We start from the raw sequence: 72,089 nt of genomic DNA, 5'->3' as shown, positions 1-72,089 counted from the left end.
TCCTGACACATTCACATAAGTGTGTAACTGTGTTCAGTCATCAGTGTGTATGTAGAAGTCAGAGTAAGATGTTGGTATTGTCTCTATTATTCTTAGTCAAATTTCCTTGAGTCAGAGTGTAACCAGAGCTTGCTTGTTCATTTCCCAGCTGCCCAGACCCAAATTATCACACAGAAACTACATTAATTGCAACCCTGCTTGGCCAATATCTTAGGTGTATTCCTACCTAGCTCTTATATCTTAACTTAACCCATTTCTATTAATTTGTGTATTACAATGAGGCTGTGGTCTATCAGTAAATTTCTGCCATTCCCAGAATCTTTCTCCTTTGACAGCTACGTGGTATCTCTCTGACTCCACTTACTCTCTCTATATCCTTTTCAGATTTCCTGCCTTGTTTGCTCTGCTAAGCCATTGGCCAAAACAGCTTTATTCATCAACCAATAAAAGAATGGTATCCCACATCATCAGGGTTTCTCAATTAACTGAAAATTGACTCATCTTTTTAATTAGGCCAGCTACTCACTGTGCTCTCAGGTTCCCACCAAACTCTGTCTTTCAGTGTTGGGGTTATAAGCAAAACAGTCATCTTCAACTTTTTATGTGGATCTGTAGTCAGAGGCTGTTTTTCATTCCTGGATGCCTAGACCCAATATAATCACACAAACTATATTATTTGCAATATTTTTTGTCCAATAGGTTAAGCATATTTTTACCTAGCTCTTACATTTTAAATTAACCTATTTCCATTAACTTGTGTATTGCCACATGATTGTGGCTCACTGGTAAAGTTCTGTCTGGTATCTGTTTCCTGTAGTAGCTACATGGTTTCTCTCTGACTTTGTTCTCTTCCCCCTCTATCTGCTTGGAATTCCAACCTTGCTCTATTCTGCTAAGCCACTGGCTAAAACATCTTTATTCATTAACCAATAAAAGCAACACATATACAGAAGGAACTCCCACAGTAAGGATGCAGAAATGTATTCACAGATGTAAGAGTGTGAGTTTTTTTGTATAACTCTGAGACTGAGTGATAGTGTGTGGATATACAAATTGCATTTTAGTTTGTGTTTTTAATAGTGTGAGTTTGTGCCCTTGAGTCAGTATAAGACCTCTGAGAGTATGTGAATTGCTGGTTACTGTGTGTAGGTGTTTCATTGTATGTGTGAAAATATGAATGTGTAAGTTTTTGAGTATGTCTGTATGTAAATATATTCATACAAGAGTGGGTGAATATGTGGGTGTTAGAGTGTGTTTGAATGTGTGAGCATTAGATTAGGGGAATATTAGCATGTAAATTCACAAGAGTATGAATATGTGGGTATGTTAATGAGAAATGGAATTGTATTAATGTATGATTATGCAAGTGTGGCTGTGTATGTGTATAAGGGTATATTTTTCATCATGCCTGAAGATGAGGCTGTGAAAATTTATGAATATGTGGTAGTGTGTTTGTATGTGCATGTGTAAGTGCTTCAATACATACAAGTGTATGAGTGTGTAAATATGTAACTGTGTGATGGTGTGTGAGAATATTATCACTGTATGTAAATATGTCAATATGTAAGAATAAAAATGTCAACATGTGTGTGAATGTGTGGGCATGTCAATGAATGAATGTGTGGCAGTGTGTGAGAATGTCACTGTGTGTGAATGGTTTCCTGTGTAAATCTGTGACTTGTGATAGTGTATGAGAATATTACCCAGGTTTGTGAATGTGTGAGTGTGTAAAAGTAACCTGTGACAATGTGTGAGAGTGTTGTTAGTAGGTGTGAGTGGGAGTTTGTGTGTATTTCCTATTTATAGACATAGACTGAGGAGACCTGGCCATCATCGAGAAGAACCTTATGAGGCCTTTCTGAGAAAGAACATTTCAGCCAGCAGACGGATAATAGAGAGCTAAGAAATATGCCCACCTGCTTCCTTACCTCTTTATGGTAGAGCTGACTCATACTTTGGTCTCCTAATGCACTGATAAGAACTAGATCCACTACATTCCTTAGAAGACTATGGTGGTTCTAGAAGATGGGATCATGGAACTTGTTTTTCTATCTACAGCTGCATTGAGGAAAGAGGGACCTTAAATGTTCAGAGGAACCACTAGCCACCACTTCCCTGTGGAATTCTATTTTTAAAGGCATTAACTCAGAAGCATCTTTGATTTTGCTGTTGAATTTCTTCATGGTTACCATCTTGCTTGGGTATTGGCCTGGGCTGGTGATGATGGTAATGAGTTATACCCAGAAACGGAAACCAACAGAGCCTACAGCCTGAGACAATCTGGCCCATGGAGATCAAACTGAAATTGAAATAAGCACTCGAAAGTCCAATACTAACTGTGAACACCTCTAACACCTGAGTTCCATTTGATTAGATCTTGACCCCTGCTTCTGAATGCAACAGCCTCACTCAACTTCCTTGTCTAAAGCGACAGTAGATATCATCAGTCTGTAATGGTCAGTTTAGTTCCTGGATATTACAGTTTCAGGTTTAGGTATGTATCTTGATATAAGTTCATTGGTTGAGTTTATGGGCCCCTGCCTATCCCTGTAGATTTGGCAGAATCTGTGTGGAAGCTGAAGGCAACTTCAAAATCTTATTCTGTATTCATTAAAAATGACTGATATTAAATATTTCAGATTCCTTGGGAAAAGTAATCATAGATTGCAATATGGAAAGAAAACATCTAATTAGAACTCACATATGTTTATTTTTTCTCCACTTACTCATTTGTGTATAAAACTGTTTTTTATTTCATTTCTCCCTATTTTAATTTTCAATTTTGGCATTTTCTCCTTATGTTTATTTCATTAGCCAAAAGTTTGTAATCTACCATAACTCAAAAAACTATCAAAAGGAGATGATTAACTGAATTCAACGAGCTACACATTTGCTAAAGATCTCTTCTCAGGAAAGACTGATTTAAATTAAGAGCAAGATATGAGTTTAATCCAAAATTCTGCACTTAAGTTGAAACTATTATACTATAAAAGCACTATTATCAGCTCTTTATAAGGAAAATATCTTAGTGTTCTGTCTACAAATTCAATAAAAGTAGAATATTTTCACGATAATTAATATAAATTTAGATTTTACTAGTTAAAGGATGGAATTCTGATCACTGGAAATGAGTTCATATTGTAATTTGAACTGGCAAGACCTCAAGCCTCAGATTATAGGTTAAACATTAAGTTGTCCATTTTAGGTCATGTAGCTTGTTACAGATTAACCCTTTCAGAAATACCCACTAAGGAAGGGACAAGTAATGAAACCAGCAAACCAGATACACCTGTTTGAACACACTGGAGCATGCTTTAGGTGCCCAGGACTTTAGATACGAAGACACTAGAGACAAATATAATGACCTGAAATAAGTTTGAAGTTTTATAAAATTTTCCTGGAGCCACTTCAGTGAATTTCTAAGATGCTCGAAATCCATAGAAGCGTGGGTACCTTGAGATGAACTTACCAACCTCACCCACTCATGTGATTTAATGTAGAGTGGTGCAGAGCAGTCAGTAGGGAAAAAGTCTTGAAGCTGAGAATCTGGGAGGAGGGTAAACCAGGCACAAGATGCCATGGGCTGCTCATAAAGTAATCAGAGTTTTGCATAACAAGATATCAGGACATTTAGAAAATTGGAGGTTGTATCTGAGAACAGGTCCCACAGTGCCAGAAGCTCAACAAAAGCAAGTTGAAGAGGAAGAAGAAATTAATTTCTCAGAGCCCATTATGACACTGTACTGCATATGCTGGTTAGCTATATCAACCATCTAGATGCAACCTAGAATCAACAGGGAAGAGGGCCTCAGTTGAGAAATTATCTAGACCAGTTTGGTCTTCGAGCACGTCTGTGAGGGATAGTCTTGAATGTTGATTGAAGCTCGAAGACCTACTCTGAATGTGGATAGGACCATATAATGGACTGGGTCCTAAACAGTCTGAGTTCAGAAGGGTAGTCTAGCCTAACAAGCAACCTGAGTTCCTTTGTTTCTCCTTGCTTTTGACTGTAGATGTGGTATGGCTAACTGCTTGAGTTCCTTCCACTGATTTCCCTTAATTGATGGACTGTAATCTGATATTATAACTAAAATGAACCCTTTCTTCCCCTACATTGAATTTGGTTAGTGTTTTATCAAAGCAACAGAAGTGAAATTAGACCACCACATAAATGCATCCAGTCTTTAAAATGTGAATTAAAAGAACACTTCCAATGTAAAATCCAATACATTTAAAATCTCCTTTAATAGCTTAGGTAAATAATGAAAGAGAAAATTCACTGCTGGAAGATTTAAACTCCAAGAAATAATAAAGGAAATTTTTTTTTCAGGTTGAAGGAAAGGGGGTCTCTTTTGGATGCACAAAACTACAGAAGAACAAAAAAGCAGAATGGGTGGAAGTGTGGGTGGTTCTAAATGCTTTGAACAATAGCAACCCTGCCAATTGAATAGGAAAATCTATGACAGCAATAGCACAAATCTGGGAGGAAAACAAGATTAATGGAGTTAAAGTTGTACAGATTGTCAACATACTTTGAGGGGGTAGTAAAATATTAATAGGAGACCCCCTATCAAGAGATACATTGTCTCTAATGTAACCACTGGCTTCATTAGAGAATGTGTACCAAAAAGATAAAAATGATTATAAAGCAGATGATAAAAAACAACACCTCCAAAGAAGAAAGGCTAGCAGGGATCAAAGGAACATAAGACAGGACACATGAGCAGAAGCAAATGACAGCAGAGTTGATGGAACTACATATATTTGCGACTGAAATACAGGGACTTGGATTAACAGCATAAGCCCAGGACTATTTAAGTAGGTGTTTGTAACCAGTTAAGGATGCTGTAATCAAGCCGTACAAGTTTATACCAGTTGAATAATCCCTGCCTGGTTGCACCATGGAGAATAAGTGACAACCTTTCCCCCTACCTTCCCATTCCCTATTAAACTTTCCTCACTCCTCCCCTTAACTGGTACAGATGTGGGATTCCATGTGGGTATGCTGTGAATACCATTGGTTAATAAAGAAGCTGCTTTGGGCCTATTGCAGTGCAGAATAGGGCAAGGTGGGAATTCCAAGCAGATAGATGAGGAGAGAGTAGGTGGAATATAGTGGGAATGGTGGGCCTCTCCTCTCTGGGTCAGATGCCATGGAGCCAGCCATCAGGTCAGACATGCTGAATCTTTCCTGGTAAGACACCACCTTGTGGTGCTACACACATTACTAAATATGGGTTAAATCAAGATGTGAGAATTAGCTAATAAGAGGCTGAAACTAATGGGCCAGGCAGTGTTTAAATGAATACAGTTTCTGTGTAGTTATTTTGGGTAAAGCTAGCTGAGTGGTGGGAAACGCCCACCGTTCCCACTACAGAAGAGTCAAGAAGAAGCCATGTAGCTGCCACAGGAGACTGACGCTGGACACCAGACTGAAACTTAGTGGTAGGCCACAACCATGTGGCAATACACAGGTTAATAGAAATGGGTTAATTTAAGATGTAAGAGCTAGCTAGAAATATGCTTAAGCTATTGGCCAAACAGCTTGTTATTGATACAGTTTCTGTGTAATTATTTTGGGTCTGGGTGGCGAGGAAATGACCAAGTAGCCTCCAACTACATAGTGCTACTAATGTGAATTAGACTTTCTGTAATTTCCTTGCTTTTCTTCATAGGCTCACAGACTAAACTGTGTATTCCTAAATAAATACACTATTTGTTGTTGAAGTTTTAAAACATTATATAAATGGAAACATGCTGTATGTTCATCTTCAATTTTTCTTTTCTGCCCAATATTATGTTACTGATATTTAGCTATATTTCTATTAGTACTTGAAATGCTGTACTCCCCTGGTATGCAGTAATCTTTCATGCTGTTTCTTGTTCTTTGCCATTCTATGGTAGATGGATGTTGGTAGAAGTCCAAATGTGTCTCAAGGGAGTGCATCCAGGGTGGAGTGGCTGAGTTGTACTCAGCACAAGATCAACTTTCCCAGGAATGTTGTGTTGTCTTCTGAGGATTATGCACTAACAGTCATACACAGGTATACTAACTGCTCCTTATGCTCGACAACACCTAGGCTTTGCAAATCTGTTATGGAAAATGAATCGTAGTTCATTTCTATGCATTTTGATAATGAGACTGAGCATGTTTTTCTACGGTCTGTTCTACGCTGCAGAGGCTTCTTTTGGGAAATAACTGTGTCCTTGAGGCTCCTGTAAATATTTTAGTGCCGTTTTTTCTTGTATTGATTTGTAGGAGTTACTTTCATCAACAAATTTGCAAAGAAACTTCATTTTTAAAAAAAACTGGCATTGAAACCCGACCTTTTAATTTCATTTGTAGTTTTCAGCTTGACGTATGTATTGGTGGTAGGCCTCTAGCAATGTATTTTGCATTCTTTAAATTACCATATTTCTAGAAAGCTTGCAGGTTTTGGTTTCCATGTTTCATTGTATTGTATGTGAATGATAAAGATGTTTTTAAAATTATTTTTGCAACTTTCATTTTCCATGTTCTATTTGACTCAACTGGGCATGTGTCTTAATCAATTATGAGAATAGTTAGGGCCAATGATTTTTTTCTTATTCTAGATCTCAAGTGGAAGATATTCCCACATTTCAAAAACTGAGATTTTTGTTACAGTATATTTTAGACTTTAAATTGTTTTGAGATGTACTTATTTTTCTTTTATGTGTGGATAATTTACATGCATGTATATCTGTGCTCCACATGTGTACAGTGCCCAGAAACCAGAGGGTATTGAATCCCCTGAAACTGGAGTTATAGATAGTTGTTAATCACTATATGAGTGCTGGGAATGGAACCTGGGTACTCTAGAAGAACATTTAGTGTTCTGAATAATTGAGCAATCTCACCAAACCCCTACTCCAAACCGGTAACATGCCAAGAAATTGTCAATTGTTTCCTATTTGCAAGGGGTTGTTGTAACTTTACAATAATTTCAAAATCTCAACCACATCAGAATAGCATGCTCTTTCCTTAATTATACTTACTTTGTTGTTAATCATATTAATGCATCTTCTGATTTTATGGCATCATTGACATTTTGAAGTGAAACCAATATTTTTTGTTTTGTTTTGTTTATTTATTTATTTGTTAAGAATTTCCACCTCCACCCATCCTCCCATTTCCCTCCCACTCCCCCGCTCCCCCTCCCCTTGCTCTCCAGCACTAAGAGAAGTCAGGGTGCCCTGCCCTGTGGAAAGTCCAAGGCCCCCCTCCCTCCAGGTCTAGGAAGGTGTGCATCCAAACAGACTAGAGTACTACTCAGCAAGACAAAGTGAAACCAATATTTAAAGAATAAGGGACACCATGGTTTTGCATCTAAAGTGTCATGGCACATCCTCACTGGTAGAAGGTTTATAAGCCTATGGTACTTTGGGTAGGTGGTGGAACTTTCAAGAGAGATGAGCCCTACTATAAAAAAGCTAAACCATGAGGAAATGGTAGTTAGTTTGCAGTTGCTATGATAAAATACATCGACTTATAAAATGTATTTGGGCTCCTGGTTTCAGTTCATTGTCAATTGGTCACATTTCTGTGAGATTGTGGCAAGATAGAGCATTATGGTGGTGACACATGGTATAACAATGTTGTTCATTTCATAGTGAATAAGAGGAGAGAGAGAGAGCTAGAGAGAGAAAGAGAGAGCTATAGAGAGATAGCTAGAGAAAGAGACAGACATAGAAAGAGAGAGAGACAGACAGAGATATAGAGAGAGAACTAGAGAGACATAGAGAGAGATAAAGAAGCTTATAAACAAAGAAATGTGTCTCACATTTCTAGAGGGTGATGGGTCCAAAAATAAGAAAACATAAGATTTCATATATGTGATATGAGTTGTATTATACACACTCAGGAAAAACCAAGTAAGATGTTCAATATTTGTCCTTAAATCTGCCAAACATCCCATTTTACTGTTCACAATTTCTGCTTTTCATAAAACACTAGGGCCTGAGTACAACTGAACCAGGTTGTACCATTTTATAATCAAAATGATGTCTTAAGTTATTTATAGGTTCCTCATTTCCATTTGAGACCTCATCAAATTGACCACTGAAGTCAGTACTTTTCTAAATACTTAGATATTCTCTAAGAAGACTTAACCTTTCTCTATAGCTCTCCTTTTCCCACTCAGCTCTCATCAGAACTGCTTTCAGTAGACTATGGTGCTATAGTAAAATGCTTTATTCTGAGAACTGTATAGATAAAGGCTTTACCACCCCCTTTCTCTGATGGTTTAATAGCATGAAGACAGTATCTACTCAGCTCAGGTTGATTATGGCTTTATTGTGTAAACAGTACCATATGAGATAAGGATATATGTGCTGTGTTTAGTTTTCTCAGGTTGACACAAACTAGCCACTTGGTAAGAAAGAACCTCAATTGAAGAATAGCCCAAATTAAGATTGACCTGTCACCATGTTTTTAAAGCATTTTCTTAACTGCCTGTTGATGTGTAAAGATCTAGCCAACAGTGAGTAGCCCTGTCCCTGGACAGGTGGCCCTGAGTTATATAAGAAATGTAGTTGAGCAAACCAAGAAAGCAAATAAGTAGACTGTATTGGTCTTTGGTTTCTGCTTCAAGATTCTGACTTGAGTTCATGCCTTGGCTTCTCTTGAACAGTAGACAATAACTGGTAAACTAAAATAATCCATGTCCTCCCCAAAATGCTTTGGTCATGGCTCTTGTTACAACATAAAGAAAACTAGGACAGTATGCAGAAATGAAATGCCACATGTGAAAATGGGAAGCATGACAGTGATAAGAGCCTAGCCCTATTCTTTTATAGCAATCTATACTCTTACTGGAACCAATTGACCCCTGCAAGATGCAACTCACTCTGGAGGACCAGGGTTAATCCTTTCTTGATGGCAATGATGACCCAATAACCTTCTAATATGGTCTACCTATTAATGGTTTTGCAACCTTTCAGTACTATTATATTTTGAAATTAAACCTAATGTGAATGTTGGTGGACAAGTCCTACTACAAGCCATAGTAGTCTACTTCCTGTAACATAAAATTTTCTAGAACATTCCTCTAACCACTAATTAGTTCCAAAATCTATATATTTGTGTTTTTATTGCAAGTATGTACATCTATTAAGTATCATGTGTGTATGTATGTATGTATGTGTTCACGTTTGTTGCCATCCACTTGTGTTTGCATGTGGAAGAGAGAGGTTGATGTGTGTCTCCCTTATAACCGGCTCCCTTACATGCTCAGCCAGAGTCTCTCACTTGAACCCGTGGTCATTGACTAAATGAGTCTAGGCAGACAGATTCCTCTGTCTCGTGCTGGAAGTACAGATGGGTCACTATGCCCAGGAAGCATACACAGCACTGGAGGTCTAAGCTCACATCCTCATTCTTGCACAGAGAGCATGCTACTCACTGAGCTGTCTCCCCAGCCCTGTGCACATTGTTAAGTCAGTGCCCTGATCTTGGTGCTGGTGCACTCCAGTTGAATGGTAACAGATTACCATAAGCCAGGTGGCACAGAAACAACAGTGATTTATTTCTTACAGTTCTGGAAGCTGCAAAGTACAAACCCAAATGTATCAAGGACTTACTTTTCATTTCAAAATGTTGCCTCCTTACTTTATCTTCACATGCAGAAGGGAAAGAGGGATTGCTACAGTTTGAGTATTTCTGCCAAAGCTTGTGATGAATTTTGATTCCCTTTTAACATTAACTGCAACCTTTAGGTGACTAGGCCATTAGCATCTGACCCCTATTAATGGGCTGTTTATTTTACTAAAGGGATTTTGAGGTTAGAGTTCCCTCCACCCTCTCTCTCCTTGTTACATACTCCCTTTTCTCTTATCTCCCCTCTCTCTTCTTTCCTTCTCCTATTGACATGAAATGATGTGGGCAGAAGGTCTTTGGTAGGTGCCCAGCTCTTGACAAATTGTTATTCCAAGCTTTCTGAACTATATGCCAATAAATTTTTATTAAACCACAAGAACTGGAGGAAGATCTCAAATTGATCCTAAGGAATATAGTTAATTCAATAACACAGGCAAATGAAGATGTGGAAGGCAGTCTAACTTGGCTATGAGTAGATGCTAAAAGCATTTGGAAGGGCAGGCTGGAAAAGAACCTGCATGGCCATAGTTGGAGCACTGATGAAGGTTCTGGGGAAGCTCAGAAGGAAGGAGCTGCATGCAAAGCCACAATCAGAATGCTTGGAGACTATAGACAGTAAAGTCATTTAAGTGAGGACTCTGATGAAAATGAGAAAGCAGGCATTAGAACCAGGGAGAAGGTCATCCCTCTTCTAAAGTGGTAAAGACATTGGCTGAATGGAGTCTGTGTCCCAGAGCTTCATGGAAGAAAGAACTGAAGAGTGATGACCTAGGATTTCTTGAAGAAAACTCTAAGAAGCACAGCGTTCAAAGTGATGCATGGCTTCTTTTAACTGTGTGTAATAAAACGCAAGAATGGAGAAGTGATTTAAATATAGAATTCATAATTAAAAGACAAGCAGAAGATGAAGACATGGAACCCTTCAGTATAGTCATTTAACAAATTAGTAGGTGCTTATGAGAGAAAAACCAGAGGTGTTGTCAAGAGGCAGTCCAATAAGGAGATTAGTGTCTCTGGAAGGAAGTGGGGACTGCTCATGGAGACATTGGAAAGATAAGCTTGACCGAGAAACTTCAGAGATACTGAGCTTGCTTTTCTATTAAAAGCCCAAAACAGGACCCTGAGGGAAAAGGCAAAGGTTCTCACAGTCATTTTGTCCTCTACCTTCTCAACAGTTTACCCTTCAAATTTTGGCTCAACACTTCTCTCCACCCAACTATGACTCACATGTCCCAGATGCTGCCTGGTCCCTGCTCAGGAAGGTACACGCTGTCACTCTTGGAAACATCCATATGGCAGTGACCTTGCCAACGAGCATAGTTCAGGAAGAGCCTACACCTAGTTTCAAGGATATTCAGGACAACCTAGGAGTCTCACAAAAGCCTGCTGCCGAGGCTGAGACTGGTAAATCTGTGGGACAGACCCATCCACAGTCCCTCAGGACTGGGACACTTTCTGTGTACAAGGACAGCCTGGGAGAAGTATGGGTCTGAGACTATAACCCAGGAGAGTGGCTACACAGACTGATCCTGCCAAAGCTTCTGGTGTTGGGATTCTTGAATCCCTGGAAACACTTTGTATACAGAAGTAAGATTGTGAAATTAAGGATGATTTCTCTGGAAACATGACTTGGTGTTGTTTGTTTTATTGGGTTTTGGGTCTCTCTTTGACCACGTTTTTAAATTTCTAATCCCAGATGCTACAATTTCACCCTCATTAACTAATCATTTGCCCAGATTTCTATATCCTGATACCATACTCCGGGAGATGAGGATTGCTGTGTGTAGATTTGGAGGATTTCAACATTCAGAACATTGCATGTCTTGATTCATTCTGCTATGAATCTGTGTTTCAGTATTTAATATTACCTGATGTTTACAGTCAGAGGTAGGAAGGAAGGAAACTATAAACAAGAGGTTTTTTATTCCATAGCATATTGGCAAACTAGTGAGACTTTCAAGCAAGTAAATTCTATTTGAATATGTCACCCACTGATCTGACAAATAAGAAAGTGGACTATCCCTACCCTTGCTTCTCTTAGCTAAATCTTTAAATTTGACCTCTTTTCCTGGTGGGGCTGAATTTTCTTCAGCTATTTGCCTCATTCATATTCTATTCCTTTTTTAGTACATTTATTATAATCAATTAATGTCTAGGTGGTTCTTCATAGGTCACCTTTGTACTATACTAAAGTCTAAGTCCCATGAGAATAGAGACTCTTTAATGCCCTAATGGCTGCATTTCCAGTCCTCATCACTATGCCTCGTATATGGTGAACTCTAGAAAAAACCTTGACAACTGAACACTAAATGATCATGGGCAGAATATTGTTCCTAACCAGTTTAAAGGAAGGAAAGTCGGTCTATGTTGCCAGAATTCAAAAAATATGCAGCCTTTGGACAAGGTGACATAATACTGGATGAAGGAATGAATGAGGTGTGAGGAATGACTTGAGAAAGTGAATTAATGGGTAGTGTGAATGGAGTCTGTTAAATTTGTAGAAACTCATTTAGGCATTTTTGCGCTCTCTCTCCAAATGTATGCAATATATTACATATCTATATATGTACATATGGATATATATTTATTAAACTTCAATATATTTTACAGGAGAGAAGGACTAGGGAGACGTCCCAGTCAATAAAGCATTTTATGGTTACATGAATATATGAGTTTGGAACCATACTATGCAGTTAACAAACTAGGGGTGAAATCATGTGCCTCTAATACTGCGGTGTCAGTGGCAGGAGAAGGTTTTTGTGATCATCCAGTAGAGGTGAGTTGGTGAGCCCTAGGTTTAGTGAGAAGTACTGTCTAAAAAACTGAGGTGGAAGCTGGGTGTGGCAGTGTTATGCAGGAGGGATTCTGACCAGCCTGATCTTCAGTTATTTCCAAGTCAGTCAGGACTACATAGTAAGATACACACACACACACACACACACACACACACACACACACACACACACACACACCCCAGACACACACCAGACACAAAACAAAGAAACAATCCCCAGATAATGACAGAGGAAGATACCAGATACAGGCAACAGCCTCTCACCTTTATAGGTGCATACTAATGCTCACACAGGAACATACACAGAGACAGTAACAATAATGATATTAACAATGTAAGAATAAGAAAATTAGGAGAAGCCGGGCGGTGGTGGCGCCTTTAATCCCAGCACTCGGGAGGCAGAGGCAGGAGGATCTCTGTGAGTTCGAGACCAGCCTGGTCTACAAGAGCTAGTTCCAGGACAGGCTCCAAAGCCACAGAGAAACCCTGTCTCGAAAAACCAAAAAAAAAAAAAAAAAAAAAAAAAAAAAAAAAAAAAAAAAAAGAAAATTAGGAGAAAAAGTGTTATAGAATACGAAACAGAAGAAATTGGCTTTAGTCTAAATTTTTGCCTTTAGGGAGTATATGAGTTTACTGAATTAGTTTTTGCTTTCTAAGTCTAATTGTATTTATGTATAACAAAGGAATAATGTCTATTTCATATGATAGTAATAAGTAATTTAAGCCAGTTTGTTTCTGGAGATTCTTCCTGGAAAGTTAAATTACAAACCAGCATGTGATGGACGGGGAGAGAGACAGGATATCGAGGAAGCATGAAGAGCCCAGGACTGTGAGGATGATCCGGGATTTGTCTGGAGGTGTGTACTATCTCAAACAGAGCAGCCTCAGAAGGCAGGTGTCTGGTCAGCTCGGAGACCACATCATGGGCCTAAATGAAGCAATGGCCGTGGACCATGAAAGACAGAAGATCAAGCGCCACATGCTTTGCAGCTGATGGTTCCACGACTTGACAGCTACACTTCCAACGAAAAACTATCAAGTTGGCAACGTGTTCCTAGCTTTCAGAAACTGGTGACATTTGTTAACAAGACTGAGCTTCTCCCAAATGAATATGTGCTTCTGTTCATTGTTTCTTAAACATATATCAACACAGGAGAGGTTCAGAATTTGCCACCCAGGAATATTGATTACTGGGAGCGAAAGGAAACTGAAAACTTGCCAACAAAGAAAACAAAATCTTCACCTCCCCCTCAGTCTCACAAAATGAAGCATGAAACTCCCTTTTAGTGAGGAGAAATTTACATTTTCATTAGGAGAGGTGTCTGTGCTGGAAGAGAGCTACCAGACAATCTGAGTCCTGTGAGACTTCAGCTGCTCAAGAAAACCTTATTCTCCATAGAATTTCTCCTTTATACAAACGTGTGACATTGGTGTGTCCCCAACACCTCTAGACAGCTCTTTCTGATTCCTAAAAATCAGTTCACTTAGTAATCACTGCATGTGCTATTTCAAGGATGTTATATCTCTGTTTATTACAACTTAAATATGCAAGCTACATTTGTTCCAGTTGATGAGAAAGCTCAGTAAGCATTTCTTGAGTATTCCAGCTTGCCCAACTTCACTAGCCAGAGGATCCAAAAACAAAAGAGCTTCTTCTGACCTTTATTTCCAAATGGAAGGCATAAAACATGTGCTTCATGGACACCAATGGTAGGTAAGAGGGCAGTAGCTACTCCTACTGCAAAATGTTTGTCAGCCTCCCCAAAATACCCAAATAGTTACACGGGTTAATTAAGTCAGCATATTACTAAATGAGTACAACCTGGAGTGATTGTCATTGTCCCAAACATTTCCATTGAGCAGGTGTAGGGATCAGAGAACATCCCCTTTTATCCATGTGGATCAATATGTAAATTGATTAGGAAGTGGAAAGGCACATAAACTTAGTACACACACACACACACACACACATGTATAGATGTGTGGATAGACAGCAAACACAAATGCATACATACATGTATACATACATACATACATACATAGATCTATATATACATACATATACACAGATACATGTATAGGTGAATGTGTGTGTGCGTGTGCGTGTGCGTGTGTGTGTGCTATCTTCACAGGGAAGTGAATGGAAATTCTATAAAATTCTATAGGAACTGTGAATGGGCACTAAAAAGAGTCAGTTTCCTAGGGAAAAGTTTGCTCCAGCTCTGCGTATAAAGTTTAACTTTCAGCCTGTTGTGTAACATGAGCTGGCTCTTCTCTGGTGGGCAAAGCAGCAATGGAAATGGAAGTTATCAGGTGTGTTCCCTTCTGTTCGCTCCAGTAGTTGGGGTCACGGGAACTTGAGGGGAAAGCCCATCCCTACACTTATTGCTATTGATGGTGCCACTCTCCAACCCAAAATGACACTACTTGATGTATCATTTTCCTGAGACATGACTAATTTCCTCCCCAGATCCCCTCCGCTGACTACAGAGTGGCAGATGCATTCTAAACTTCGAAGAAGGAAAGATCAAAGGAAGAATTCAGGCAAATGCTACCAGCTCTCTGATCCTGATCTACCTGGTCCTCATATGACCAAGGAAGAAAGTGCTTATATACAACAGAGAAAACGTGATCTATGCTTTTCTCTCCAGAGATGGCGAGGTGGGGGGAGGGGCTGGTAAGCAGCAGTAGGAAGTGGCTTGTCACATGAAGCAGGATAAACAATGCTGAGGACATTAAAAATCCAAGGAAGATACTTGGGTGAAGCGGAAACTGTACTGATAACCACATGCCACTTGTCACTATAGAGTCCCTTACTGTTGCAGTTCACTTTAAATTCCTCAAGAATGGCCAAGCTTCAGCATAGGCTACAGACCATTCCTCCTTTCTAGATTCCTCTTGTGCCAGATACTTTAGTGCAAAGTGCACCATGTAACTCTGTTGTGGAATATTAAGATGTGTTACATTTATTTATGTGGTGGAACATTTGTTTAAGGATGCAAAGATGTGTTGCCTTCTTTTATGTCCCATTCGTTTAACACTGTGAAGCTGTGTTACTTTGCCTGTCTAAAACACCTGATTGGTCTAATAAAGAGTTGAACAAGCAACATCAAGGCAGGAGACAGAATAAGTGGTACTGGCAGACAGAGAGAATAAATAGAAGGAGAAAAAAAGGGTTCAGAAAGCATGAGAGGGAGAAGCAAGAAAGGCAAGGAGAGAGGACACCAGGGGGCAGGCACCTAGTTACATAGCCAGACATGGGGAAAGAAGGAAAGTAAGGTATTCGGAACAGAGAAATGTAAGAGCCCAGAGGCAACAGATAGACAGACAATTTAAATTAAGAAAATCTGGCTAGAAATAAACCAGGATAAAGCCAGTCATTCATAATAATGAATAAGCCTCCATGTGTGATTTATCTGGGAGTTTAGTGACAGGCTCCAAAGTAGGAAAGAGTAAAGCAACCTGCAATACACCTCTACAATATTGGTTGTTGCTATTGTATCTTAAAACTATCTTGCAGAAGCTTTAAGAGTTTGCACATTCATTGTCAATTTGGTAAAAGCAGAGGCTGGGACCATCTCGCTGGATTTGCTTTTTAATCAGTGGGGTTGTTTGATGACAGGAAATAGATCTTGAGATTTTTGGTTTTTATGATGGGCCATAAAAACAGCCACTCATTTAATAAGATAGTGCAACAAGGCCCTGGGATGCTTGTGTGGTTAATGAATGTGGCAGGATTCTTTCCAAATCAGCAAATCTAAGCAGAAGACAAACAGCCAGTGTTTAAACAATGAAGAACTTTGAATGAAGAATTAATGAGGTGGAGAATTGCTGCTTTTAAGATGAAAAACCCTCATAACTACCCCCACAATCAAACAATTTCTATTCAAAATGGTCTTTCTGACTGAAAGATGAGAAACAGTCTTGCATATGATGTATTCAGATTTAAGTGCGCCTCACCTCCACTACCCCTAGCTTCCCACCCCACACAGGAGTCTCACAGAAGCCAATTTCCAGAGAACGAAGATGTAGTATGCTTTCTGGAATTATCGACCACGGTGAAACCCAGTCAACCTCAAGCAATTTCTTATATTTAATGTCCATTTCTCAAGCCTTGGCCCTAGATACAAAGCAATACTTCCTCTTTATGCAATTTTCTTTTATCAGAATCTTGAAGAATGTTGTAAACAAGTCCCTAGCTGATTTCTTTTTACCAGTACTAACACTAAACATTTCACCACTGACTGCTGTTAGTCAATGTGTATGCACTGGAGCCTTTTGTTCCCTAATTGTCCTTAATTATGGTTATTTCATACTTTCAAGATCTCAAAAGACAAAGTAAAGAGACAGCAGCAGTTTAAAGTTAAGCTGTTTGAGATGAAATACATAGGCTGGAAAATAAGTAGGCAGCTTCTCATAAACAGATGTATGAGTCCACAACAGCTCCAAGAAACCACTCTGGACAGACACACGCTTTGAGTGAAGAGAGAAAAAGAAAGAAAAGGGATTGTATAGTCATTTGTTAACTTTTTTAGTGTTTCTTGGCTCAATCTCGGGTAGATCTTCAACCACCAATATCATTCTTTACTTCTGACTTCAAAGAGAAACCATACATTGTAGTGATAAGGCGAGCAGACCTGCTTTTCATCCCACACGGATCCCACACTGCTAGCTTTACACCCGAAATAACAACACACAAATTGTATTCTTTTAAATACTACTTGGCCCATTAGCTTCAGCCTCTTACTGGCTACCTCTCACATTTTGATCAACCCATATTTAGTAATGTGTGTAGCACCATGAGGGGAGGCTTACAGGGAAGATTCTAGCCTACGTCCATCTTGGGTCAGATCTTCATTGCATCTGCCTCACTTCCCTTCTTCCCAGCATTCTGTTCTGTCTACTCCACCCACCTATGTTCTGACCTATCAGGCCAAGCAGTTTCTTTATTAATTAACCAATGAAATCATCAGATAAATAGAAGACACACCTACATCAATACATGATAACATGTTGGAATAGCGTTTAGGTCTTACATCCTCTCCCTCTCTAATATTTATTAAAATATTATGAATGCATATTATTTACATAAATTAATAGGAATCACTGATATTTTCACACATGCGTATATTAAGCTTCAATGATTAGAACTTCCTAACTATCTTCTGTTCCCCCCCCCTCATTCTTTGATAGTCCCTCTTCTACTCTTGGCTTAGTATTCTTGTTTGTTTGATTGCTTGCTTGTTTCCACAGATGAGAGAAAAACTTCAGCAGCTGGCTTATTTGCCTAACACGATGACCGCCACATCTATTCATTTCCCCACAAACAAAATAATTTTATTCTTCTTCATGACTGAAAAGAGCTCCTTGTTTTTACACATATCTACTTTCTTTATTCACTCATCCGTTGGCCAGCACCCAGGCTAAGTCCATAACTTGGCCACATTAGGCACAGGTACGCAGGCATTGACATTCTGAGGTAATTTAAGTTCTTTGGGGCATAAACTAATTGAGACCATCTTTATTCCTTTTGTTATTGTTTGTTTTTGTCTTTGAAACATCACCTTTTTAATGCTGGCTGATTCTGAATTCACTGTGTAACATAGTTTGGCCTTAAAATCTTGATCCTTCTTATCCCACACCCTAAGTGATAAAGTTATAGGCATATGCCATCACAGTTGGCCCTGAATTTGTATTTTATTTTCAAAAAGCCTAATGAGGAATTTTTAATATATAATATAGGATATTAAGTTGATCACTAAAGCATTTTAATAAATTAACTATCAGTTGTCTGGTAATACCACATTTTAGAAAAAATAGCTCTTTGTATCCAAATTAGATATTGCATTTTATGCCCATCTTTCTTTTGTGTAGTCTTCATTCACTATGGAAAATCTGTATAATTAGAGAATTACTATCATAATATCCAAGTGTGCACACATGTATGTGAGCATGCTATGATGCACACATCTTGGAGTCAGTCACACAGACTACAGTGCCTCTGGAACATTCTAGTATGTCAAATGGTAATTCCCTTTAACCATGTCCACACCACATTGCTGAAGTTCTGACATGAATAATAAATGTCCTTAAAGGAAGTCTACTGCTCCCATGAATAGGTAGGCAATAGTAACAAACACTGACAACTGATCATTTTGAGATACAACTTACTAAATTTCTCAAATAGTTGCATGTTTATCTCAATTGTAGATTGTTCTTAGAGCATGTGAGTCAATTGTTTTTTCTTCTTTTTACTTTTCTTCTTTGTCTCCATCCAGAAAACCCTTTGAGAGCCCTGCATTCATATAATGTGCAGTAGTCCAGCTAAATTGAACTGACACTGTTAGTTTAGCCTAAAGACTGTTTGACAACCATTGATTCGTAATAAGGATGACTAGTATATGACTTTAATAAAAAGTGTATCTGTACAATCTATGTGTTTCCAATGGACTGGTCCCTTAACATGCCTGTTTTGGCTTGCTTCAGATGGGAGTTGACTGGATGGCTAGTGTTACTTGAAATTTCATTATTTACCATCTTGGAATGTTGTCATTTTTATAGCACAGTACAACCATCTGTATTTCTACAACCTAAGCAATAATCATGACTAGATTTCCTAATTTTACTGGATGGACCGTAGAAGGAAAACCTCTGAGGGCCTGCCACATTCTTTTGAGTTGCCTCTTACACAAAGTGGAGAATTTTTGTGCTACACATTCTTGCCACCTTAACTGCCCCTGATTAAAATAAAGATCATGAGGATGAATGGACAGGGAAAGATGTCTATACACCAGAGGCCTACAAAGTACAGTGATATGAGGTTCCTGTTCAAGAAGATGCTGTGCAACCAGCCATATGAGTTATCTGAAGAGACAGACAGCAGAGCCTGACATGTCAGGTACAACAACAGAAGAACATAAATACCAAAAAGGAAGAGGAGGAGAAGAAAGGAAGCAAGGAAGAAAGGAAAGAAGGAAGGAAGGAAGGAAGGAAGGAAGGAAGGAAGGAAGGAAGGAAGGAAGAGAAAAAGGCAAGAAGAAAGCATACAATCAAGGGGACAGCAAACCAAACCAGAGTCATCCAGGGAGAAACAGAAATGTAGAATTAAAGACATGACAACATCAAAACATGGTACACTAAGAAATGGAGCAATGGAGGATAATTTCAATGCATCATGTTGAGCCACACCTCAGACAGACACCCACAATGAGTTCTCTTGGATCTACAAACTAACTAACTGGGGCTGGAGAGATGGCTCAGAGGTTACAAACATTGGGTGCTCTTCCAAAGGTCCTGAGTTCAATTCCCAGCAACCACATGTTGGCTCACAACCATCTCTAATGGGGTCTGGTGCCGTCTTCTTGCCTGCAGGCATACACGCAGACAGAATATTGTATACATAATAAATAAATAAATAAATAAATAAATAAATAAATAAATATTTAAAAAAATAAACTAACTAACTAACTAGGGTTAGCCAGGTAGTGGTGGCACATGCCCTTAATCCCAGCACTTGGAGGACAGAGGCAGGAAGATCTCTGTGAGTCTGAGGCCAGCCTGGTCTACAAGAGCTAGTTCTAGGACAGGCTCTAGAGCTACAGAGAAACCCTGTATCAGAAAAAAAATCAAAAAACAAAACAAAAAACAAAACAACAACAAAAAACCCTAGTTATGCTCTCGAGAAGTCTCTTATTCCCTTTTAATAATTATGATGGATAACCTTCATTATCAAGTGCATTTGAATCCCTACAGAAACACATGGCTATGAAGGTGTTTCCAGAAATGTTTAACTGAAGACAGAAGACCTACCCTGAATTGGGGCAGCACCATGCCTTGGGCTGATGTTCCACAGTGAAGAAAATGAAAAAATATGCTGGACTCCAGCATTCATCTTTCTCTGCTTCTTGATTGCGGATGTAATGTGGCCACCTACCTCGTGTTCCTATTGCCATGCATTCTCTGCCAGCATGGACCAGACCACCATCAAACTGGGATCTCAAATGAACACTTCCTTCCTTAGGCTTTTTGGTGAGGTGTTTTGTCACAACTGCTAAAAATGTAACTAGCACAGTAACTGCTTGTTCCCCGGGGAAGCACGAGTGGATCTTACCTTCTGACTGTCTCCAGTCTCAATAATAACTTTTGATGTCATGTTCCTATCACATTTATCAAAGTGTGTGAGTCACACATGTGTAACCTCTTAAAATTCACTCCTATAGTTAACACCATGTGTGGATTGTACTTCTCAGGCTCTCAGAGACCAAGTATGTTCACAGTTGGAGGCAGCCCCGCACTGCTGTCCTGGCAAATGTCAGCTCATTAGCGCTTTTAGCTGTGTGTATATTCACTTTTAACAACTTGTTTTGTTAGCAAGCCAAATTGCCATGTCTAGAATATTTCTCCCATCACCTCCATCCATACGACTGTGCTCATATTCTCTAAAGGACAGTGGCAAAGCAGATTGCCATTACCAGAGGTCGTAACTGTCAGAACTGACCTGCCCTTGGGGTAATATTGCCTTGCTCTAATCATTAGTTGTGTGTAGCTAAATTTAGCAGAGACTGATTATAGCTGCAGTGAGTTTTCCTATCAAGATGTAGTGGGTTGTTTATCCTTAAATTTAAAGCATCATTGCCTGATTATTCATGCGCGCAGTTTGATAGCAATGGAATAGCAGTGCAGCATTAGCTAGCATTCAACCCTGTGATTGGTACAAGAAGGCAGCAGGATTGTGTTTTCCTGCCAGTGCAATGCCCAACAGCAATCAAAGAACTTAGCCTGAGAAAGAACCTAAGGGAGCTCTTAGGCAAATAAGTTTATTTTAGCTGGTCTATTCTTTGTTTAAATATGATCATTATTTATCTTTAATATACTTATATTTGATTTATATTTAATATATTCGCATATATTATATGTATGATTATTACTCTATGTGTGTGTATGTGTGTGAATGTATGTCATGTGTGTCTGGCTGTTCCAACGACCAAATGAAGATGTTAAATCCTCTAGAGCTAGAGTTACAGGCAGTTGCGAACCCCTTGAATGAGTACTGGTAACTAAATTATTTCTCTGGAAGGGCAGCAGGGGATTTTAATCACTTAGCCATATCTGCAGTACCATTAGTTGGTCTAGTTTTTGATCCCTTTAGAAAGCAGACCAAGATCAATTACTCCTACTTTTTTATAGTGTCTTCTACTAACACAGTGTCACATTAGGAATCTGAACCTGTTACCTCTGTGTAAATGTTGAGCTTAGCAAGATATTCAGTTGAGTGATGCCATTGAATATGAAGGTATAATGATGCCAATTCATTAAAATGTAATCCTCAAGGAGGCAGAACTGAAAGACAGGAAGGCCTTAGGAAGAATTAGAATAAATTACTCCTGGATTTTCGCTACTCGGTGCTGCAAATTCTATTCTCAGAATTGCCTTTCTGTCCACAAGTCTAGAACGTTCTTCCTGTCTTTCTGGGTTATTTGGTGTGGAGAAAGTATGGTTCCTCCCCCAGAGGTTCTGGGATATTCCCTGGACTCATTGCTTCTGGGTCCTTCACTAGAGGAGTGAAACTCCAGATATGGAGTCCAGTTGGGGTCTTCCATGAGGAAAGGAAAAAGGATGTCCACCTCTTTGGTCACTCACCCCAGCTCACCAAAGTTCCTTTAGAATCATTTATCAAGCAGAACACAATTCTGCATTACCACGTGGATGGGTTTAAATTCATTTATGTATCAGGGATTCAGTGAAGGTAACATGCAGCAAAAAATATTTGGAAATTTAAAAAATACAGAAAAATTGTTATAGCTTTGAAAGTACATATTTAGAATTAATTTGAGGTGGCCTTTCCATTTTAAGTGGTATTCCCAAGTGAAAATAGGATCTTTGGGGATTAATTTGTTTCTATGAGTACAGAACACAGCAAAAAATATAATAGCAAGAAGACATCTAGAATTCACTATATTTTAGCTGCCTTTGTTCTCCCTACTCCCATATGTAATAATATACAGTCTAAGAAAAGATTTATTTGTTATGTATTTCAGAGCAGACTCTATTCTATAGGGAATTTTATTTCTACTCAGGCATATGAATGGCAGGCAACATTTATTGTTACAAAATAATCTGAGAGTTTTATATCAAATTTTTAAACTCCTTCCTCTACAGACTTCAAGCTTCTGCAGCTGGGGAGATAGACTCCTTGCTAGTGATTGCTCCCTTTCACACACCACCACGACAAAGAGAGATGACAATGATGATGACGATGATGATGATGATGATGATGATGATGATGATGATGATGATGATGATTTGGAGAACATAAGGATGCCAAAAAACTCCCAGTATTAGTTAATGTATTTGAACCGAACCTAACCTTGTTCTCCATCTCCCCCACTCTCTGTCTCCTTTCTCCTCAACTTGTATGCATGCATGTGTACTTGTATGTGTGTGTATTTGTGTGTGTGTGTGTGTGTGCATTATGCAAGCTATGTGCTATATGAGCACCAAACCATACCTGAGAACACGTAGCCAGGAATTCACGGTGAGAGGAAAGAAAACTTTTAACAAAGACAATGCTACCTTGATGCCAATCATAGGAACTGGGTTGCACATTCCGTGCTTCATGACATGTTCAACCGTAGACTACATAGGCAGCAGTAGTCCCCTAAGATGACATCACTTAAAATACTGCCATCTTGGTTTTGGCAGGTGCACTTTATAACCTTCATATAGTGACAAAACTGCTTAGTGACACATTCCTCAGAAGGACCTGACCGCAGATAGTAAGCCAATCCTGCCCATGAAAATATACCTTATCTGAGTAACTAAATGAAAGAGTTCTGGGATAAACTGAAGGAAAGACTGCAGGGTGAGTCCTTCTCGCTGCCTGAAGGAGACCCCTTTGCATTATTTCCTCCTCTTTCCTTGGGACTTCAGGGGTGTAAGGTGCTTGTTAAGCCAGGCCTGGACCTGTGAAAAGAGCACAGCAGTACATGTCTCTAGAGAGTGAGCCTTCACTGGGAATTTCTGGGCCAAAGACTTGCACCCATATGATATTCTTAAAAAAAAAAAAAAGCAAGGCGGAAAATCACTGCCTACTTTTAAAATATTTTATTTATTCTCTTCAATTTTTATAGATGAGTACATGTACTTTAATCTTATCCACACCCACTGCCCTCTAGTCCCCCCACAAGGATTCTCCCAACTCATGTCCCTCCCAACTTCATGTCTTCTTTTTTTAAGAAGCCTGATATTTTTGACCTAATTTTCTTCATTCTTTAGTATTTTGCACCTGTACACAATGAAATATGATCCTATCTACCCCCCATTTCCTCCCTCCAACTCCTCTTGGATGAATTTCTCCAACATGGGCCTCTCCTAACATGATGACTTCTTTTTTATCTTTGAAAACAAACTAAGTCTTGTTAGTACTGCTCACATGTTCATGTATGTAGGGTCATCCACTGGAGCATGGGAAACTTACAATAAGTGGCCATCCTCTCAAAAAAGATAAATATTCCTCCACCAGCATCTATTGTCTGCCAATGTCTTCTCAGTAAGGGTTAGGTCTAGGGATTAGTAATTTATTGTGCCTCATCCCTTAACACAGACTCCTCTTTTGATTGCTCTTGTTAACGTGGATAGTAGACAATGACTCTCCACTATAGACTTCTCAGTAGAAGACAAAACACACTTGAGCTCTTCCCCTTTTGGTTGAAGCACAGACTCAGAGCTTTGTTTTTTACTCCAAGTTTAGGATTAAAAAAAAAAATCCTATGAGACTGATGGGGCCCAGCTATGTTGTGGTTCGAGTGCAAATGTCGCAATTTTCTACTAATAGCAGATTTAGTTCCCTGTTGATAGCCCTGTTTCAGGAGGTTTAGAAGGGATGGTCTTGCTAGAGAAAGTATGCCACTGGGGATGGGCTTTGAAAGTTAAAAAGTCTCTCCTGCTCTCAGTTTGTTCCTGCTGCTTTATTGTTGTGGCCTATTACTTCTTAGCGCTGTGCATTGAACACAACTGTGTTGTCTTCCAAGTGTCAGCACTAATGCAGTAGAGTTTTGTGGAGATGCAAGAAAGAAAAGAAGAGCATGAGGTAACCCTAGAAAGAAAAATTACAAAGATAATAAACACATGTGTTCATTCATGTTCTCATGTTCCAAATTCAAATGAGGAACTGGGGAGATGGCTCAGCGGTTAAAAGAACTTGCTGCTCTTCTAGGAGACTGAAGTTCTCTTCCCAGCACCCATGTTGGACAGCTCAGGACTATATGCAACACCAGCTCCCGAGGATCCAACACCCTCTTCTGACTGCCTGGACTCACATACATACATACATACACACATACACACATACATACATACATACACACACACACACATATACACACACACAAATATATGTGTATATATGCATCTAATTATAAATAGCAACAAAATACCTTTATACAAATGACGAAAAGTAAACACTGTGCAATGAATGAACCATAACTTAGTAGTGAATCAGTTCCTTATTAATAGACACTTAAATTGCTTCCAAACTTTTCCATTAAAAATGTAAAAACCATGAATATTCAAGATGAATTATATGCATATAAAATTATACACATATGGCATTGTATCAAAATGATGGAATCCTGTATGAAATTGCCACATGTAAGAAAGAGTGTATGCTTTTAATTTTTTTCTAGATATGTATCTCCCAATCAGCCTATATAGAAGTTATATCATTCCTCAGGGAAAGGAGTGAGCGTAATTTTCCACCCCTTTTCAGTATGATGTAGCCATAGATTTTAATAAGTATCTATATATTTTTAATACAAATTCTTAATGTCTACTAATCTAATAAACAAAATTTGATAACAATGATATTTCAAATGTGGTATTTTTCTTAAAGAAATTTTTTTTTGCATTACATATTGTGTGCCTGTGTCTGTCTGTGTGTGTGTGTAAGTTGGTGGATGCACAGAAATCGTGGCATGCATGGGCAGGTCAGAGGACAACTTGCAGGAGCTGAGTCTTTCCTTCTACTTGGTGAATTCAGAGGCATCCATCCACCTTTACCCACCAAGTCATCTCTCTCTGGCTGTTTTCTCTTTCTACGTGTAAGTTTAAATGCTTTTCTTACACTCAAGAGCTTGATTCACCTGCTTTTCTTTTTGTTTTTTTGTTTGATGTAAACTTCCTCCTCTTGGTCACTATACATTTTTCTGTTGGGTTGTATGTGGGGCTTAATATTCATCCACAGGCATTTTTATATTTTAGAAAAACTGATTGAAAAATATCTCAGTTATTTTTCTCCAGTAAATATATTCCTTTTACATTTGCTTGAAGGGGCTCTGTCATGCTGAATTTATTAAAATTTCTTAAATTAAGAGAGTTGAATTTACCAAATTTTCATATTCTGTCTTCAGGGTTTTAAGACATTCTTGAGAAGGAAGGTCTTTATTACTATAAGATTATCAATTATTTTCCATATTTCCTTAAGTACTTTTTATATTAACTTTTAACATACATTAAAATATTTAAACAACATGGACTCAATTTGTTAAAGATGGTAAGGATACAACTCTCTCTCTCTCCCTCTCTCTCTCTGTCTCTCTCTGTCTATCTCTCTTTCTCTCTCGTGTGTTGAGTATGTTCAGGACCTAGTATTTGCTAAGATTTTCAAATTGTATCCCCAGCTCCAACCTGAATATTTTCCTATCATTTATTTACTTTCCATTAGTTATTAGCACATTCATATTTTCACACCTTCAAAATTCTAACAGTTTAACAGTTTATCCATTTTACCAGGGTCAGATATTTAGATGTGGTGAAACTTGCAGTTAAAAACCTCTTAATCAGCCACTACTTGAAAAATACTTGTCCATGAATATTCCTTTCTTTAATGCTCTCAGAGTGAAAGAAATTTATCCAAACTCAAAGCCTCACTCACTCATCTACTTAGGAATTGTGCAGTCCCAGGAGAGCAGGTTTTTTTTTTTTTTTTTGAGAATATAGCTTTGGGTTTGGTATGACAGGACAAATGTGTTAATGTCTAGTCATTATTAAAATTACTGAAGTCTTACAACTCATCCTCTGGTTGTAGGCAGTGGTTGTAATAATCGTCAAGTGTTTCTGCAACCCCAATCAAGGCACAGAGAAGTTTCAGAACCTTCACTATGGAGATGTTATAACAGAAATAGCTCTGCTCCAGATTTCCTTGGGGCAAATTCACAGGATTCACACGACAGAGCTTGGTTATAGCCTAGTGCAAACTATGTTTAACATTCTTATTTAAGGCACGAACTCAAAAATAGGGTCTCAGCTTTTACAGAAGCAAATGGTTGGAAAGGTGTTCTTGATTACCTATTAATTTGGAAGTAAAGAATATTGGTGATCAAAGATAGAGATGGTGAAATGGTGTTCTACACACACTTTTATAAATATAATTGCATCACGTGGGGCTATCTAGAGGAGTAGAATCAGTAGAATATATGAATATATATGCTTGTACCTCTGGAAGCTGGATCGTCCAAACGTGGCTGCTTGTACGCTGGGAAGCCTGAGAACCCGGAAGTTGATGGATTCAAGAGACTGCAAATATCAGAACAAGAGGAATCAGTGGTCTCCTACTGGTCCAGGGATGAAGGCCTGGGAACACCCTGGAGAGCCACTGGGGCGAATGTTGGAAGGCAGAAGAAGCTGTAGTTGGAATCCCACAGGCTATGGCAGTTGTAATAGATGTACCTGGTGAAGTTTGAGCCCTGTGTGTGCTGGCAGGCTGCCTCCTCCCTCTGCTTCTGACTCGCAGCCCACTGGCTTGCTGCTCCCATGAAGAACAGGTCTGACCCTCACAGTCACACACAAGTGTGTCTTACCCATCTCTTTAATGTCTGTCAATCCAAACTGGCAATCAAAATGAGCCATTAGTGGCTCGAGAGAAACCAATTTCCTATCTCATTTTCAAGTGGCCCTTCAACTAAACTATCTCACAAATGTATCTCTCACCTTTTCAAATTATGCCCAGTACAAAAGGTTTGGTAATTTTTCTCAATGTCAAAGTCCTAGAGAGAAAAAACTGACCAGAACTGTCTTTTGGCAATTATAAATATGTATTTTTCTTCTGTTTCAGGTTTTTTCCTCCTCCTTTGTGGAAATAAAAAAAATACTGATTATTATCTATGCTTCCTATTCCAGAAAAAATAATCATTAATTGTATCTCACTTATCATTTTCTTATCACTTCCTTTAATGTTTTCCCCAAATTTCTATTAAGGTTATTCAGCTAGGAAAGAATGACAGAATTAGAACCAATTATAATAATAAGACATGAGGTGGGCTAATCACAGCAAAGCAAAGATGGATAATAAGTAGAGGCTGGTGCATGCCCTTCTCGGAAAATTCAGTATCAGACTTCCTAATTACCCTGGGTACCAACTCTTGATAAAATATAGCACTTAAGGCCAGCAGATGCCTCATGGTAACTACATACTATGATTTGGTGCACAGTAGATTTTAGAGTTTAAAAGTAAGAATTAATGATCAACGGAAAATGCCTAGCTTTCTCTTTTGATATTTGATTGCCACTTTATGTTGTCAAAAATTCTCTGTGTGTGGAAATATGACTGGAATATAATCACAAAACCATAAAATTTAAAATCCTGGCATAAATGTAACTTATTATTAGATTATCTAACTTCAAATGCCTGCCTTTGCACATGGAGAACCTAAAACTAACCTGTTTGTCTACTTCCCTGGGTATGCTGAGGACCATGTTGAGAGAAGAACCTGCCCTGCCCTGCCCTTTAGCCCTAGGCTTATTTCACATTATAGAGTTCTTGAAGCAAAAGCCCTCAGTGAGAGTGTTAAAGGGCACTTAGCTCTGCACGTCTTGCTTTTGCTGAATTTAAAAAAAAAAAATTAGGGAACAGAACTCAGTAAAGGAAAATGGATTTACTTTGTTTTTCTCCACCTTCCCAATATCAGTGGTCTAATTTTACAGAAACATGAAACCAAAAGCCAAGGGAAATGAATGACTTCATTTATCACCAAGGTAATATGATGGAAGTGTGTTGGGATCTTCTTGGGAGGCTGGTCCATCATTCTACGAGTCCTTTGGACCTACGACTGTTCAGTGTTTCCCTTTCCCTGACATAGGATTCCTGAGGAAGGTTTAGTTTGAGGCCTATTGTTTTGGGGTCCTTGCTTTAACAGCCTGTGAATCAAGGGAAGGTTCTCACTAGAGTATTCCAAACCCTCCAGGACTTTGACCTAGGATCCAGTGACAATGTCAAGGTTTAATAACCTGTGAGTCAAGGGTGGGTTCTCACTCGAATATCTTCAAAACCTCCAGGACTTCAGGATCACAGTAACAGTGATGGGGCACTTTCATTTATGTTTTTACCCCATTACTTAGCACGACAATTGAAGAGGGGTCTTTAGCATCCAGTGTGCATATGCAAAGATTGCACACCCCCGATACTTCTAGACAACCCCATTTCCAATCCTCTCTTCTGCTTGGGTGTAAGTGAAGCTTGGGTATGAATTTACTCTTTCTTTCCTCTTACGTACAGTAGGCAACCTAGAGCTTCTCCAGACTGGTGTCATGATGTGGTTGACTGCCAATCGCCTTCAATTTCCCCCATAATAGGCCAAATCAGAGAAGTGACCCATATACAGTTTGAATTTGGGGTTCTTGTAAATAATCAGAAGTCCTGTGTTGAAACTCGTGCACTGCAAATAGCAAGCCTTGTTCTAAATGTGCACTGAGCTTCTTTAGCCCCCAACACAAGAGTCTTTAAGTACATCTCTCATGTCACATGGCAATTATCTTTTGATAGAGTTCTAGTTATTGTTCCAGATGGAAGTGTATTCTGTTAAGAGCAAAACATAGACCCCCTGAAAATTGTGGGAGACAATTTTTCATATTGAAGTATTCAAGACAAACACATTTTGCTTCTGCTTCCCAGGTACTAGCAAATCTTTCTTTCCTTTGTCTCTGAAGAATTAAGTATTTACAGGCCTGATGCATGAGTTAAAAATGTCAGAGAAAATAACACTCCTTTCAGATAAGCAGGGTAAGACTCATGGGTGGATTGAGTGGTAGACACTTGTATTGATTAATGACCTGTTTAAAGCAGCTCCCCGCCTGTACTTCTATCTCTTCCCTCAAAGAAACCCAGAGTTTTTTAATGTGATCTTAGCTGTCTCTCTGGGAGGGGATAAATGAAGAAGGCTTATTGTAGCTATCTCGTCATCAATCTAATTTTCAACCACGTCAGTAATTTCGATATAAACTGGTCTGCTCTTTCGTGCTACTCCAAAGTGTGCTGGGTGGGGGGCAGTGTGACTCATCAGCAATGTGTTCATCTCTGTTCCCCGCTTCAAAAGCACACTTGTGAATGAGGAGTTTAGGAGACACGGGAGGAGGGAGTAGCTGTCTTTCTCATTATCACCTTCATCCCAAGGATATTTTGTTGGAGAAAGTTGGTGTTTGGGAAGTACGAACTAAAGAGTGTGACCTAATGCATTGCCTCTGTATAATTTCATCACGGGATAGAGAAAGGTGTAATTTTTTATCCATTAGACAGAACTTTATTTGAGACCATGATTATAAGGTAGCTGCCTCTAAGACCTCCTGCTTTCCTTGGCATTTCCCTTGTGACTGCAGCTTCTAAAAGATGTCCTTGCATTTCAAAGTCAGGTTTTGATGGACAGAAGGTACCTGTCTATCTCTGATATGCAAAGATGGAACTTAACCCTTCATAGGCCTCTCTCTTTCCCTCGCTTCCTCACATGCCTACACACATACACATAGATGAGAAGATGGCAAGATGCATGATACCTAAAGCAACACATAACTAGCTTTCTATAATATAAGAAAATAACTTATATGGCATTCAAATCCATACATTCCAATTATATTTTGTACCAATTTTTGTGTATCTCTTTTCTAGAAAATTGAACTAAAGTAAATAGAATAATAATTTATGAAGGCACAGAGTCTGGAACTTTCCAAATTCATATTGGAAGACTCTAGGAACCTTTCACAGGTAAGAGAAAGGCCCATGATTCTATGCATCTTTCCTTTCCTGACCTTAATGAGGAAGAACTCAAGGGTCCAGTGAGCAAATCTGGTGGCTAAGTCACAAAACTGTGTGTCAAATACAGGAGAAAAAAAATCCCATTTTTCTTTCCTTGACTCATTAAGGTCATTTCCTTCTTCTTACTTATTTATATTCAGAGTAGCCTACTTACAAGTGGAAGAAAGGAGACAAAGGATTTTCTTTTGACCACCAAAATGAACTTAAATAGGAATTAAATGTATATTGCTGAAAATGTTTCTTATTGAAAAAAATGCACAATACCTTTGAATGGTCAGAAGTGTGCAGATTACCTGTTTCTCGGGATGCTGTAAGGTAAGTAGAGCTACTGGTGCTTTAACAGATGAGAGAACAAGCTGTCCAGCCCAGCTTCAGACAAGCCTCTGTGTCAGTTACTTTTGTGTTGTTGTGACCAGACTCTGTGTCAGAAACCATGCAGGGGAAAGAGTGGTATTGTGACTCACTGTTTCAGAGAAATTGCAGCTGTTCATCATGGGGAAAGAATGGCAGTGGGGACATGTAATGGGAAGGACTTATACTCTAGTAGACCTGGATGCAGAAAACATGAGACACAGGAATGGATATCATCCCTACAGCTCTCCTGTAGTAGCCTCTTTCTGGCATCCAGGCCTAACCTCAAGATACCAGCTTTCAAAATAAAGCCCCAATCTAGGATAGAGCATTAAAAGGATATGCCTATAGGATACACATTTCAGATTTAAGACAACAGTTTGCCTGCTTTGGGGTAGGTTTATGTACAATCAAGTGGGCAGGGGGACCTTCCCCTTCCTAATGTTACCAGACATCAATGTCCAGAACTCAGAGGAGCAACTGATGGTTTAGAGTATAGATAGTGAGGTGAATGTTTTCGAGCTATTGAGGACAGCCCTGCAGATGTTGCAATGAACACACAGACACATGGCACACATGGAGTCAGTAGGGGAAGTATGTCTAGATAGATCACCCCAAGTCTGTGAGTCCAAGTGTTAGAAATTAATCAGTTATATGTCTCCCATTTTCTCAGCTAAGAAGATGAAGCACAAATGAAATAAAAGTCTGTGTGGTGACTTTCATGTGCAGAAGGCATGAGGCAAGCAGTCAGAAAGTCTATTCACCTTTCTTCTTACTAGCAACTCTCCAAGCTCTCCTCCCCAGGGCCTATCTCCTCATTCACCTTTCTCACTCACTCCTGGGTCACTGGTAGAGGCAGATAACACCCAGTTTTCAATTTCAGAGTCTTAAAAAAGTGTGTGAGCATTGTGAAAATCGATACATCATAATTCAATGACTTAAAACAAAAGGGCCTGGTGTCTGCTTCCTGTTGCTTCTCATTGCTTTCTGACTATGGTAGTGCTGACTGCTTATATGGATATGGCCTACCCTACTTTAGTGTGAGAGGTCCTTCTGTCTATGTGTTGATTTTATTGGTTAATGAATAAAGAAAACTGGCTTGACCTATAGCATGGGAGGAAAAAGGTGGAGTTAGAGAGAAGTGATGGAGCTGCTAGAGACAGACGCTGGAAACTTTAGCCAGTAAGCCAAAGCCACATGGCAATACACAAATTACTAGAAATGGGTTAAATTAATATAAGAGTTAGCCAATAAGAAATTAATATGCAAGAGTTAGCCAACGAGAAGCTAGAGCTAATGGGCCAGGCAATGATTTAATTAAAACAGTTTGTGTGTGATTATTTTGGGTCTAAGCTAGCCAGGTGGCTGGGAACAAACAAGGGACTCTTTGCAACACTATTCCCTTATTATTTTCATCGGGGTAAATGTGGGTCTATATTTCTCACTTGCTAATAAGTTATATTGCTATTTTTTGAGAATTCAAAGGGCATGTAGCAGTTGATGATTCTGTAAGCAGGCCAGAGGAGAAGCCCTGATGGGCTCGGGTTCCACGTACAGTCTGCTTTCCAGTTTTGTAGTAAGAATACTATTCTTATTCTTAGAGGAATAAAACTATTTAAAAGTATATAAAACCATACCCAGAATGCAGCATCTGAAATACAGAATAAGAGGAACTTACCACTAGGCTAGAGAAGATGCTGAACTTGGGAGACAGAATAGAAGTGATAGGTTAGAAAATGCAAACTTTGGGCTAAGTGAGGGAAGAATGTGGCTGAACGGTGTTGGAGCAGATGGTGAATTACTAGTTCAGAAAGCTGACCTTCCATCGTCTTTGTCCCCTAACCCACCTCTCCAACCCTTCAGCTATTCCTCCATATTCTCATTTCCCTTTCTCTCTCTCTTCATCTTTATAGTTTCCTGCTGAATTCCAAATAAGAATTCACCACAGCCCCCCTTATCTTTCCATTTCCCATCTCACTGGAGCCTTTCTCTACCGGGTATGGTTCCCAGTAGACCACTACCTAGAGTTTTATATTATACTCACTTATATTAGACTTTCTGTTCCAGCCTCAGGTTCCATCTTTCTTTCAGTTCCATCATCCTTGAACAGATGATGATGACACCTCACCCGTGTGCAAACTCTGTGGTCCCAGTTTCTCCTATCAAGGCTCAGCACTTGTTCCTCATGGTTGGAGACTAGCCTGAGCTTCTGACTTGTTTGGGGTAGTAGAATATGGCAGAAAGAGCATTCTAAGAACCCCTGAGGCTTCTTCTCTGATCCTCTGGCTACTCTGAGACCAGTACACCAAAAAGCCCAGAGAAGCCACAGAGCCCAGTGACCCTATCTAAAGAGACACTAATTAACAAAGACATGAAAAGAGCCATCACCCAGCTGCCTGGTGATGGCAATGGATGATCCTTCAAAGCTACGAATCACAGAGACTTGAGCAAGCAACAACACCTAACCTATTTTAGACAGCTGTGTTTGAGGGGGTGCATGAGATGCTATGAGAGAAAACTGAGGCGCGGACTTGGATTTCATGTGACTTCAGAACATTATCTTTTGTTTGTCGTTAGGTATAGCTGTGGATTCACCAATAGACAGGTGGCACTCACAATTAAGAGAGAAAATAGCAACTGAGTGGGTAGAACCCCTGGGCCTGCCCCTGCTGGAACACTTCCTCCCCCAGAAATAGCAGTGTAATTGGCAGCAGTAGTTCCCCCGTAGAAGACAGGATATTTCTTTCCACTTACTGAACAGATATATTTAGCAGCAGTCCTATTTTGTTCCTTATCTGTAATTGGTAGTTAATATAAAGATTAGTGTGCAAGCTGCACCCCGATTCCAGGTTTTCTTTTGTGGAAGTTGAGCATCATGGGAATGATACTGTTTGCATTTCAGGTCTGTAAAGTCCAAATGCACCATCTTGAAGTAAAAGAGAATGAGATGGTTACTATACTCACCAATGAGTCAGGAGGCACAGCAGGGGTGATGTCAGATTAAATGACCTGTAAGTCTAGAACCAAACAGTCCCTAGCAGTGGTGTTTGAGGCTAATATGGAACCAGCCAGAGAAAAGTAAATATCCACAGGGGCAAGGCTAAGGAGGTTAGAAGCTTTGACCCTTTCAGTGAACAGCCCGAAAGATAGTGTCACTGAGCTGGGAGCTCTCACGGTGTCTGAAATGGGAAATTACTGCTCCGCTCACTCTGTTAGCTTTTGGAAATAAATGTTCTGTGTTCCCAGAACCCCTGATTTTTCAAGTTATGCTGAAATGTTTTTATGATTACACTAAGTAACTCAGTTATTAATGATACCTAATAGTACAAGGAGAATATAAAGTCTTAGGAGGGCTTCACATGTGACTGAAGTAGACAAGTTGGTGACTCTGATAATTCAAGTCTTAATTAGATTCATTGTCCCGACTGCAGGTAGCGCCATCACGGGTACCAGTTACCAGCCATAGTCACAGTGCTGGGCCTGACTTGACTAAGAAGTTAACTAATGAGAGCCTTAAAAGTTCTGGCTTTGACGCCTCCCATAGAGGGTTCAATGAAAGACACCATGAGTAGCTAAAGGGGGGGCTAAAAGTCGGAGGGTAAAGAAGTCTATTCATAATGGGAACTTTCCATGTCTCTTCATTCTCTCTCCAATCCCTCATTTCTCATTGTTCCGCCTGCTACTTGTTCTCCTTGTTCTTAGCTCTACACTGTTCCTCAGTTCTACATCATTCTTAGTTCTACCCGTTACAAATGTTCCCAGTCATATATACCCTTAAAACCAGCAATTCTCCATTCCAAGCGGGTTCCAGAGCCGGAATTCTTATGCCTCAGGGGGAAAAGGCCTCCTTACAGGGAGTGCAAAGCCCTTCTCAAGTACGAGGAGGGTAGCCTAGGACTTTGTGCTACTGCTCAGAGACTGAGACAATTAGTTAAAAATAGCATTGCAGTTAAACTTTCACCCATCCAAAAAAAACCCTTTCTAATCCTTTGACTAAAATGGATTTTAAAAAATTGTGATATGAAAAAAATGTGTGTTTATTGTTAATTTTCACTCAGAAATTATGGTATTGAACGGTTAGCATATGTAACCACTTTAGTTCACCATAAGATGTTAAAAAAAAGTTGACATTTCCTGAGTCCAAGTGGTTAGCAAACAGCTAAAACATTTATTTCTAGGATACTGCGCTTTTCCTCTCCCAGCATGCATAGAAGATACCAGGTAACTAGGCAACCCACGTAAACAGTCAGGGAGAAGCTGATGGCTTTTGGTCAGATAGCACATAGGCCAGACACTGTGGTTTCTATGGGCCTAGGTCTGGAGTTAGACTTACTGCTCTAAGTGAAGAAGAGACCCAGGCCTCTCAATTATCCGTTCTGGGATCTGCTGTTATCAGTTGTTCTGGTCATGGGGCAAAACCAGAGTAGCATCTTGGGCTTGGAGATCTGTGAACATCTTAGATGTAATGCTCCATGCCTGGACCCTAAGCACTGACCAAATGCTTGCTGATAAAGATAGCTGCAGGAAGGCAGACCTCTGCGTTTACCTAGGAGAGAGTGACAAGGCCTGGCAGTGGGAAACTGTTCTGAGCTAGGGAATTAATTTTCAAATATGTAACAGAAAGGGAAGCCAGCTACAGTGAAAAATCTACAGCAAAGGACAGTCACTTTATCCACAGAGCAATAACACCAAAAAACCTTGTCTTCTGATTTAGCCTTTACCGGATCCCTTGGTCCTGCTAAGTCGCTCGTGAACAGATGGCTGAGCAATTATTGTATAATGTTGTGGCTTCTAGCAGTTAACCTTTATCTGCTACTGTATTGTTTACTTTTCTATCTCTGTGACCAAAACACCTGAGGAAACAACTTACGGCAGGAAGGATTTGTTTTAACTCATAGTTTCAAAGAATTGAGTTCACATTTGGGTCCATTCACTGATTCCAAGCTACAGCAGAACACCGTGGTAGCTGCAGTATGTACTGGGGTGGTGGGGGATCTTCCTCACTTCATGAAGACAAGAAGGAGAAGGGAGAGAAGAGAGAGAATGAGAGACAGCAAACAAGAGGGGGGACAGACAGATGAACAGAGGCAGAGAGACAGAGACCAAAAGGACAGAGACACAGATACAGGAAAGGGTAAGGGATGAAACATTGAGGACTTAAACCCCCAGTTGTCTGCTTTTCCTAGCTAAATCTTCCCTCCTAAAGTTCAGAGAAGTCCCCACTATCTGTGGATAGAGTGTTCATCACAGAAGCCTGTGAGGACATTCATATTCAAACTACAAAGGCTGGATTATAAGGGGTTCTGGAAGGTACAGGTCCTGAAAAAAGGTAACTAAGGCAGTAGACTAGGACTCTGGGGGAATCAGGTTCAATGACTGTTTCCCAACCAGTGTGTAATCATTTCAAAATGCTAACAACTTGTAGAGCTGATTATAAATAAGATAATTATCAGCCCTGAAGCAAAGAGAGTAAACCCACAAGATTCAATATGTATTTTTTTAGTATTTTATTTTTATACTTTATTGAAAGTAAAAAAAAAATAAGATTAATGCAAAATGTTGCTGCTGTCTAATACAGCAGCTCTTGCTGTTCTTCTCAGATGGCTCCTCTAGTGCCCAGCACTGTCTCCACGGCAACTACTTAGGTTTCTATAAATCTCAGATTGCAAGGAGGTGGGGAGGAAGCAAGAGTAAAGGTGAAATTTTACAAGCTAGGATTTTCTTTTAAATGTAAAACAGTTTCTAATACAAACCCAGATCCTTTGCTCCCTAATGTACAGCCAATCCTGTATGCGTGTGCTCAGAGTTTATTACCTGTACATGGCGGATGTGTGGCTTGATCACACGGTAGCTGACCAGTCACTGCGCAGCCAGCATGTTGCTGGGTACCGGCAATGAGAGAACATAAAACCTGAGCTCCTGAAGATTTAATTCCGTGAAGAAACACCGGGTTGGCTAAAGAGAAAGCTGAACCTAAGCCTATAAAGCAGAGTAGACAGATGTGAACAGAGGTGCACACTGAGAAACAGTGGCAGGTAAGCTGAGGAAGGTAGAAACACTAGAACTACGTGCCACCGAGGTTAACTTTGTGGACCTAGGACCTCGGGGTTAACTGGACCCACAAGGCACAGCCAGAAGCATTCCCCCATGCTTCCTGGCAGCTGGTCAAAGACAAATTCCCAAGTGCTTTCATTTCAGTGTTTAGTGTATCTCCTGATAACCTGGATTTCTCCTTGCTCCACTTGGCCTTTCACTCACTATAGAGCAGAGTAAGTCAAGGGCGTCTGCCTCTGACACACTTGTCCCCTTTCAGGATATGGCCTTCTTTATCTAGCTCTTATTGAATTCACTCCTGAATACATTGTTGACCTTAAAGTGCCTTCCGATAAAGGTTTCTCCATTTTCTTTCACCCCAAAACTGTCTATCACAGAGCACAAGTAACATTTATGGTATAACTTGTCACTCACTTTTTAAAACTCTTTTTCCTCTTGTTTCTTTAAACAAACAAGATGGCAAAGCAGCAATGTGAAGCTGCTTTGTGGCATCATAACTGACTAATAACCCACAGTGGTGAAATCTCCATGCCTGATAGGACAAGGAGGATAAGAGGAAGGCTTCAATCCCAGTCAAGTTTGTTGCAAATATGCTGTCTCTATCAGGGGGAAATCATATTGCCCACTCCCTTGTTAGGTTCTGGGATTGTCTAGTATCTTACTGGACAGTTCACATGCAATTGTCCTGAGTTAGATTAGGGAAAAATATCTCTGAATGGAACTAGTAAGCATTAGCTCAGTTTCTGATGGTGGAGCCAAGAGAAACCTTAACTGTAGACCAATTAAATGGATTTTCCCTGATTCACAAAAAAAGTGGAAGTTCCCTGAAGTAGACTACATGGTGTCAGTAGGAGACCTGAAGGAGCAGGTGACTGTTTTCATAGATGATGTGTCTAAAACTTGTGGTCTGATCTAACTTCTCTCAGTTGGAGCTGCCCTAGTCTTTATTCTCTGACTCATGGATACATTCCTGGCCCAACCATATCCTACATCACCAGTGTAGACGTGAGGGCAGTAGTAGTCCCCAGTACTGTGCCACTGGAGGACATGATGAAGCGCTGCTCCAAAACAGGCATGATCATCAAATCCCTGGTCTTTGCAGAGCCATCATGAGCATTTACACTGGGGAGTCTGCTTCCTGCACATTCATTCATGTGCTTTTATTGTCAAATAATTCCTGAGTGTTTTAAGAATAAAATCAATTGCATCTCTTGTAATAAGAAAAACTTACATAAGAAAAGACACCTAGGACATTAAAAACTTCTAACCTGGCTGGAGAGATGGCACGTGGTTAAGATAAGACAGCCTGGGTTCAATTATAAGCATCCACATGGCTGGTCATAACTGAGTGGAAAAAAGTAATAAAAAGGAAAGAAACATGACTGCTCCTATGTGTGGTGGAAGAGCAAGTTTATTATAGATTCTGTGAGAGTATACCCAGAGTCAGGAACATCTGGGAGAGTCCAGAGTGAACAGGACCCTGAGCCATATGGGAAGAGTAGGGTAGGAAAGGTAGAGGAGAGACAAGGAAAACAGGTACAGCAGCCAGAAGACCCAAAAGAGGGTAGACCAAATGGTCAGGTGATCAAAAATGCAGGGTACGAGATAGCGCATGCCAGCCAAAAGGGCCCTGTAACAGGTAGGGGCTGAGGGATGCTGGAACCAGGCTGTCATGTTCACTTTGATACATTAAATAAGCACCTCAGTCATTTGTACCAGGTTTGAAACCTAACGCTAACCTTCTGTAACTCCAATCCCAGAGCATTCAGCATCCTCTTCCAACCTCCGTGCACAATAGAAATGTACAGGTTCTAGATATGGATGCAAGCCAACATTCAAAACAAATAAATTTTTTAATTAAAAAAACTTTCAACCACTATATTCTCCCTTATTGCTATCAGTAGAAATGTTAGAGATACATCCACAAGGTATTTATTAAAATAGTCCTACATTTGGCTCTCCATTACAATGCCTGTTCTCATTCTGCATGTTTCAAATACCAGGTAGAGGAGTTAGCTAATATTCATACCTGGTAGTTGGGTGGAGTCTTCAAGAGCCATGATATTTTTCTCCTTATCATATTACTCACTCCATATATCTACTGCCGACTTTACTGCATCAGCTATGAATTTATGGAATTCAAGTAAGTATTTAACCTCTATGCTCCCATTTCTTCCCTTTCTTTTTTCTAACAAAAGAAAGTTACACCAACAAACTTCCAAACACTGGAACACATAGTTGGTTATGTCAGTCAATTCATTCCCTTTCAGACTCTTTTTATTTCTCCTTGCTCATAAAAGATTTGGGCAATAACAAAATTTTCTAAGGAATGAATAAAGATGAATATATTTCTTAAAAAAGTCAAGAACACAATCATCTGAATGAAAATAAAAATAATAATAAATCCTTTTGGCTCTCATTCCTATTCCCATCAACATTGCCTGTAAATAATACATTACTAAAAGTTTTTAATGATTTAGTTGTCTTTTGAAATTTATTGTCATGTACATACTTCTGTTTTTAATTTGTATGTATGCATCCCTAAAGATAGGTGGGTTTCTTTAATATGTTTTTAGGTTTTATAAAAAAAATTATTATATAACATTCAACAAATGGCACTGACATAACTGGATATCAGCATGTAGAAGAATGAATATATATATATATATACACACACACACACACATATATATATATATGTATATATATCTCACCATGCACAAAACTCAAGTCCAAGTGGATCAAAGACCTCAACATGAAGCCAAGCACACTGAACCTCATAGAAGAGAAAGTGGGAAGCACACTTGAACGCATTAGCACAGGAGACCACTTCCTAAATATAACCCTAGTAGCACAGATACTAAGAGAAATGATGAATAAATGGGACCTCCTGAAACTGAAAAGCTTCTGTAAAGCAAAGGACACAGTCAACAAGACAAAACGACAGCCTACAGAATGGAAAAGATCTTCACCAACCCCACATTGGACAGAGGTCTGATCTCCAAAATATACAAAGAACTCAAGAAATTGGTCATCAAAAGAACAAATAATTCAATAAAAAATGGGGTACATACCTAAACAGAACTCTCAACAGATGAATCTAAAATGACTGAGAGACATTTAAGGAAATGATCAACACCCCTAGCTATCAGAGAAATGCAAATCAAAATAACTATGAGATTTCATCTTACACCTGTAAGAATGGCCAAGATCAAAATCACTGAAGACAACTTATGCTGGAGAGGATGTGTGGTAAAGGGAACATTCCTCCATTGCTGTGGGAATGCAAACTGGTACAGCCACTTTGGAAATCAGTATGGCAATTTCTCAGAAAATTAGGAAACAACTTACCTCAAGACCCAGCAATACCACTTTGGGGTATATACCCAAAGGATGTCCAATCGTTCCAGAAGGACATGTGCTCAACTATGTTCATAGCAGCATTATTTGTCATAGCCAGAAACTGGAAACAACCTAGATGCCCCTCAACTGAAAGATGGATAAAGAAGATGTGGAACATTTACACAATGGAGTACTACTCAGTGGAAAAAAATAATGACATCTTGAAATTTGCAGGCAAATGGATGGATCTAGAAAACACCATATTGAGTGCGGTAACCCAGACCCAATACAAATATAATATGTACTCACTCATAAGTGTCGTTAGACATAAAGCAAAGAACAAGCAGCCTACAATTCACATTCTCAAAGAAACTAGACAACAAAGAGGACTCTAACAGAGACAAAAATGGATCTAAGCTACATGGTAAGTAGAAAAACATTAAATTGGGAGCATGTGGATCATGGGACAGTGCAGAAGTGGAGTGGGGAGAAAAGGAGGAGACCAGAGAAAAATATATAGCTCGATAAAAACAATAAAAAATTAAGAGAAATAATTACTTTATCCTGCAACTGTTTCACAAATTGCCTTTGTAACTCCAAATGATGTGAATGAAATTTACCTACATTGGTATGCAGACTTCAGATCTACCATTACCATGGGTTGTACAATATTCATGGAGTAACTGTGTCACAATCTGTCATTCCTGTTATTATGGACACTAGTTTGCTAGTTGTTACTGTGAAAGACTGTTTCTTCTATAAAACCATTATACAGGCACTCTACTTTAAGTTGTTCATTGTGTTAAACTACCTAATGTTTAAAGTTATCACTATTTCTGAACATTAAATATAAAGTCATTTTTCTGTTTTGAATTTTTTAAAAAAATGTGTATTTGGCTTGATAATTTTTTTATCTAATCTACACATGAGCATCAGGTGGCTTTCTTTCCTTGTATGTCTGCCCCCTTTTCCTAATTGTACTGAAATATCTGACACATGGCTCTGAGTACATTAGAACATTATTTCTCTTTCTGCTCCCTTGAAGAGTTTGTAACTATTGGCATTATCTATACATTATATTTAATAGATAATATCAATAAAAATCTTAGTATGGAGTATTTTTAAGGTTGGAGTTTTGGTTGCTTGCTTGGAATTGTCACTGCTTGTAGGCCCTTTCTATATTTCAATTTGAAATCAGCTTTTTAAAGTTATATTTTTCTTTAAAAAAAGCTTCCTTTTATTTTTCAAATTGTTATAGACTTTTTCAATATTGTGGTTACTTTTTTTTTAAATTCACTCATAGATTTTGGGGTTTCTCTTCCTTATAGCCGCATCAGATGTCTGGTATTTCTTTGACTCCTTTTTTAAGGAACACAGTTTGAGGGGCTGGAGAGGTGACTCAGTGGTTAAAAGAATATGCTACTCTTGTAGGGGTCCTGTGTTCAGTTCCACCAACAAAGCAACCTGCAACCATCTCTAACTTAAGTTGCAGGGGATATGATGGCCTTTTCTGGCCTCTGTGGGCTACAAGCACTCATATTTTTTTATTATATTAAAATTTTCCGCCTCCTCCCCGCCTCCCATTTCCCTCCCCCTCCCCCCACTCCCCTTCCCCTCCCTCTTCAGTCTGAAGAGCAGTAAGGGTTCCCTGCCCTGTGGGAAGCCCAAGGTCCTCCCCCCTCCATCCAGGTCTAGGAAGGTGAACATCCAAACAGGCTAGGCACCCCCAAAGCCAGTACATGCAGTAGGATCAAAACCCAGTGTCATTGTCCTTGGCTTCTCAACAGCCCTCATTGTCTGCCATGTTCAGGGAGTACGGTTTTATCCCATGATTTTTTAGTCCCAGTCCAGCTGGCCTTGGTGAGCTCCCATTAGATCAGCCCCACCATCTCAGTGGGTGGGTGCACCCCTCGCGGTACTGACTTCCTTGCTCAGGAAACAACCTAGATGCCCTTCAATAGAAGAATGGATGAAGAAAGTGTGGAATGTATACATATTAGAGTACTACTCAGCGGTAAAAAAATAACAATGACATCTTGAATTTTGCATTCAAATGGATGGAAATAGAACACACTATCCTGAGTGAGGTAACCCAGACCCAAAAAAGATGAACATGGGATGTACTCACTCATAATTGGTTTCTAGCCATAAATAAAGGACATTGAGCCTATAATTCATGATCGTAGAGAAGCTAAATAAGAAGGTGACCCCAAAGAAAAACATATAGTTATCCTCCTGGATATTGGAAGTAGACAATATTGCCGGGCAAAAATTGGGAACTTGGGGTGGGGTGGTATGGGGGTAAGGGGAGATGGGGAGAGAAAAGTGTGAAGGGGAGGATGGGGAGAGCTTGGGGGAATGGGATGGTTGAGATAAAGGAAGAGTGGATATGGGAGCAGGGAAGTATATATCTTAATTAAGGGAGCCATTTTAGGGTTGTCAAGAGTCTTGACTCTAGAGGGGTTCCCAGGTGTCCAGGGAGATATCCCCAGCTAGTTCCTTGGGCAGCTGAGGAGAGGGAACCTGAAATGGCCCGATCCAATAGCCATACTGATGAATATCTTGCATATCACCATAGAACCGTCATCCGGAGATGGATGGTGATAGAGACAGAGCCCCTAATTGGAGCACCAGACTGAGCTCCCAAGGTCCAAATGAGGAGCAGAAAGAGGGAGAATACAAGCACTCATATTGCACACATAAATGAAAATAAACACTAAAAGAATGTTTTTATTTTATTGGTCTATTCTACACATGTTTGTTTCCAACTCTGTTTAGTCTTGTTTATTTTTCTTTATGAAGTCATCCATCATTTCTCTTCATTGATTTTTCTGCTTTTCTTTTCTGCAGAAACTTGTTTATTTTCTGATTCATGTAGTACTTGGATTCATGTTTTAATTGTTCAGATCCATTTATTGTTTTAGTAATTTTGTGAAAGTTGTCTAACTGTATTATGATCAATGCACATAGATTTTATGATATTAATTCCAAAAAATCTGTTAAAACTTGTCTTATGGCATATTGTACAGCCATTTTCCCCTCAAATTCTAGTTTGTAACAAAAAAGTTTTATTTTCTATACTTTGGATGCACTGTTCTCTATGTAATATATGGTGTGTACTCATTAATTCACTATTGAGTTTTTAACTTGTTTTATATATTTATTAAGGAGAGAAGTATAAAATTTCTCAATTTATAGTGAATCTATTCATTTTTCCTAGTCAGTTCTTCTAATAAGATATTTTTTGAAGCACTGCTAAATGGTAGTCATACATTTTAAATCAGGATGGATTTTGGACTAAATTGCTTCTCTTGTCGTTATGAAACTGGCCTCTCTACCATGAAAGAAAAGGCTTTTAACAATGTGACTACACAGTTCTGATATTAATGTCACTACATAATTAATTCATTTGATATTTCAGTGTACAGTAATTCATGAATCAATTATAATCTTCCTATATGCTTAATTTTAAGAGTAGCAGCATTATTACAAGTTTTTACGTAAGTTACAAAAACATACATAAAAACTCTTTCTCAGTCCCCCTTCTTTCCTCTCTCCCAACTTCCTCTTTCCTCCTTTCCTCTCTTCTTCCCTCTCCCATTCTTCCTTCCCTTGCATCACATTTAGATGACAGTTTAATCCACTTATATTACATTAAATTACTAGGTCACTTGTATTTTTGCATCACATTTACCCTGATTTTTTTATTCTGTTTTATTTTGGACTAAATCTTTTCCTTTCTTCTTTGAAATACCCCTTATAATTGTTTATGTTCCATTTCTATTCTATAAGTAATTTCTAAAATGCCAGTAATAATACCTTGCAAATGCAGGCTTTTTGCTCTTTTTCTATCTAAAATGAAAGCATCCACATTCCTTAATATCCTATGTCTCAATTCATTATTTTCAAGTAATTTATTTCCATACTTGGACTCCTTAGATTTGATACTTTCTGTGGCTTTATATCAAATGCTAGTTGAAAAGCATCCCTGTTTTTCCTGACTTCTTGCCATTTATTTCTGCATAACAGATTTCTTTCTGGTGCCTTTTCATTGCTTTGACATATATTCTTAAGAGTTTTCCTTAAAAATAGTTATTTGTTTGCAAATTCTCTTTTCAGAAAATGTCTCTATTTCAGCTTTCTTTTACTATTCAGAAATCTACACAGTTTTTCAACCACCTTTTGGAAGTGTGATTTTTTTTTTCTGTCATTACAGTTGATAACTCAGCTAGTGGTATGTGTGACATTCCCTTTTCATTTGTGGATAATCAGTCAGTTTTCTCTAGTTGCTTTTGAGCTATTCAGTTTCATTCCTTGAGATTTTATATTGATGATAAATAGGTGTCCACTTTGGATCAGTCAACCATTGTAAGCCTCAAATACACATGTATGTGCACACACATGTGTACTATGGAGGCCTGATTGTTTGTTCCCAGATGCCCAGAAGCAAAATAATCACACAGAAGCAATATTATTTGCAATACTGTTTGGCCAATAGCTTAAGTGTATTCCTGGCTAAGTCTTATATCCTAAACTAGCCCATCTCCATTAATCTGTGTATTGCCACATGGCTGTGGCTTACCAGCAAAGTTTCGCATGTCTGTCTCTGGCAGTGGCTCGATAACTTCTCTTTAACTCTGCCTTCTTTCTCCCAGAATTCAGTTTAGTTTTCCCCACCTAGTTAAGTTTTAGTCTATCGCAGGCCAAGGCAGATTCTTTATTCATTAACCAATCATACTCACAGCATACAGAGGTGAATCCCACATCACAAATATTCTATAGATAGACTGGAAATATATAATAAATACAATGAACAAGTCTTAGTCACTGTACTAACTGGTGTTGCGTGTCAACCTGACACAAGCTATAGAGTCATCAGAGGAAGGAGCCTCTGCTGAGGAAATGCCTCCATGAGATACAGTTGTAAGGCATTTTCTCATTTAGTGATCAATGGGGGAAGGCCCAGCCCATGGTGGGTTGAGTCATTCCTGGACCGATTGTCCTAGGTTCTATAGGAAGATAGGATGATCAAGCCATGGGAAGCAAGGATAAGCAGCACCCCTCCACAGCCTCTGCATCAGCTCCTGCATCCCAGATCCTGCCCTGTTTGAGCTCCTGTCCTGACTTCCTTCATTGATGAACAACAATGCTAAAGTGAAAGCCAAATAAACCCTTTGCTCTTCAACTTGCTTTGGCCATGGTGCTTCATTGCAGCAATAGGAACCTTAACTAAGACATTCACCAAATCTTAGAATATTGTTTCACCTTTTTCTTCTGCTTTTTAAAATAAACCCTTCATTTATTTCCATAGTTCCAGGTAGATATGTTTTATGCCTGTGGCACTGATCAATCCTCAAAGTCACAGGATTTTCCTCTCCATGCTGCTTCTGTTCTTAGCTCTTCTTTGGGACTTGTGTACATTCTCAGATGTGATGTGATAAGCAACTGATAACACACCTGTTAGAAGTGACGCTCTCCTAGAAGTGATGCTCTCCAACACGGTCAGTCCCATGTGGAGAAGCTAAATTGGCTGCCTTGAAATTGAAGATTTTGTAAAGAGAGGTCCAACCATTCCTGTCCCACCTGTCCCAGCTGAGGCTGTTCACTAGCTAACTACTGATACTTGAGTGTGCATCCATCTGGAACCAGCAACAGAACTGTTATATCAAATAGAGTAGTATTTCTCAACCTTCCTAATGCTTTGGCCCTTTTAATATAGCTCCTCATGTTGTGGTGACCCTCAACTATAAAATTATTTCATTGCTACTTCATACCTATAATTTTGATACTGTCATGAATTATAATGTAAATATGGACATATGCAGGATATCTGATGTGACCCTGTGAAAGGGTCATTTAACCCCAAAGAGGCCATGACCCACAGGTTGAGAACCACTAAAGTACAGGCATAGTAAGATGGGGTTAGCAAGATGATTCACCAGACGAAGGTGCTTACCACCAAGCCTGACAACCTATGTTCAATCCCCAGAACCCACCTAATAGGAGAGTACGTTTTTTTATAAGTTATCCTTTGATGCACACTTTAGCATAAGGGCATACACACACACACACACACACACACACACACACACACACACATGAATGGATGAATGAATGGATGAATGAACTAACAAATAAATGCAAAACTAATTGTTAAATGGGCAATGCCAAATCATAGTAGTTAGGCAACAGTAAAGTTTAATTTCTTGCTTCTCAGTCTCTCCTTTATATTTCTCTTTGTACTCTCTCTGTTAATTTCATAGTGGTTTCTTCATTTACTTATTTTTTTCTCTTGTGCTGAGTCTAATGTTCCCTTAATTCTATTTAATCTTTTAATCTAGTTATATATTTGACTTTTCCCTTTTTATCTGGTACATTTTTTCATGTTTATCTGGTTTTCTGATTATCACTGGGGTTCTTTCTGACACATTTGGTTTTTGCTCATTTAAAACTTGAAATACCTAATCTCTATACCTCTTTGGATTGTAACTCAAAAGCTAGTATCCACATGGAAGAGAAAATATACAGTATTTGTATTTTTGAGTAAGACAATAAAAGAAGAATCTCTAGCTGTGATACGAGGAAAATAACTTTAAATACTGTTTTGCATAGCTCAAGTACTTGAGAAAATAAGATGTGAAATTAGCCTTCACTGTCAGAAATCATGAAGAACATGAGTTTTCTTTGGTTCTTCCCTCCCGTGATCTGACTGTATAGTGGCCGCTTCCTCTTGTGTTTGCAATCTTGAAGGTAGGGCCTGCAGGACTGGAAGCGCCTGCTGCTGGAACTGAACTGCACCCAGACTACTAGAAAGAGATTTCCTTCGGTCTATCCCAGCATCTCTTCTTGATACTGTCAAAGCCATTTTTATTTTTTCCTGGCTTGGCATTTACTGTCCTGGGCAAGTAGAGGAAATTTAAGTTTCAGCCCCTGTCTGTAATCAGGATTATGGTCATGGATCCACAGGGAGATTTTCTTTCTCAAGCCTGAACCCTGCTGTGTTCTCCCATGTGCCCACTGGTTTTACATCAACTTGACACAACCTAGAGCTATTGAAAAGGAGGGAGTCTCCTGAGGAAATGCCTCCATGAGACTAGGCTACAAGCAAGCCTGTAGGCATTTTCTTAGCTAGCGAGGAATGGGGGAGGTCCTAGTCCCTGTGCTTGGGAATATCCCTGAACTGGTAGTCCTGGGTTCTCTAAGACAGCAGGCTGAGCAAGCCATGAAGAGCAAGCCAATAAGCAGCACCCTTTCCTGACCTCTGCATCAGCTCTTACCTCTGAGTTCTGACCCTGTTTGAGTTCCTGCCACCACTTCTCTTAAATGATAAACTGTTGTATGGAAGCGCGAGTGAAAAATACACTTTCCTCCCCAAGTTGCTTTCGGTCATGGTATTTAATCGCAGCTATAATAATCCTAACTAAGAACCCCAACCCCTGCCCTCTGCTCACTTTATCAAAAATACATTCCTCACAAAAGTAATCTTCCAGCAGGTTTGATGTTATCATCATCGAAGCCTCTTAAAGGTATTTTCTGCTTTGGGTCCTGGGGTGTCAAAAGTTCCTGATTACCACCTTATCTTTCCTTTCTAGGTTTCTCATTAGTCTGTTTCATTGGGTTTTGTTAGTGTTGACAGAGGGTCTCACCCTTTAACCTAGGCTATCCTGGAACCCATCATGTGTCCTACACTTGCTTTCAACTTGTCATGACCCTCTGTCACCATCTTCTTGGTGCTGGGATAAAGTTGTGAACCATGAGCTGGTGCACACGTCCTCTTCCCCACTCCCTGTGCCCAAATATAAAGGGGTTCTGGACTGCTTCTGAGGCTTGCTCTCCGCCTGCAGCATTGCTGCATTGTCACCTCTGCCTACTGCTGAAGTCACACGTGCAGGTATAGACCTCTTCAGTCCAGTACAGATGCAGGCATTCAGTGGATTCAGCTCAGGCTTTCCTTTTGGAAGTCCCAAGAGGCTGGAAAGTGCCCTGTTCTGCTTTCCACCTAAGAGAAGGTACTTTGGAATCTCTTAAGTCATTTTGTTTGGAAAAGAGTTTTTGTTTGTTTGGAATTTTAAAATTGTACTGTTATATTCATTTAAAAAATTCCTTTTTGGGGTGTGTGTGTGTGTGTGTGTGTGTGTGTGTGTGTCCGCGCGTGCGTGCGCGCATGTGCGCACCCACACAGCAACTTCAAGACTATGGGTGAAAATGGCAACTCCCTGTTTAGGACATTACATGCCACGGCACACTCACCATAACAACAGGCACTCGCTGTTTCATCTCCTAAAGAATCCTACCAAAAAGCAGCAATAAAACACTGGGTGGGAGTCAGCAGTTTGAATGCCCAGAAGCCCCTATGGTGATAGGTTCTTTGGTCTCGTTTTATTTCTTTGGATCTTGAGGTCACAAAGGCTACAGTACAGTGTTTGCTGCTGCTGGAGTAAGATGCATAATAATGATGAGGGCATATTTTGTGTTTGGTGATAATTTATGGAAGAATCTCTTCCCTGAGAAACATGCATCTCTTAGAAGGTTTCTACCAGAGAAGAACACATCTAGCTTTCTCTCCAGAGAGTATAGATGCTAGTACTAAAAGGAAAGGTTGTGGAAGAGGTTCAAGACCTGCTCACGCAATTTATTACCCAATCTGTGCTTCAGTTTCTTCAGCTGTAAAATCAGATGTAATTACTGATCTAAATTCCTAAAGTTCTTGTGAAAATTAATGAGTTGAAGTGTATAAAGTTGCTGAGAGTACTGTGCATGTAACAAATTACCTAAGGGTAGCTGTTTATGGATGATACGTGATCATGTTTGGGAGAGGAAGAACAAATAAACTTGACCTTTGCTCTGGACACACATTAAAATAGATTTGCTTCTGTTTGTGATAGCACTGTGGAGTCAAACTGTTACTGAGGATTGTACAATGAACTTTGCTGGTGCTACGCTGGTGCTCTGCTATGCAGGTCCCCAGTGCAAGCAAAGTCCTTTTGGGGAAAAAACGTATACATCACATCTGAATCAGACAACAGTGCAGGTGCGCCATGGTGCCCACAGTGAGTTCATCTTGAAGTCAGCTGGGAAATTTCAACAGCATGCAATTGAAAATGTCTGTGGATGCTATATTCACTGGTTTACCAAGGGCTTTAGTTAAAATGATGCTTTTTTCCATTATCCTTGCTTGCATTCAATTTTTGTCCTTAAGCAAACTGCATCTTCACCTTTCTCTGCTTCCTCTTCTGGCTAATTTTCATTTTAATTGTGTCCTGTAGGGCAGAGCTAGGGAGAAACACGGCCTACAGTCATCTTCCTGCCGCACTGACAGTATGAGAAATGGGAGCTTGAACCAGCTCTTCTGTCTTCCTGTGTTCATTTTCTCTGCTGTAAAATGAATGCAGTTGCTCTCTGTAGCTCTCGGGGGATTCTCCAGATTATTCCAGATAGAATGGCAGTTCTGAGTTCCATATTATACAACATATAGCCAGAGCAATCCTGTGACAGGTCCAGTCTTTGACCTACATATATTTAGGACTCCAGAAGGATTGTTGGTTTACCAATATGTCTATGGGCCTGTAATGACAACTGGACACCAGGTTGTCCATTGACTTTGTCAGTGGTGGTATACTGGTCCATGAACTAGCCCTTCCAACTGTTGATGTCATCCCGACAGTGTTAAGCTAAAAGACACAACAGAAGAGAGCAGCTCCCCCATGTGGACAAGAAAGAACACTAGGAGAAACTGGGAACTTCAGGGATAATATATGCAAAGATGAAGGTAATTGTTCCCATCACCCTGAGAGCATTGCAATCAACTAAAACCAAGTTCTTTTAAAATTAAGATACTTTTGTGGTAAGTGCAACCCAGAAGGCTCAAAACAAATTATTCTTCAAAATCTTGACCTCTGCAGTCTTCTTCTCTGTACCTGTGCCCGGGTAACAGTTACCCAGCTTGATTTAATCAGTGAAGGTAGCGGATGCCACAGGCTTGGGAGACAGAAATCTGATTTTGTCGCCTGGTATATAATTTCTGCCTGTCAGATGATAGCTCTGTGTGAATTGTGCAACCTGTTATCAGAATCTTGGATCTGTGTGAAATAATTCAGTTCTACTTCATTTATTTACTATGTACACAGTGCCAACACGTGGGCCATGGGCACTGAGACAGTTCCTGAATGCACACTGTAACCCATGAATTTACCATAGGGAAGTGCAGTTTACAACCCACCCCTGGAAAGGATTGTGGGGATACATTGCATATACATATACACATACATTATATACATATACATATACGCATGAAAAAGAGGAAAAGAAGAGAGAAAAAGAAAGTGAAAAAGTATTTAAATTGAGGGGCTAGGGACATAACTCAGTTGGCAGAGCACTTATCTCAAAACCATGAGGATCTGAGTTCTATGTCCAGAACCTGTGTAAAAAAAAGCCAGGTGTAGTTAGGAACTATGTTGGTTTAGTAAAATTGTGGTTGGAAGGTCTTCTCCAAGATCATTATTAACCCTAAGTACTTGGGTAGGTTTCCAGTACTAGGCATGATTTCCTTCTTTGTTTCTTGTTGCATAGGCCTTAAGTCTAATTAGATAGCTGTTGGTTACTGTGCAGGTGTGCATGACATTGTTACAACTTTAGGGTTATTATGCCAATCTAGTTGGCATAATAGGTTCATAGGCATCACAGCTGGGTAGGACTGTTGATTGCCTCACTCCTTAGGAAACTTGCAAGGTACCTTCCAATACCATGAGAGGTAATCCTCAGGGAGGAGGTTTTCAAATTAGTTATAGCTCTGGGCCCTCTGTCTGAAGTGCATGGTGTCTTCAGTAATAGGGACTGTCTTCTACCTCTGGGGAACAACCAAGGGCAATGTTTTGGGAGTCTCTTGGATAACCATTAACCCATAATACAAAAGAAGGCTTCTCCTGCCTGATGTTGGAGCTGTCTTACATAGTCTATAGCTTTTGGAGGAACCACCATTAACCAAGATAAAAAGAAATTATATAAATATAGTCACAAGCTTATATGTTTATAGCAGTTAGGTATATAGCTAATAATATGATTCCTTATGAGTTTTTCAGATACCAGGATTTTTCAGAAATGTTATTCTGTCCTTCTTGTTTATCTGCTTCTCTCATTCCTGATTACAGTTATGCCCCATTTTCCATATTTCTTTATTCAGAACACATGTACCTTGCTATTTTTCCCCCTTTGCTCTTCCACCACTCCACAATGGCAATGGTTTCGCTTACTTTCCTGCTTTTTATAGTTTCTCCAGTATATTTTCTCAAATCTAAAGATTTGGAGCAAGGAGCCTCCGATGAGACAGGCAACATTTGTCTTTCTGGGTCTGGGTTACCTCAGTTAATATGATCTTTTCTAGTTTCTAGATCCATCTGGAACCTGAAAGTTTCATGATACATTTTTATTTACAGCAAAATAGTATTCAATTGTTTGTAAGTGCCACATTTTCATTATCCAGTCATTAGCTGAATGACATTAAAGTTATTTTCATTTCCTAGCTATTATGAATAAAGCAGAAATAAGCATGACTGAGCAAGCATCTACGGAGTCAGACATTAAGTCCTTTGGACACATTTATCTTTACACACACAGATAAGTGTAGTCCTGAAGCCTCATCAATGAAATCTCTTTTTTCAACAAAGACAAAGCTGGATTGTACTTTATAGCACATTACCACTGAATTGCAGTAGCTTCTTTAAGCATAGAGATTTAGTTCTTGTTATGTCTTGCTAGACACAGAATAACAACAGAGGACCATGATTTTAGCTTGTTGATACAGCACTATGCAAGTCATTTGTTTCAGATCCAGCACTAGGAAAAAAAACAGAAAGAACAAAAGCAAATAAAACTGTGTGAGATATAGTGGCACATGCATATCATCTCAGCACTCAGAAAGCTGAGCACTAGTTTTCATGGCACTGATGTGGGATTCCCCTCTGTATGCTGTGAATACCATCGGTTAATAAAGAAACTGCCTTGGCCTACTGTTAGGGCAGAACCTAGCACACAGGATACAACATGAAAAACTTGATTAACAGTGCTCTGATCATCAGGAAGTAGTCTAGAAAACTATGCCCATATTCCCAAATATTGTTTATAAAGGTTTGTTTATATTTATAGGGTGATATGCTAAAGAGATTTGCGTGGGTATGGATCTTGGTTTATTGATAAAAATTAAGGTCAATTTTGTTATGTTGTATTTATGATCTTGATTAAGGTATTGTGCTTGTGAAGGTCATTTAAAATGTAAGACATAATTAACAAATAGAGGCTAATGTATAGTAACCTATAATAGTCAAGCTTGTAGTCATACTAGTTAGGTTTTCTAGATGTACAGAGATATATTTCAGATAGATAGTTATTCTTCAAACCTTTCTAGGACTAATAGAGTGTGGCAATTAAAATGTTTAAGAAATTAGAAATTTTCTCAACAATGAGACACATCTGCTCCTGGCAGCACCAATCTACTTCAAGAAGATGATGGGCATCGAAGAGGCTCCTTATGGAGTTGATTAGCCTTTTGGGCAAGAAACCACTTTTGCCTGTACTTCTTGATACTATGCTGTATAAACTAGACATGCAGGACCCACAGAAAAATAACTGCTGAAGTTGCCTAAAGAAGGTGAGACAGTCCTTCGGGGTTCCTGCATCATGAAAGAGTCTGCCAGACATTCTGCAAGATACAGAAGAAAGTTACTGACAAACTGCCAATATAGGTGGAAACGTATTTGACATTTCCTGCTTCATGGAAAAGTATACCATATACTATTGGCTAATAGGCTGAAGATGAGTGCCTGCAACATTATAAAAGAATTTTGGGTGCCTGTCAAGGTAGCAAGATGTCCCTGCCAATTCTTCTTCTGGGGTCTTTGAAGAGTTGAAAATAGATAGTTATAGTTTTCCTTAGTTATGATAAAGGATAAGTTAGATATAAAACTTTAGACTCACAAAGATAGGATAGATAATAGAATATTTTTCTTAATTTTCTAAATGTAAATGGACTAAATATTATAACTGTAATTCTTGCTTGGTAACTGTTTTGTTGTATGTAATCTTACTATGTTAAAGTTAAAACCTTTTTTATTTAGACATAAAATGGAATGAGGTGTTGGATTTCCCTCTGTATGCTGTGAATATGTTTTATTATCATTGCTTAATAAAGAAGCTGTCTTGGCCAATGGCAGGACAGAATAGAGCTAGGCAGGAAAACTAAACTGAATGCTGAGAGAAAAAAGGAGAAGTAAGGGAGATGCTATGCACCTGCCAAAGGAGATAGTCACCCCAGAACCTTACTGGTAAACCATGAGCCTCGTAGTGAAATATAAAATTATAAGACTGAGTTAATTTAAGATATAAGTTAATTCATAAGAAGCCTAAGCTATTGGCCAAGCAGTGTTGTAATTAATACAGTTGTTGTGACATTATTTTGGGTCTGGGAAGCTGGGAAAATGAACAAGCAGCTGCTGCCTACAGGTTTTCTGTAAGGACCTGAAATAATTATGGATCATCTACTTTTTAGAGTTATATTCTTTCATACAGGGATAAACTTGACCAACTCTTGAATCAACTTTTGTAAGAATGATGTTCATTCATTAGAAAGAGAATTTATTTTATGATGTGACCAAAATTTATGCTTACAATATTCTTTTCATTTTTCCTTTTTACTGAAAATAAATTATTTTCTTTTATAAATATCCTGATTATAGTTTCCCCTTCCACTACTTTTTCCAGTACTTCCCTACTTCATCTCTCCTCCATATTTACTCCCTTTCTGTCTCTCATTAGAAAATAATAGGCTTCTAAGAGATAACAACCAAACATGACAAAATAAAATATAATTAGGTGTACCAAGAACCATTATGTCTAAATTGGACAAGGCAACCCACAGAAGAAGAAAAGCCCAAGAACAGACACAAAAATCAGAGACCTACTCATTCTCATACTCAGAATTCCCACAAAAGTATCAAATTAAAAGCTATAATATATATGTAGAGGACCTGGTGCAAATCCATTTTAGCCCTGTGCTTGCTGCTTCTGTCTCTGTGAATTCATATGAGCCTTGCTTAGCTGATGCAGATGGCCTTGTTCTCCTGGCATCCTCTATCCCCTCTGGCTTTTACACTCTTTCTACCACCTCTTTTGCAGGGTTCGCTGAGCTCTGAAAGGAGTAATTTGATGGAGACATCCCATTCAGACTCTCTATGGATAATGTCTGCCTGCGGGTCTCTACTTCTTGTAGAAGGAGCAGCAGGCTGTGTCCCGCCACCCGGCTAGCTTTACCCAAAATAATTACATGGAAACTGTATTTTTTGAAACATTGTCTGGCCTATTTGTTTTACCCTCTTATTATCTAATTTTCATATCTTGTTTTAACCCATATTTAGTAATCCTTGTAGCACCACGAGGTGGTCGCTTACCAGGAGAGATCTTAACCTGTATCCATCTCGGAGAGGAAAAGCATGGTGACTGTATATGGCGACTTTTTGAAGCATCTCCCCTCTCTTTCCCAGAATTTTGTTTTGTCTACTCCACCTACCTAATTTTGTTCTGTCTACTCCGCCTACCTAATTTTCTGTCTCTTAAAGGGCCAAGGCAGTTTCTTTATTAATAATAAAAGTAACACATAGACACTCCTCCATCAACTTCTGTTCCAATATGCTCTTGGAGTGTTGTCTGAGGTTTCTGTCCTACCTGGTTCCCATAGTCAGTAAGTCCCAAAGAAATCACACAGAGGTCTACATTAATCATAAACTGATTGGCCCATTAACTCAGGCTTCTTATTAACTCTTATAACTTAAGTTAACCCATTATTCTTATCTGTGTTAGCCACATAGCTCAGTACATTTTTCAGCAGCATAGTCACATCTTGCTTCTTCTGTGTCTGGACAGAGTGCAGAGGGAGGTTCCCTTGTCCCAGAGTTCTCCTGTTCTCATTGACTCACATCTACTTCCTGTCTGGTTGTCCCGCCTGTACTTCCTGCCTGGCTACTGTCCAGTCAGCATTTATTTAAAACATAATTAACAGAATATAGACAATTGTCCTATACCATTGGAGTAAGCGTCTCTGATGATGACAGGATAGGCACTGATTTAAGAGTGTAGCAGAATATCATTGAAGTCATTTTATTGATTTTTTTTAAGATCAGTAGTGTTTGCTTTCACCCTAGGTCTCTGGGCTCTCCAGTCTCTGGTTCTTGGTTACACAAGCAGTATTGGTTATGAGTTCCATCTTGTGAAATGGGCCTTAAGTCAAATCAGACCAACAAAAAACAAAAAACAGAAAACAAAAAAAAACCCAAAACAAAAAACTGAAACAACAACCAACAAAAATATACTTTATGTATAGCAATATACACAATTTGCATATTAAATTACACTATAGCAAATGTTTTTATACAGTTTTAAACAGGAGTTTAAAAGGAGACAACTCAGGTTACAAACTTTCTTTCCTAAGAGAGTGAAAAAACATGTCTAAATCCTACTCCACTAATGGATACCTAACCACTGCCTCCAAAGAATAACACAGGTTGGACTTCTGGAATACAAAATGGGTATTCCAGAGTGCAGTGTGCTTAAGAACAGAAATGAGTGATGTGGGATCACAGGCTAAGCATACGTAGATGTATGCTGTTAATCATCAATTATGAAAAAAAAAGTCCTAACAGGCATATTAAAATTTGAAAGCCATAAAATTCTTCCACTTAAAAGGCAATTTAAAATAAAATTCGTGTCTACTCTCAGGATGTCATTGCTGCAGAGTTAATCAAGTAAATACTTTGACAAGTGCCAAAATTCACCAATTAGGATAAATGGTAAGTTATTTAGGTGGCAAGATGTCTTCTTTTCATGGGAACTTTTATGATGTTAAAAAAAACTGATCACACATTTTAAGAGTGAGTACAACAAATTTCACTGAGTCTGAACTGATGAAGTTCCTGGCGTTCTCAGTCCACAGGCTGCAGAATTAATAATAAGAGGTGCTGTTTGCTGGGATTATGCAAGATAGGAGAAATGCTGGCAGGTGGTTTACAGACATGGCTGTTGTTATAGAGAGCTCTGCAGGTGTGGGTTTGCTTTTTGGCTGTTTACTCTTTGGAAGGCCCACCACCAAGCTTCCAAATAAATACATGGAGACTTAGTTTTTCTTATGAATGCCCAGCCATGGCTTGGCTTATTTCTAGCTACCTTTTCTTAAATTATCTCATCTACCTCTTACCTCTAGGCTTTTCTCTTTCTCTATTCTATATACTGTCTTTTCTATGCCATTGCAGGTTGTATAGCTGGGTAGCAGGCCCCTGATGTCCTCCTCTTGTTTCTCTTTTCTTGTCCCTTGATTTTCTCTTCTCAAATTTCTCTTCCTATTTATTCACTTTGTCTGCCATCTTCACCTACCTTTTCTCCTGCCTACCTGTTAGCCTTTCAGCTCTTTATAGACCAATCAGGTGTTTCAGACAGGCACAGTAACATAGTTTCACAGAATTCAATAAATATAATATAGAAGAATGCAACATATCTTTGCATCATGAAACAAATGTTCCACAGCATAAATGAATATAACACATCTTAAAATAATATTCTACATCAGAGCTCTGCTTCTTACCTCTCGTCCTCAGATTTGGCTCCTAGAGTGTGACTGTTCACAATTCTGCTTATGAGGAATGAGTAGCTTAGTGTTTAATTCTAGATATGTCTATCTGGTACCTATGACAGGTCAGGCAATATGCTAGGGGTTAAGGGTGATATTCTCTTCTCTCAGCAAAAGCAAACACAAAATATTTCATACAGGAAACTCAGTACATACATCACAGCATCAGCAGGGGTTTGGGCAGGAGGGCAACTGGAAACCCATGTGCTATTGTGTATATATTCAAATGTTATAAATCAACTGTACAATCAGCTAAGTAGAATAAGTTCTACTGTCCTAGTTCAACAAAAAAGGTTTTATAACAATGTAAAGGAGTAAGATCTTCTATAGAATGCTTAAATTCTGGACTCAAAAACAGAATTGAAAAACCATGGTCCAGCACTTAACTCATAACTGGGGCTCTCTTCTCTCCCAACTCCATATCCCACATCAGGAGGTACCTCATTTGCACACACACCCAGACCATTCATGTGCTTGTCCAACCTCCCCCTGGCTTTCTCTCTGGCATACATGTTATCAACTGTGGATTGACAGTCTCAGGAGAACAGACTATAAAAACAGGTGCTGAATTCTTGAATCAGCTTCAGCATTATTGAAAAGGAAATTCTGGATCCCAGTAACAGGCATGTATAAAAAGGTAAGGTGAGCTCCAGGTGACCGTGGCATGTTAGTCCCACAGACTGCTTCTCTCTAGAGAGTAAAGCACAAAATCAGAAAAGGGTCAGAGATTTGGTGCTGTGAAATTCTGAGGGTAAGTTAGAGGTGATAGCCATGCTGCCCTCCTACCTAGGTCTAAGAATGGTTGTGACTTGTGTGTAAGTAGAGTCCATATTCCTAGAATCCCCTTCACATGCTGTATAGTTAACTCTAGCTACCTGTAGATAACTCCTGGAAGCATACAAAACTGTCTATAGGACACAAAAATCCTTCCCTCCATCACCCATTTCCCACTCTGTAATCCAGCTTTGACTCTGAACAACACACCAATAGTTTTCTAGTGGAGAGAATCTGCCATTAGGTCATGGGAGCCATAGTTCCATCTTCAGAATTCACACATCTCTGCAGATCTCAGTGCCTGTCTTTTGCTTACAAATGTTCCCAATATTAAATATTTACAGTTATTAATTTACAACCTGCCAACACTCAAAGACTTGAGTTCTCATGTTTTCCAATATAACTACCTAGTAGCCTAAGAAGAATTTTTTTCAAAAAAAATGGTCAGGAAATTAATATTTAAGAACAATTTTTCAATCAATTATTAACACTTTAGAAATTTAGATAACAGTCTGCCAAAGTGTCTGTTTTCATTCTTCATCACACTCTCAAATTTTATTTTGGCACTATTAACATTTTTGTAAGCAGATTTGTTATGGTAGCATTCTCTGAGTATGTTTTGATAATCATTAATAGCAATCATATCTTAGAGACTTTTAAGAAGAGATTTATTTTACTTTTTAAGATATGCATGTGTACTTTGGAAATACACAGGGAGCCCAAAAAAGCATCAGATTTCCTGGATCTGGAGTTACAGTGAGTCATCCAACATGGGTGCAGGGTACCAAACTCTGGTCCTCTATAGTTGTGCTCTTAACCACTGGGTTATCTCTCCAGTACTGACTTTGAGATATTTTGAGGAAAATAATAAACAGCATCAATACATATAAACACATAGCATGCATTAAGTAATTTGTATCATTGCAGGATAACAATTAGTGACTTTCAATATTACCTTAACATTTGAGTACAAAATAGCAGGAAATTCTCAAGAGGTTTTTAAAAATCAAGGCCAATAAAACTCAGGCTTTGCAGCCTAAGCTGTAAATATCTTTTGAACTCATTTCATAATTGAAGTTAATTCAAAAATAATGCTGCCATCACATTATGCTTTGGTTGCTTAATTCTCCTCGGCATCCAGAGTTTGTTTGCATGATGCTCCATAAATCAGTCCTTTAAGATCATGAATTAGCAAGCCTCCAAAATAAAATGACAGGTTAATTAAATTATGCAAGGAAAATGGTTTTCAGTTCTTTCCCCCAACAGTAAAAAGAAAGATATTGAAAATTTATGATTACATCAAGTCAGCTAGGTTCTTCTCCGCAGTTTCCATCATTGCCTACTAATAACTCCAGGCCAATGACAGAGTAATCATTCTGAACTTCTAAGGATATGAATTCCATCAAATTTGACCTGGTTAAGTCAAAGAAGTTCCATCAATAAAAAAAAATCTTTCTAGCATAAACTTCCCAGCACAAACACTAAGGTCAGAGTGTATTTTCCCAAGTCATCTCATTAGACATGTCATGTTCTCGATTTTAGAGATGATGTGTGCTTAATTTACACCTTCTCGCACACGTTCTGGGCAATCTTGTTAGGTGAACATATGTTTTGAGGCACAGTCTTCAGGACCAACTGCCTTTTGAGCTGGTAGCTTTTTGCTATTTTCCTCTACTACCTTGTCGTATTCTGTAAGAAAAAGAATTCCACAGCAACACATGTCCTTAGCTTGTTAGTCTGATATATTTGCTTCTTAATTTTTCCCTATTTATTATTTTTTATTCTTGAGAATTTCATAAGTGAAATATTTGTGACCACTTGTCTTCCCAATTTCCCCCATCTAGTTCTCCCACATTCCCCTAAAAAAAAAAAACCCCTCCCAACTTCCTATCATTTTTCTGAAATAACTCACTAAATACTGTCTAAATGTACACATGGGTACAGCTACCCACTGGAATTCATAGATTCTACCAAAGGCCACATGTTCAAAAGAAGAATGAATTTCCTCCTGTAACTGTTCACTACCAACATTTCCTTAGTAAGGAGAGGGGCCTGGAGATAATCTACCCCATCTACGCCAAAACCTTTGGGAGGTTTGTCCTTGTGGGTTTTTTGCATGCAACTGCTGCTGTAAGCCTTGTCACCATGTCCAGAAGATATTTCACACCACCTCTCTGATGTGGGATTCCCCTCTGTTTGCTGTGAATGTGCTTTGTTACAATTGGTTAATAAAGAAACTGTTTTGGGCCTCTGGCAGGGCAGAATAGAGCATGGCAGGAATTCCAAGCAGATAGAAGAGGAAAGAAAGCAGAGTCAGGAATATGCAATGTTGCTGCCAAGGGAGACAAACGTGCCCCGAAACCTTGCTGGTAAGCCACAAGCCTTGTGGTAATACACAGAATAACAGAAATGGGTTGATTTAATATGTAAGAGCTAGCTAGAAATATGCTTAAGTTATTTACCAAGCAGTATTGCAATTATTATAGTTTCTGTGTGGTTATTATAGGTTTGGGCAGCCAGGAACAAACAAGCAGCCTCAGCTTACAACCCTTTTCATCCTCTGATTCTTTTTCTGCTTCCTTTTCTTCAGTGTTCCCTAATCCTGGTAGAAATAGAGCCTGAGGTCCCTTGTAAGACTTGTCTTGTTAGGGTTTCAATTGCTGTGAAGAGACACCATGACCATGGCAACTCTTATAAAAGAAAACATTTAACTGAGGTGACTTACAGTTTCAGAGATTCAGTCCATTATCATCACAGATAACATAGCAGCGTGCAGGCAGACATGGTGCTGATTACATCTTGATCAAAAGGCAACAGGAAGTGGACTGAGTCACTGGGTGGTATCCTGAGCATAGGAAACCTCAAAGACAGTCTACACAGTCACACACTTCACTTCCTCCAACAAGCCCATATCATTCAAATAAGCCATCCTAATAGTGCCACTCCCTATGAGATTATGGAGCCCAATTACATTCAAACTACCACATTTCATTCTCTGGCCCCCTTAAGCTTGTAACAATATCATTATGCAAAATGCATTTAGACCAACTTCAAAAGTCTCTATAGTCTATCACAGTCTTAACAATGTTTTCCAACAAAGACACACCTCCTAAAAGTGCCAGTCCCTGTGAGATTATGGGGGCCAATTACATTCCAACCACTACAGCTGAGTACACAGTCTCTTATTCTAAGCACTTTGTCCATTTGTGCATCTAAGCATTGCCTTCTGCTAACTGAAAAAAGAACATTTTCTGACCATGAAAGCAACTCAGGTCATTGGGCAGAAACAAACATTTAGAAGACACATTGACAGAATGACCATATAGGAAACTATGAGTAGTAAATTCTCTTCTAGGCTCTGTGTCTTTACCAGCCATGGGTCCTTAAGCAGGATTACAGAACCAGGCATAAAATCCCTTTCTATAACATTTCCTTGTGCCAGCTGTTTATCTGACTCTGAAATGTCTCCTGTTCCAGTAGTCTACCCAGGAGCCTGAATGGGACTGGCCTAAGCACTCTACATGTATGTTACAGTTGTGTTGCTTTGTCCTTTTGTGGAACTCCTGGGGGTGAGGCTGTCTCTGGATCTTTAGCTGGCTTCAGGGACTCTAGTCCTCATACTGGGCCACCTTACCCAGCCTCAACACATAAAGAAGTGTTTAGTTTTACTGCAATTTGATATACCATGTTTTGTTGATATCCATTGGAGACCTACCCTTTCCCAAACAGAAATAGAGAAGAAGTGTATTGAGGGGTGGGAACAGAATGGGTGGGGACGCTGGGGGGGGAGAGGATGGAGAGGAAGCTGAATCTGGAATGTAAGCTAAATAAATAAACAAGTATTTTTTTTTACAAAAATTCCCTCCTGTGGAGCAGCATTCAAACCTGATCAGAAATAATGTTTGTGTCACTATTGCATCAGTGGGTATACCTCACCTGGAAGGGAAGTATTGCAGCTTGCAGGGTGAAGCACTGAATCAAAACACTAATGCTTTTTTCCCCTCAATCTAATTGCACTGCAATTTCTAGTACTATAAAAGCTGTCTAGTAGAGAGAAGGTTTCTAATCAGCTTGAGGTTGGTTTCTGTATGTACTGCAGCCAACGTGCATAGTATCTCCAGCAACATTGTCTTCTTCTATAATCATGAAAGGAAAACCAAGAGCAACAACAATAGCCTATCTGGGTTTTGGCACCCTGGTACATTTTAGTATTCATTTTATATCCTAGATAGTATTTAGCCCATCTTACATAATTCTTTTTCAGGGCCCACAGAAAAATGACTGCTGAACTTGCCTGAAAAGATGGGACAGTCCTTCAGTGTTCCTGCTTCATGAAAGCATCTGGCAGACATTCTGCGGGACATGGGAAAAATTGACTGACAAACTGTCAATATAGGTGGAACTGTCTTTGAAATTTCCTGCTTCATGGAAAAGTCTTCCAGATACTATGGGCCTGTAGGCTAAATATGGCTGCCCCAATGTTACAGAAGAACTTTGGGTGACTGTCCAGACAGGAAGATGTCTCTGTGAATTCTAGAGTTTTGGAAGTTGCTTTCAATGCACTTCCTGTTTACTTAGGTAATATTATATCCTTCTAGGCTTTTTGAAGAATTAAAGATAGATAGTTATAGTTTACCTTAGTTATGAAACAAAGTAAACTAGACATAAAACTTTACTCACAAAGATAGGATAGTTGATAGATTGTTTTTCTTGTCAAATGTAAATGGATTAAATATTGTAACTATAATTCTTATTTAATAACTGCTTTGTAGATGTAATTTTACTATGTTAAAGTTAAAACCTTCCTTTTTATTTAGACAGAAATGGGGATATGATATGGGATTTCCCCTCTATATGCTGTGAATATGTTTGATTACCATTGGTTAATATATAAAACTGTTTTGGCCAATGGCTTAGCAGAAAAAAGCCAGGTGGGAAATCCTAATAGAGATATAGAGAAAAATTAGGCAGAATCAAGGAGACGCCATGTAGCTGCTAAAGGAGAAAGTTGCTGCCACTGGAATCTTTCTGGTAAGTCACAGCCTTATGGTAATACACAGAATAACAAAAATGAGTTAATTTAAGATGTAAGAGCTAGCTAGAAATATGCTTAAGTTATTGGCCAAACAGTATTGCAATTAATATAGTTTCTGTAAGATATTTGGGTCTCGGCAGCAAGGAATGAAGGGGCAGCCTCTGCCTATATTCTTTGCTAATCAGTTCAAGTCTCCACAGCAAAATGTCATCAGTTAGGCTGTTGACATTCAAGTCATCTTCCTCTGAAGAGACTCCCTCTTGGTATGAATCTGAGTGGGAATCTGCATCTTCCCATTGTTATTCCAAAGGATCCAATGCATGGTTTCATGCTTTATTTAAAACCTTTGGCCTTAGGGAAATGAGCAAGGGATAAATGGCATCTTAATTATGTTGAGCTTGGAGAATGTGCCAAGAGATGGTGGAGCAGAACTGCTGTCTGTCCTTGACCATCTAAGTTAGAAAGCCATGTATAAAATAATCACTTGTATAACAGAGAAACAGATACTCAGAAAAAAATGATACACCAACAGATTTTTGTTTGCTATGACATTTTGGATTTCTGGAATGTTGAGCTAATAGTATCAATGAAGGCTAGCTTTTGTCTGTGGATACATCAAATTCTCCTCAGTTCTGAGATGAAATACTTATATAGGTAGTTTTTCTCAGGAGGAAAGAGTACTCCAGGACTGTTCTTGAAAGTTATACCTGTGAACCAAAAGAGATGGGACCTCTGCTTTCAAGAGAATGAGTAACTGACCCAGTGTGTAGCCAAACTTCCATTACACTTGTTCTAAGTTGATTAAGGTAGCCAAATGTGTATATTCCTATACCAATTGATCCTTGGAAATGAGGGAGTCTAAAAAGCATGTGAACATCAATGACATGTTTTCTTCAGCTAAGGAAATTCCTCAGATGAAATGATAGCCCTCACAGAAGCTGCAGAATGGGAATATTGGTCCTGAAAAGAGATTATGATATATGGTGCATCAAAGTGTCCACATAGACTGCTTATGATCATCACAAAACTCATTCCTACATAAGGTAAGAAATGGTGGCCAAGGATTGCTTCTTCACCAAGAGCTAAATGGGAATTAAATTCAGGATTGTTGGGGCAGCTGGCCCAATCCCTGCGTTCAGGGATTTCCTTAGTTATGATAAAAGATAAAATAGATTTAAATATTGTAACTAATACTTGCTTGATAACTGTTTTGTTATATGTAATTTTACTATGTTAAAGCCTTTCTTTTTTGTTTAAACAGAAAAAGGGGAAATGATGGAGGAGTGTCTATGTGTTACTTTCATTATTAATAAAGAAAACTGCCTTGGCCCTTTAAGAGGACAGAAAATTAGGTAGGTGGAGTAGACAGAACAGAATTATGGGAACAAGGAAGTAGAGTTGGGGAGATGCTTCAGGCACTCGCCATAGGAGTCTCCATGCTGCTCCTCTCCGAGATGGACGCAGGTTAAGATCTCTCCTGGTAAGCCACAACTCGTGGTGCTACCCAGATTACTAAATATGGGTTAAAGGAAGATGTGAGAATTAACTAATAAGAGGCTGAAACTATGGGCCAGGCAGTGTTTTAAAAGAATACAGTTTCCGTGTAATTATTTCGGGTGTAAAGCTAGCCGGCGGCCGGGTGGCTGGACGCAGCCCGCCGCTTCCCACTACAGATTGGCGCGCCAACGTGGTGACCAAATCCACGTAAAAACCTGAAAAAGCTTTAAATAAAGGCTTTTTGCTGTTTGCCTGGACATGCTGTAGAGAGATCTCCTGTTTCCGCAATAGCGAGACACACACACACACACACACACACACACACACAAAAAAAAAAAAAAAAAAAAAAAAAAAAAGCTGAGTCATTTTAAAACGCAGCTTCCTGCGCTGTGCCGCCAGTGCAAACTCTGGCTATAAAGCATTTCAGTGGCTTTTATGGACTGGATGTTTGTGTGCCCGCTGGGGATCGGAAAGAAGGTTCTCTGAGACCATGCTCTGAGGCAGGAGTGGCTCTGGCTCTGCTCCGCCAGGCTGAATTGTGCTGACCTCAGGCAGGAACTATCGTAATTACCATGATAACAGCGCAGTTAAGGTTTGGACTTGGCTGTAAACAGGCGGTACCATATTACCCCTACCTGGCGCAACTTAAGTTTTTAAGAAGTGGTTAACCTTTTAAGAAGTGCTCCTGGATATTAAAAAATTACAGATTCACAATAGGACAGATTCAGACATAAAAGACTTTTAAATGAGTCACAATGTTGGATGACTGTACGTAGGCTTGAGAGAGAGAAAAAAATAAATATATAGAGAATAAAGTTAATGCCTTAAAAAAGGGGTAAAGTCTTTAAAGAGACAGAATAAAGTAAAGTGATAGAGTGAAAATAAGCCACGTAAAAATGGAAAATTCACAGAGAGTCTGGATTATGTATTTTGTTGTGTTTTCTTTGATTTTTTTGACTGTAAAGGAGCTAAGTACAGAGAGACATTTCATTATATGGGCTGCCAGGCTAGATCAGAATGGACATCTTAACGGTATGACTTCAGGATTTGGATCTAAGAACATGATGCTTTGGAAAAGAGTTTCTTCTTTTGTTTTCACAGAGGGCGAGACTCTGTGGATTGCTTCTATCCCAATATGGTATGATAGACCACGCCCTCCTGAAAGGTTGCTATGAACATCTTCAAAAAATTACTTCACTCAACTGCCAACTGAGAGGAACCTAGCACACAGGTTACACCATGAAAGACCTAAATAACAGCGCCCCCATTCAGCAGGAAGCAGTTTGGAGAGAAAAAACTGCGCCCATTTTCCCAAATATTGCTTATAAATGTTCTTTTACATTTAAAGGGGGAGATGATATAGATATGAATTTGCATTGGTATAGATTTTAAGGTCAATTTTGTTATATGTATATGTATTTCTGATCTTGATTAAGCTATTGTGATTGTAGTTCATTTTAAAAACTGTAATGTATAATTAGGAAATATAGGTTGTTAATGGATAATCATTGATAATAGTTAAGCTTGTAGTCATGTTATTAGATTTTCTAGATATGTAGAGATATATTTCAGTTAGATAGACATTCTTCATATCTTTCAAAGACTGCAGAATATGGCATTTAATGTTTTAATAACTTAGGGTTTTTCATGACAATGAGACACGTCTGCTCCTGGCAGCACCAATCTACTTCGAGAGGAAGATGGGCATCGAAGAGGCTACTTATGGAGTTTGTTAGCCATTTGGGCAAGAAAATGCTCTTGCCTGGACTGTTGCATAAACTGGACACAAGGAACCCACAGAAAGAGGACTGCTGAACTTGCCTAAAGGTGAGATGGTCTTTCGGGGTTCCTGATTCATGAAAGAGTCTGCGAGACGTTCTACAGGACACAGCAGAAAGTGACTGAACTGTCTTTGGAATTTTTCTGCTTCATGGAAATGTCTGCTGGATACTGTGGGCCTGAAGCCCGAAGATGGATGCCCCAACGGTACAGAGGAACTTTGGGTGACTGTCCAGGCAGCGAGTTGTCTCTGTCATTTCTAGAGTTTTATAAGTTACTTATTTCTTGTTTACTTAGGTAGCATTGTATCCTTCTGGAGTCTTTGATGGAGTTGAAGATTAGATAATGGTAGCTACCTTCTAGATTATTTAGACTTCTCAAAGTAGAGTGATTAGAAAAATTCTTCGTTATATACTTCTCGCCTGATATTGTTTACTTTTTGTAATTTTATATGATCAGTTCCCATTGTATATAGTTGTATTTGGTTTCTGAATCTGTCTTATTTAGACAAAAAAGGGGAGATGTTGGGGCAGCTGGCCCAATCCCTGCGTTCAGGGGCGTGGCTGCTCCAGCGGGGTAGCCATGCCCCTTAAATAGGATTGGGGAGCCGGAAGGCGGCCCGTTCGTTTGCCCCGCGCTCACTCCGCTGGACCCTTGGTTCTGTAAGTTCCCTTATCTCCCTTTGTATTAAAATTGAATAATTATAAAAGGACTATTTTTGGTTATTTCCAATCTTCGCCGCATCACAGGATATTTTATTTTTTTGCTATATCCAAAGATAAAAGCTAATGGCGATGCTTTTAGAGAAGTCAGACTTCTCTAGAAGAACAGAACTGATAGACTAAAAACCTTACAAGGTTTCATTAGATTGGTTCATGTGGTTTCTGTTGGGTAGTCTGAAGATGGATGTCTGCACATTGCAAAGGATAAGAACCAGGAAAAGTAGCTGCTCAGTGAACAAAGCTAGGTACCTCAGCATTTCCATTCTTTGTTGAAGGCCTGAGATAATTCTGAACGTAGGTCTTCAATCTATATTGTATGGCTAAAGAAGCTGGGATCTGACATCAGTGGAGAATGGGAGCTGAGGCACGCACAGGGTAGATGCATGAACAAATAAAGAAGTCAGGCAAAAAGGCAAGAGTTTTCTCACTCTAGTTTCATTATGTCTGTGCTACCTCCAAAATTAGTAACCTCTGGTGAAGGACCTTCTCCTCTTGTTTAGTTTTTCCAGAAAAGACTCTTACAAGACCTGGCCAAAGACATGCCTCATAGTGGACTCTAAATTCCATTAAGGTGACAACTAAGATTAATCATCACAGCTATCAGTGATCATGATCTCAACAAGACATGGAATTACTGGAAAGCTTGAAGAAATTCAGAGTGTTGAAAATCACGTGGACTGAGAATTTTCCTAACAAATCCCTAGGTATGGATGATGTGATTATATTTACTGATAATAACAGGAAGAACTGATAACAGAAACTCATGTTGGAGATACTGAAAGACCCTAATTTCTATGGTTCAGGGAAGGATCCTCCAGACTCAATAAGCTACACCAATGGATGCAAACAGCAAGAGGATTCTTTAATGTCGAAGGCGCCAATGGGGTACTCAGTACTCCAGTGAGACTGACCCCCCCTGGTATTCTTCCAGCAAGCATTTATAGAGTCTCAGGGTTACATAACACGGAACCATAGCAACAGCAACATCATTTGTCAACTCAAATTAACATATGGGGGGATCAACATCAGTATGAAAACAAGTCTAACAGGATAAAAACAAGTGTATTTCCTTTTGGTAGAAATGGTCCACAGCACTAACTGGTAAGGCTATTGTACAGTAAACTGTCAGTATTCTCTGGTTCAGCATATCTTATAAACTATATTAACTGTATAGATTGTGCACTTAAAGCTGTTACCAAGTTGTCAGAACCTTAAGAACAAAAACAAGTCTAAATTAAGCCAGTTTTCAGCCAGTTTCTGACTCTTGAGCTTTGATACACAAAGGACTGGGTGTTTTTCTCAAGACTGCTCCTGCCACCCACAGATATCCTGTTTTGCCCCCTTGGCAGGTTGCTTCTGCTACTCATAGGTATCCTGTTTTTCCCTAGTTGATCACAAAAACATCTTAAGATGGAGACTAGGGTTGGGGTCTTTCAATACTAATAGTGGGATGATGACAGGTATAGATTTAAAGGGGTTTAAGGCTTATATTTAGATGAACACATACATGGATTAGAGTTTAGGTTTTTTTTTTTTTTTTTGAATCTTTTACTTTGCTGAGGCAACCTCTCCCCGACACTTTCTGTCTCAGAAGGAAATCTTTTGTAGAAATGTTAGCAGAGTGGACCTTCATCAAACACTCTGAAAACCCAAGGACAACAGACAGATTTGTTTTCTCTTCCCACTTATGACTTGGAAATGCCTTCATTACATTCTATTCTGTTTTTTTTCCTTTTAGATATGAAGCATCTTAGAGACCTGAACTCTTACTCTTTTGATCATCAGCAAAACATTTGATTAGGCCTTGTTTCAGCAGCCGGGGGGCAACCTCTCACTTGTTTATTATTTTACTAATATCAGGGTTTCTAACATTTAGAGTCAGATAATTTTAGTAAGCTGTTTTTCATTACTCTGGTTTGTTTGTGTAAAGTTTATCATTTTATTAAATCATTTAAATCATGTGGTTGTTAATATCTGTATTTCCTTTCAAAGCCCACTTGGGAAGAGCAGTCACCTTCACTGGATAAGAAATATAAAACATTTTGCTGGTTTCAACAAAATTATATTCATGACAAAATGTCCAGAAATGGTCCTTGTTTTCAAACATGGCCATCAGGTAAAACCTCTGTCCCTTTCCCTAATCCTCAATTTCCCTCTCCAAGCTATATAACAAGTCCTCTGTTTGCCTGGCACAACATTTAGCAGTCATTACTTGAAGGCTGAGTCGCTTTAAGACCTCATCTTTTACTTTTCAAATTGTGTCTTCCAAAGTACTTCTCCCTAGCAGAAACTTAAAACAGCTTTCCCCAGCTTGATATATTACTGCCCAAATCTGTCCCACAGTAGATTGCTTTTGTCCAGATACAAAATGACTGCAGTCAAAGAGTGTGTTTGTGTATGTGCCTGTAGGTGTTCTGAATGCTTAGCTTCTCCCTAAGTAGACACCACACTGACCAGTAAACAAATGACCACAATCCTTGGCTCTCATTTTCTTGTTTATGAGACTAATGGAGCATAGCAATTGTTCAGGCATCAAACTTGACAAATGGGTAGTTGGGAGGTGACAGATGGCTTTTGTCTTCATTGAATAAAAGGTGACTCAGTTGAAGTTTTTATTAGGTTTAGCTCTTTGTAAACAAAATAACTCTTCACAGGGAGTGGGTTTAGCTACTTGTGTTGAAATATGCCACCCTGGGTGGTGAAGTGACTGTTGGCAACAAATCTGACAGAGATGACAACAGGAGGATTAGCACTGTGCTTGAGAGAAACACTGCACAAATCCCACAAAATGATGTCCCAACCAAGCCGAAAAACTTCCTCTCAATAGTGTTGCCTTTCTTTAAGCAAGGATAATCCCTACCTGTGATTGTGGTGTTGATCTAACAACCAAAGCAAGTAAAAAATTGAAGAAGGAGCTGTGTGTGTGTGGACCTTGAAATTCTTTCCAGGACACAGCATTGAGCAGACCTGATAAGTAGAGATAAAAATGAGATTTAAAACAAGGACAACATAAACTACTTTTAAGACATCACAATGCCTGGACACTTTGGCTTTCCAGGTGTCTGAGATAGATGTCTCCCTTCTTTTAGCGTTGCCCCTTGTGACAGACAGAAACAAGAACAAGCAACTATTTTACAGACTGTTCATCCAGCAGTGCATAAGCTGAGAGGTAGTGAGAGCCAAACATGGAATGTAGAGCTCTGGTCTTCCATGGTAGATGCCCACGCTGGGCTTCAAGGGTCTTGCGTTCTCCTTGGTTCAGCTGGGAATTATTTCTTCCAAATTATGTTTGCCAGCAATGTCTCCTGAGTTAAATTTTAAAAAAAAATCTGTGAGGTATATGGCTTTTATAAGCAGCTAATATCCTGGTATCCTCTCTGTCAATTCCTTAGCAAATGTAAAATGGGAGAGAAAGGCAGTTAAGAATGTGTCTCTTAGGACTGTTCCTTAGGGATGCCAACAAGCACATGCAATCCCAACCAACACCTTTGCTTTTGTGAGCAGAAAATGTAGCAGAAATAGATATATTCAAAGCTTAAGTGGGGAGAGAGCCAAATCACATAAAACCTAATTTGGTTCAGAATGTAACTTCTTCAGAGGTGCAGCTATTTTGGGTTCCTTGACATTTACAAGGATGCTAGCAAGTCTTACCATTAAGCTACAAACAGGAAATCCCTGGTCCCAGAACTGGGAAAGGAGCTTAGGCTGGTGGTAAGCAGGATGGATACCATACACAGTGATTTGGCAGCTCAGCTGACTAAACGCTTGGGCTAAGGCTAAATGTGGCTAGAGCTGGGACCGAGATGCATGCCTGAAGAGGCAAGACATAATTTGGGTTGGCAAGACAACTGGGGCACTTGCATACCCTGAAAAATTCAGAAAATTGAAAATTTGAAGTTCATCTATAATAATTCAGAAACTAGACAATAAGCATCTATTATCTTATCTCCAATATACTATAACATTTTTGGCATATGATGTATTTGATGAAATCCTTCTATTTTCTTCTAATTTGTCTTTGATATCAACTTCATATGTATCATTAGCAACAATAAGGAGGGTCTTTAACTCTATTTTGCTAAAGCATCTTCTCCCATTCTGTTTTAAGTTTTAGTTCCAAGGTCAAATACATCCCTCTTTAACCTCTAGATACTGCCAAAGGATGAAATTTTGAATCAATAAAACACAGGGACAACTTCTCCAGCAGTAGATACAAAGAGCTGCAAAGAGTTGGAGACTGTTCTAGATACAAGCGAACAAGTCACTATGCTCCACTTTCATAGATACTGACAGAAGCAGGAGATGCTTGTGTCTCAGACACAGACATTACTGTTCATGGTCCAGATCAGCATATTCCCATCAGTGCCTTTGCCCACAAATCCCACAAGTCCCATGGGTATGATATGGATGTGTGTGAGTGACACCTGTGTACTCGGTGAAACCTGGGCAGCATTCTATAAGAGGAATCATGATTTTTGACAGTTCAAATCTATGATAATGGGCAGTCTCCAGAGGAAGACATTATCTCTACTTAAGTGGACAATAAGTTCATCTACTCTGCTTAGGAGAAAGACACCTGCCTTTCATGGCACTGTGAAGACACTCTTGAAATATCACCACTTTGAATAAAAGACAGCGCAGGTCTTTATATTTGAATATGAAATGTCCCCCACAGGGTCATTTGTTTATATTAGTTGATATCCAAAATATGGCACTGTTTGGGAAGGTTGTGGGTGGCACTGTTTTGGAAAGTTGTTGATCTTTCAGTAAATAGGACCTAGGTGGAAGAAGCATATCTCTAGCCTGAGGGTCCTTGAGGTTTATAGTCTAGCACTATTTTCTAGGGTGTCTGTTTCTTGGTGTAGTGAGATGTAAGTACTCTAATTTCTTTCTGTTATATAGAGAGCTGTTCCTACCACCATATCTAACATGACAAAGGCACCATCAAACCATGAGTCAAAATGAGTCCTTCATCCCTTAAGGGGCTTCCTGGTTTTTGTCACAGCATTGGGAATTAATATGCCATGTGTTGTGATGGGAGCAGCGGGCTGCTTCCCCCCACCTGGCTAGCTTTACCCAAAATAATTACATGGAAACTGTATTCTTTTAAACACTGCCTGGCCCATTAGTTTCAGCCTCTTATTGGCTAACTCTCACATCTTGCTTTAACCCATATTTAGTAAACTGTGTAGCACCACGAGGTGGTGGCTTACTAGGAAAGATCTTAACCTGCATCTGTCTTGGGTCGGAGAATCATGGCGACTGCCTGAGGCATCTGCCTGACTCTGCTTTCTTTCTCCCACAATTCTGCTCTGTCTACTCTGCCTACCTAATTTTCTGTCTTATCAAAGGCCAAGGCAGTTTCTTTATTAAACAGTGA

The sequence above is a fragment of the Arvicola amphibius genome, chromosome 8, assembly GCF_903992535.2.
Source record: "Arvicola amphibius chromosome 8, mArvAmp1.2, whole genome shotgun sequence".
Lineage (NCBI taxonomy): Eukaryota > Metazoa > Chordata > Mammalia > Rodentia > Cricetidae > Arvicola > Arvicola amphibius.
This window is presented reverse-complemented; position numbering follows the sequence as displayed.